At 45.8% G+C, this 68,578-nt stretch overlaps 6 protein-coding genes, 1 long non-coding RNA gene and 1 pseudogene across 10 annotated transcripts in view; 3 read left to right on the top strand and 5 right to left on the bottom strand.

Moving 5' to 3' along the window:
- The first annotated feature begins 17,105 nt into the window (after positions 1-17,105).
- On the top strand, positions 17,106-21,767 carry LOC110597094 (small ribosomal subunit protein uS7m pseudogene; annotated as a pseudogene).
- A 572-nt stretch (positions 21,768-22,339) lies between these two features.
- Positions 22,340-23,577, bottom strand: C8H6orf15 (chromosome 8 C6orf15 homolog). The gene is made up of 2 exons (XM_005341065.3): positions 23,511-23,577; positions 22,340-23,276 (listed from the first exon to the last, which is right to left on the bottom strand). The coding sequence occupies exons 1-2, from the start codon at positions 23,575-23,577 to the stop codon at positions 22,390-22,392; spliced, it is 954 nt and encodes a 317-aa protein (XP_005341122.3). The 3' UTR covers positions 22,340-22,389.
- Positions 23,578-26,632: 3,055 nt separating this feature from the next.
- Positions 26,633-47,302, top strand: LOC120888997 (uncharacterized). Its single transcript, XR_005732691.2, has 3 exons — positions 26,633-26,773; positions 44,990-45,032; positions 47,168-47,302. It is a non-coding gene; the product is annotated as an uncharacterized LOC120888997 (long non-coding RNA).
- On the bottom strand, positions 27,136-31,848 carry Cdsn (corneodesmosin). Its single transcript, XM_005341052.4, has 2 exons — positions 31,753-31,848; positions 27,136-29,290 (listed from the first exon to the last, which is right to left on the bottom strand). The coding sequence occupies exons 1-2, from the start codon at positions 31,835-31,837 to the stop codon at positions 27,807-27,809; spliced, it is 1,569 nt and encodes a 522-aa protein (XP_005341109.3). The 5' UTR covers positions 31,838-31,848; the 3' UTR covers positions 27,136-27,806.
- On the bottom strand, positions 47,127-50,304 carry Psors1c2 (psoriasis susceptibility 1 candidate 2). The gene is made up of 2 exons (XM_005341053.4): positions 48,481-50,304; positions 47,127-47,892 (listed from the first exon to the last, which is right to left on the bottom strand). The coding sequence occupies exons 1-2, from the start codon at positions 48,740-48,742 to the stop codon at positions 47,546-47,548; spliced, it is 609 nt and encodes a 202-aa protein (XP_005341110.3). The 5' UTR covers positions 48,743-50,304; the 3' UTR covers positions 47,127-47,545.
- Positions 50,305-50,415: 111 nt separating this feature from the next.
- Positions 50,416-61,898, bottom strand: Cchcr1 (coiled-coil alpha-helical rod protein 1). Of its 3 annotated transcripts, none has more exons than XM_005341054.5 (18): positions 61,743-61,898; positions 60,666-60,732; positions 60,371-60,584; positions 58,545-58,848; positions 57,851-58,014; positions 57,612-57,747; positions 57,319-57,429; positions 57,051-57,200; positions 56,417-56,527; positions 56,216-56,322; positions 53,321-53,433; positions 53,093-53,138; positions 52,776-52,936; positions 52,475-52,663; positions 52,296-52,397; positions 51,153-51,304; positions 50,874-51,039; positions 50,416-50,696 (listed from the first exon to the last, which is right to left on the bottom strand). In XM_005341054.5, exons 1-18 carry the CDS (start codon positions 61,821-61,823, stop codon positions 50,587-50,589), a joined length of 2,484 nt encoding a protein of 827 aa, XP_005341111.3. In that variant the 5' UTR covers positions 61,824-61,898; the 3' UTR covers positions 50,416-50,586. The 3 variants fall into 3 exon arrangements, with proteins under 3 accessions (XP_005341111.3, XP_040138241.2, XP_040138240.2); XM_040282307.2 differs by lacking the exon at positions 61,743-61,898 and adding an exon at positions 61,031-61,376 and having other exon boundaries at positions 50,874-50,997; XM_040282306.2 differs by lacking the exon at positions 61,743-61,898 and adding an exon at positions 61,031-61,374.
- A 222-nt stretch (positions 61,899-62,120) lies between these two features.
- On the top strand, positions 62,121-66,125 carry Tcf19 (transcription factor 19). 2 transcript variants are annotated; one of them, XM_021720685.3, is made up of 4 exons: positions 62,121-62,405; positions 62,732-63,292; positions 64,146-64,695; positions 65,628-66,009. In XM_021720685.3, exons 2-4 carry the CDS (start codon positions 63,055-63,057, stop codon positions 65,866-65,868), a joined length of 1,029 nt encoding a protein of 342 aa, XP_021576360.2. In that variant the 5' UTR covers positions 62,121-62,405; positions 62,732-63,054; the 3' UTR covers positions 65,869-66,009. The 2 variants fall into 2 exon arrangements, with proteins under 2 accessions (XP_021576360.2, XP_013221017.2); XM_013365563.4 differs by having other exon boundaries at positions 62,129-62,405; positions 65,982-66,125.
- Positions 66,126-67,872: 1,747 nt separating this feature from the next.
- The window catches only part of Pou5f1 (POU class 5 homeobox 1), a 5,386-nt gene continuing 4,680 nt past the window's right edge, over positions 67,873-68,578 (bottom strand). Inside the window, exons 4-5 of the mRNA XM_005341057.4 lie at positions 68,568-68,578; positions 67,873-68,394 (exon numbers count right to left, since the gene is read on the bottom strand). The exon at positions 68,568-68,578 is cut by the window's right edge and continues 148 nt beyond it. Coding sequence (XP_005341114.1) covers positions 68,128-68,394; positions 68,568-68,578 — 278 coding nt within the window. The 3' untranslated portion in view covers positions 67,873-68,127. The remainder of the gene's footprint in view (positions 68,395-68,567) is intronic.

Here is a 68,578-nt window from a genome sequence, read left to right as displayed (position 1 = left end):
AGGCCCTGGGTTCAATTCCCAGTACCACCAAAAAGGAAAAAAAAAAAAAAAAAAAAAAAGGTCAAAATTTAATTTTGATGTAAAATCTGCAACTTGGAATTCTATCTTTAGTTAAAACCATTTTATGTAATGGTTTTACTAAGGATAAGTATAATGATAATATAGACATTTCATAAAAGTCTCAGACATTTCTCTTCCTTTCTCCTTACTTGAGGAGGTTAGTAGAGTGTGTGTTCCATCAAAATGAAGGGTTAGGTCAAGAGAAATAGATATGGGAACCTCCCAAGTGGGAGGCGAATGGAAGTCCCACTATGACACTGAAGGGAACCCCAAGGAGGCAGCTCTGCAGAGCAAGGGATCAACAGGTTCAGACTGAATCAAGAGTTTGGAGCCCAAACCTCAGGGACTAAGAGAATTCCTCACCTGGCTTCACAAAGATGTCTCCAAGAAAAAAGATGAGATTCATTAATTATCATGCATTTTAATGGAGAGAAAAACTATGCCTCTGAGGATAATTTGGTGGCAAATTACTGATAAATTCATAGACAAGCAATCAAAGGAAAACCTAGCAAATGTGTGTTGTTCTGGACATTATTCTGTAAGACTTACCATCAGCCCTTCTAAAGATTTCAGGAGCCCCTAATAACCTTTATAAAATTCCTTCCTGTTTAATAAACCTAGAATAATCTCTATTTCAGGTACTTAACACTAACTTAGAGATACAAATTGTTAAGAAATAGGAAAATAAAGAGCAAACAAGGGCGGGGCTCCAGCTCAGAAGTAGAGTGCTAGCTTTATGCATGCATGAGGTTTAGCTTTTTGCTGAAAGTCTTGTAAAATTCGTGGACTCTTAATATTACATACATGTATAAATTTGGTTAAAAATTTAAAATAGTCAAAACTTCATTTAAGAGGTAAGATACATTTAAGCACTAAGACACATATTGAGTTTTAAAAACAAAAACAGCTCTTTACAGTGGCACACCCTATGATCCCAGCAACTCAGAGGCTCAGGCAGGAGGATTGCAAGTTTCAGGCCAGCTTCAGTCAGCAACTTAGGGAGATCCTATCTCAAATTAAAAAGGGTTAAGAATGTAGCTCAGTGGCTAAGCACCCCTGCATTCAATCTCAGCACCAGGAAAACAAAACAAAGAACTCCGTATCCATGCAGACTGGCTCTTTGACAGTGGCATCAGGATTTTCCTACATCCTGGAAGATTTATAAACATATAATAGGGACACCACTTATAAATTTGAAAACCTGTGTTTTCTACCAATGCATTGCAGATTTTCTTTACTTACCTCTTTATTCTTGTATCCCGGGACTGAGCACATGCAGCCCACAAAGCACCTCACATTTCAGACAATCAGAGCAGATTGGGGCCCTACATTCTCCATCATCCCATCTGTCCTCCTGCCTGATTTTTCCTACTCTTACAGAAACGCAAGGCTTCATGGGCCTTCTGTCAATGAAGCTGCTATGATCACAAATGAGCCTGTTCCCTTGAGCCAGCAAGATCCAGTATATGGTCAGTACACTAGCCTCAATCCTGGCCAGGGCCCAACAGGAAGGCATCTGCTCTTGAGGGTAGAGACTCTAATGACTTGATTCTAATTCCCAGAGGTCTGTGTATATGTCCTTCTCAATTTCATTTTTTAGACTCTGCTAGATATTGGTGGAGTATTCAGAGATAACGAGGATTCTAAATCCCAAAGCCTTCATCAGCCAGCTGCAGTGGCCCTGCTGGGGTCCTGAGGGAGACATGTGTGGCAGACATTCCAGGCGAAGTCATTCCTAATGACTGGTGCCCTGGGAGTTACTTGGAGCCTTGTAATGGTCCAGATAGTGGCAGTTCAAAACTGGTAGGACAGCTCCATAGTAAAAATTCTGTAACCCAGGCTGCTTCCAACTTTCCACTCTGGTTATCCATAGGACACAGCACTTATTCTCATGATCTAGAGGGCAGGAAGTATGACTCCTTGGAAGAGCACTTACCTAGTATCAGGAAGCCCTGGGTTCAATCCCCAGCCCCAGCACAGTATGCTACAGCGCCATCTGGGGGTAAGACATATGCCAGCCTGGATTGCCAAACAGGTGCTCTGATTTGTCCTGAGATTTCTCTTTGCAGAAATGCAGTAGACTTCATTCTAAAACCTGCCTTGGGCACACTCCCAGGCCTTGCTAACATCTCCTGGTCTCACTCTAAAGAAGGAAGTGAGTCCTACTGCACCCTGAGATCCTCCCTGTAATATCCTCCTATGAAAGGTAACGAGTGGAATTAGAGTGGAAATAGACAACACAAGCCAAGCACAGTGGTGAACACTTGTAATTCCAGCTACATGGGAGGCTAAGGCAAGAGGATCTCAAGTTCAGGGCCAGAATCACCAATTTAGTGAGATCTCATCTCAAAATAAAAAATAAAAAGGACTAGTATTGGAACTCATTAGTAGAGTGCACCTAAGTTCAGTCCTCAGTACCACAAAAAAGAAAGAAAGAAAAAATAGACAAGACAAAGACAGACATAAGTGTATTCAAAAGTCAAGTTATGTTCTAGTTTTGTCTTCCATAAGGAATGTGTGAATGAGTGTGTGTGTGTGTGTGTGTGTGTGTGCACGTGTGTGCATGCAGTACATTTGACATGCCCGGAAATGTCAGGAGACAGGACTTAAGGATATTTTCTTGAAATAATCCAAAAACCTCCCTCCTCTTCCTACCAAAATACAATCTGTTTCCACAACTTTCCTAATGTATTATTAGGCTATTATTGAGCCTGGATTTTCCATCTATAACTCTTTAAGAGGGATGAGATAGAACATAAAGTGAGAAAATAACATTGTTATTGACAAATGTTAATTGTTGAAGTTGCATGGTAGGTATAAATTCATCAGACTACTTTCTTTATTTTCATATGTTTGAAATTTTCCATAATAAAATTTATAGTGTACCAGAAGGTCACAGGTGCTAGTAATAAAGATAAAATTTCTGTTGCCCTTAGTGGGAGAGAATATGGAGAGTGGAGAATGCATAAAACTTTAGACTTCCTAAATGATTCAGTTCCGGTGCTTTGATCCAGGGAGTTAAAGGTGGAGAGAATGAGGGCTGGCTCTTTAAAGGATGCTACAGCGCCATCTGGGGGTAAGAACACCCAAAAATCCTTTAGTAGGAAGATGCTATATAAAGCTACTGTGACCAGCTGATATCATATGCCAGTTCTTTCAGTGATCTAATAAGTCAATAAAATAGAAAATGATTCAAAAAATAAAATTTGGAAGTTAAATTAATTAAAAGTACACTAAACAAAAATGTTTATGGTTAGTACAACAAGCTATCATTCTGCCATTAAGTGAAATAATGTTCTAATATGTTATGACACAGATGAACCTTGTTAAAGTTATGCTAAATGAAATAAGCCAGACACCAAAAGAAAGCTTTTGCAGGATTTCACTTAAAATAAAGAAAATTGTATGATGAATCTCTATGTAAATATTTAAAGTAGGGAATCCAGAGACAGAAAGTAGATTAATGGTATGAGGGACTGGGGGGTAGGGGAAGTGGAGTGTCATTATTTAATAGGTACAGAGTTTCTGTTTGGAGTAGTGGACAATTTTGGAAATAGTGATGATGGTTCCACAACTTGTAAAATGTTATTAATGCCACATAATTATACATGCAAGATGGTTAAAATGGCAAATTTTGTCAGGTGTAGTGATGCATGCCTGTAAAAACCAGTACTTGGGAGGCTAAGGCAGGAGAATTGCAAGTTCAAGGCCAGCCTGGACAATTTAGTGAGATCTTATCCCAAAATAAAATGTAGAAAGGGTTGAGGGTGTAGCTCCATGGGAGAGCACTTTTCTAGAATGTGTGATGCCATCAAACCTCAGTACTGGGGGCACAAAAAAGAAGAGGAAAAGGTAAATTTTATATTATACTTTTTATATATATATATTACCACAACATGTCTTTTTTCTTTTTAATTTTTATTACCACAACATATTTTAATGAACTTGGCTACTAAACAGTTAAAAAGAAAGTTAAAATAAGGGAAAAGCATATCAAATACAATATAAAACTTACTGCCCTTAAAAGTACAAGAACAAAATGGACACAGTGAAATATTGAAACTAGTAGGTGGAAATAATAAAGTAATCTAAGAAATCCAAAATAATACAAATGAATAAAGAAAGACTAGGAAGAAGGGAGAAAGTATTTTATATTTGAAGTTAAAGTTGGCCCCAATTTAAAAACTATGGACCCATATGGAGAAATAAACATGAGATCCTTCAGCAGGGGCTCCCTGAAAAGTCACCTCAACAGCCACCTCTTACCCTGCCTAAGAGCATCTCACCTTCAGGGTCACAGCCCTCTAAGAAGGTGTCCGAGAAAAAATAAAGTTCTCAGGGCTGGACTTTTTGGCGATTGCTTATAATCCCAGCAACTTGGGAGGTCAAAGCAGGAAGATGCAAATTGGAGACCAGCCTAGGCAGTTGAGAGAGACCATATCTCAAAAAAAGAGATGGAAATGTAGATCTGTGATAGAAGCCCCCTGGGTTCAATCTCGTACCAATAAATAAATACATAATAAAGGCCCCAGGACTCAGGGCCAGATCAACTACAACACCTCAAGTAGACAGGAAGGAAAGGAGAATAATAATAATGAGAGGAGGAAGAAGCCCGAGGAAAGAGAAGTAGCAAAGGAGTGGTAAAGAGAATGAGGAAAAGCAGGAGAAATGCTGACAAGACAAGAAGGAGCCACTCATACAGTGAATCCCGGTTGTGCAGCTCCTTGGATGGTTCCCAGGCTCTCAAAAGCCTTATCTAGAGATGAAAAAGAAAAAAGCTCAGAATCAGCAGCAGTTGCTGTAGCTGTGTCTTGTGTTTGGGAGGAGAAAGCTCGTTTGGAGAGGAAGTTTGGAGGCAGTGAGACCTCAGGAGGTCTGAATGTGGGAGAAAAGGAAGCCAATAGATGCTGTTTTGTGCTTATCCTACTGATAATCTTCACAGTGCTCCGTGTTGTTGCCGTGGTGGGCCTGTTCCAGCCCTCCAGATCTCCAGTCCCCTACAGGGTTGTGCTGGAGCCTCCCCATCCCCTACTGAGTGAGCAAAGGAGCCCAGATGCCTGTGCCTGCAGGAGGGGCCAGCCAGCTGGGTGCATCTCTTCAGGCAGGTGTTCTTATCTTAACAGAGAAATCAGATGAGGTCCTGACTCTGCACAGGTGGAAGATGAGTTATTTGTTTCTCTTCTGCCTGAAGGAGAAAGCTGAATGGCCCTTTCACTGGGAGGGAGGTCCTGAGGAAGCCTTTAAGGGGAGGTGGACCTTATTTCATGCTGTTGTTGATATCTCCTGCAGAAAGGAATTTAAGGACAGATCATAGTGATACACAAGTCAACTTTATTAAAAGAAAGGAAGAAGCACACACTAACAGAATAGAATGTGAGTGGGCATTAGAGAGAAACTCGATGGCTTGATCTTGGCATAGATGTGTAAAACCTATATATTTTTGTTTTGTAGTACTGGAGACTGAACCCAGGGGCATTCTACCACTGAGCTACATCCCCAACCTATTTTATTTTTTGAGACAGGTTCTTGCTAAGTTGCACAGATTGACCTCAAACTTGGAATCCTCAGCCTCTTGAGTCACAGGCCTGATGCCACTGCATCCTAGCTAAAATCTATGGTTTTATAGACATGATCTAATTTGGTATTTTTGATCCTCCTTTCTGTTAGTCACTTGACATGATAATCATTACCTATTAGGGTTTTTTGTTTGTTTTGTTGTTGTTGAAAATCTGTTAACTTCTCTATCTGGATTTCATCCCCTGTTTTTTAAACAGAACTATATTTGTTTAACATTGAGAGTTATTGTGGTTTGTTTTTTTTTTTTTTGAAGTCTGCATAGAGTAATCAGATCCTAAAAATAGAGATTCCAGATAAATCCTGTTGACCAAAGCATTTTCTGGCTTGTTTTTCTTTAAGTCAGGTCAGGAAAGAGTTATTTATGAGCTCGCTAGATAAGATCTGATGATTGATTTAATAGAGCTGTTTGTGAGTATAGGAGGTGGAACTGACATTTAAATCCGGAGTTAAAATCATGGCCTCTCTTGATTTGTCCCATATGTCTCCTTTCTACCTATCCTCTGTCTTCTCTCCTACCTCACCTTCCAGGGGTTTTCCGTTTGCAGTCTCTCTTTTGTTTGTTCAGGTGGAAGATGTCACTGCTGGCACTCTAATCTCAGAACACCGGAAGAAATTGGGGTTTTCATTAGAAAGACAGTAGGGGGTGGATTTAGGCATCATTGTGAGCCAGAGTCATAGAAAGCCATGACCACAGGAGACCTGAAGCTGAACTGGACATGGAAAGGAGGGACCAGTGAAGAAGGTGGCCCCTGGCTGCTGTTTAGAACTCTGGGGCTCGCATCCCTCCAGCCGCAGCGCCAATGTCCATGGTGATGCCCACACGTCTCCCGCGTGCCAAGGTTGCCCAGTCTGCCCCTAGTGGAGGACCGCGGGGCGGCGGGAGGGTAGGCTTCCCTTTCCCTTCCTCTCTGGAGCCTGGCAAGGATAATTAATGACTTTGGCCTTGACAATGCCGGGAATGGCAATAATTGTAGTAGCTGTGCTAAATGATTTGCTTGAGTCATCTTACTTAATCCCCACAAAGAGGGAGGTGTTATTATTTTATTTTACAAATGAAGAAACTGAGTCTCTGAGTTTCTTTGACCTGCTGCGGGTCAACAGCTTTAAGTGGATCCACCCAATAAACTGCCCATATTCTGAGTCCTGCTGAGTTGTTGTTTAGTTCCTTTCCTTTCCTCTCCCCTGGAAAGCATTTGCTTCATATAAAAGGGGACAAGGGAATTAGCTGTAGGGTATATTGCTCAGACAGCTCCCTTTGAGGGGCAGGGGGTGCTGGAGCTGGAATCCAGGGCCTCAGGTATGCTGGGCAAGCACTGGAATACTGAGCTACACCCCCAGCCCAAGACAGCTCCCTTCTGAACAATCCAGAAAAAAAAAACAGACTCAAGATTATTGCTGGATCCCCAGTTTTAGAACCAGTTGGTTCCTAAGGTAGAATACTCTGGTTGGCTCACCAGGTTGTCTACCTCCTGGTGACAAGATACCTGGAAGGAAAGTCTGACTGCTGATCCAGATGTTGTCTGGTGACCAAGAAGTTAAAGTCAGAAGAAGTAGACATTTTGGGAACATTTCATTTAAGGCTAGTAAAACTCACTTGCAATAGAACATTGTATTTATTTTTACCAGCCTTGTTTTAAACAATATAAAATAGCCTAAACACAATACAGGGGCTGGGGGGGCGGGGACTAAGGTAAATGAAAAGAAAAATCAGATAAAATCAGTGAAAATATGAACATCATGCTGGGAGCAGATCACAAATTTGTCTCCAGCAGTCAATTCAAAGTGGGAAATGCAACCATCACATGGCTCCCAACATACACAAGGCAAAAAGAGACCAGTCACAGGGGAAGCACAGCTATTCCTTCTTCTGAGATTAGAAGGCAGTTTTCATCTAATACCTTTGGATTGAAGTGGTGTAGTAACACGACAACATCTCAACCATATTCTAACATAAATACAAGTCTCACAGAATTCATTTGTTGCTTCTATATCTCTGTGACGGTTGTTGGCACTGGGGTCAGTTAGAATCAGGCAAAGAGAACAATGTGATCTGACACTGTGTGCCCCTGCTGTTGGTCAGGCTTCATCCAGGCAGGGATTCTAGCATAATCATGAAATAGGGGACACATATAGTGTTCCATCAAAGTAACATAAGAAATCCCTCCCTGTACCCATCTTTTGATATGCAGAGCATTACTGTGAGTTCAGCACTTGACCTTGTGGCCAATGTGGGCTGCTGATTAAAAGTAGGTTCCAATAGAATACTATACTCAAATGTGCCTATCTCTCCTTCAGGAGCAATAAGTGGCTCATAGTTCTTGTCCTGTGGGCTCTCCTTTCTTAGATTCCATAAAAACCAGCCTCTTCTGCACCCAAATTCTTTCTTCAGAACAGGCCCAGTGCTGTAGATTAGATTTTTATTTTCTTATAATCTGTTCATGCATGCTTCCTGGGATTATCCTTTGATTGAATTTATTTGATTCCCAATTTCCTTGGCACCCTTAGCAATTCCTTCCCCAGATGGCACCTCTCATTCACAGTGTACAGATTCCTTGCAATTTTCATTTATAGTGATTATCTTCCATCTAATCTCCCAGAAAACACTTGCTAGCTGTGTGACTAGGCAAGTTACTCAACATTTCTGAGCCCTGTTTTCCATCATTTATAAAGTTGAGCATTCCTGCCTAGGAAGGTTGCTTGCCATTAAATAGTAACAGCAGCAAAAGTTTTTTGAGTTCTTATGACGACAGACAATAAACTAAGCATTTAACATGCAAATATTTGGTAGAGTCATCTCCATAACTCTATCACATGGGAACTCTGACTAGGCCCATTTTACAGATAAGAAAACTAAGGCTTAGAGTGCTTACTGCCTGGCCCATTAGGCACAGTAGTTGTAATAATAATAACTATTATTATTATTATTATTACTATTTTGGTACCAGGGATTGAACCCAGGCACACTTAGCCACCGAGCCACATCCCCAGCCCTAACTATAATTATTTAATGTCATGAGAAAGGCACCAGGAGCATGCAGGGGTCGTTAGGGCTGGGGAAACACTTGAACAATGAATTATCTGCAGATGGATGGACTTGTTTGGTTGTTTTGTTTCCATTGAAACCTAGCACTAGATATGGTCCTTGAAAAAGTACAAAGTGAAAAAGATGAAAAGTTTTACCACCAAAGAGTAACCACTGAATAGCATCTTGACCTTCCTGCCTCTCCCTCCTGTACTAGGGACCCAGCAGAGCTTTACCACTGAGCTACATCCCTAACCCTTTCTAAAACCTTTTTACTTTAAGACAGAGTCTTGCTAAGTTGCCCAGACTGACCTGGAACTTGTGATCCTCCTAAATACCTAGAATTACAGGCTTGCCCTGTAGCACCTGGCAAGAATATACTTTTAAAAAGAGATCAATTTAAGGCTGGGGATGTGGCTCAAGCGGTAGCGCACTCACCTGGCATGCGTGCGGCCAGGGTTCAATCCTCAGCACCACATACCAACAAAGATGTTGTGTCCACCGAGAACTAAAAAATAAATATTAAGAAATTCTCTCTCTCTCCTCTCTCACTCTCTCTTTAAAAAAAAAAAAAAAGAGAGAGAGAGAGATCAACTTAGAGTATATGCTATTTAATTTTTCTGGGTAACATTTTCCCCACTAATTCGTACTGGAAGGATTACTTTGTATATGATTGTTTCAGCCTTTCTGGTAGTTTAAAACATGAACCTTTAGTTCTCATCTAATTAGTGATTAATTTTTTAAACAAAGCTATTTAGTTACATTTTTATTTAACATCAAAAATGGGTTGTATCTTTAGTCTTTCCCCTGAACCAAACACACTTTCACTTTTTTTCCTTCTTCTATTTTGCTTTAGAGCATACCCTCCTAGGATTCCCCAGGTCTGAGAAAATCCAGAACTGGAATCTGGTGAATGAATGGACCATTTAATATTACAGAAAGTGAAGGTAGGTGATAATAGGTGCAAGATACAGAATGGCTCAGGGTTCAAGGCCCAAGTTCAAGTGCGGGCAGGGACCTTGGAACATTGATGCATTCATTCATTGGTTCTGCAAACATTCCCTGAGTCCCAGCAGTAATGTCTGCCTAGACTGAGGATGAGAAGTAAAGGGAGCCAGCTGCTTAGAATGGCAAGCTCCAGACTCTGCCATCAGTCAATACCTGGGCAGGGGAGTGGTGTGACAGCTGACTTAAGGATGGGCTTGAGGTCACAGAGCCTGTGGGTATGAGGTCAATTAGGAGATTGCACTAACCACCCAGGCAGGAGGGCCAGGAGGATCCCCACGTGAGAACAAAGGGCATAAACAGGAAACAAATTTAACAATCAAACAAAAGCACCTCCTTAACAATTAAACAAAAGCATCTCCCTCTTGCATATATCTCTGCCAGGCCCTGCAGAAACATCTGAGGAGTCATTTCCTCTCCTGGTGACTTGCCTGACTGGAGACAGTCCTGAGGAGCTGAAGGCCTCCACTCACTATCAGTACACTAAACCACCCATTACCCACCTACTGAAGCTCCAAGATCACCCGAATCTATTTCTTAGCTCACCCACACTTATTCTGCTCCCTCCAATCCCTTCACCACCAGGAGAATCTTCTCCTCTCCCCTCCCTTCCCCTCCTCTCCCCTTCCCTTCCCTCTTTTCTTTCTTTCTGTTTTTCTTTTCTATAGTACTAGGGATTGAACCCAGGGATGCTTTGCCACTGAGCTACATCCCCAGCCCTTTTTATTTTTAATTTTGAACCATGATCTGGCTAAATTGCCCTGCTGGCCTCGAACTTGCAATCCTTCTGCCTCAGACCCTGAGAGCCACTGGGATTACAGGTGCGCACCACCACATCTGGCTCAGAAAACCATTTTACAAGGCAAACATGATCCTATTACTTTCTTGCTTGAAACTTGGAATTCTCGTGGTTCTTTAGATGAGGCTCAATGCCCAAATCCCTGAGAGGGCCCCTGGGCCCTGCAAAATCTGGCCAGTCCCTCCCCTTGGGCTGCTATTAGGCTCCCTTCAGTTATTTAAATGTTCCAGATTCTGTCCCTCAGAGGTCTCACATGTTTCTTACCACTGTCCCCCACCCCCTCCTATACCCAAAGCTTTCTCCCTCAAAATTCTTTATATAAACATGGAGCCTCAGTAGTCCAATGCATCTCATTCCCTCTGGCCACAGTGCCTAGAGATAAGAAGTACACTATATAAATGAATGAATAATATGACCTGCTCTCAAGAAAATATCTTAAAGCAGCTGGACAAGGTGGTGCATGCCTGTAGTCTGAGGCAGGAGGATTGCAAATTCCAGGCCAGTTTGGGCAATTTAGCAAGACCCTGTCTCAAAAAAAGGAACTGATGGTATAGCTCCATGGTAGAACACCCCTGGATTCAATCCCCAGTGCCACAAAAACAAAGAAAGAAAATTCTTAAAGCCATTTGCTCTTAGTTGCAGATGACTAGAAACTACTTAGGTGATCCCTAAGATATGTCAGTCAAAGATGATGTTCACTGAAGAATGTGTATCAGTTTGCTAAGGATGCTGTAACAAAGTACCATCACCTAAGTGGTTTAAGCAACAGAAATGTATTATCTTGTAGTTCTGGAGTCTGCAATTTGAATTCAAGGGATCAATAGGGTTGGTTTCTTCTGAGGACCATGAGAGAATATGTTCCAGACTTCTGTCTTGGCTTCTCGTGGCTTCAGGCCTTCTGACTTGTAGATAGTGTCACCCTGTGTCTTTACATCAGCTTCCCTCTCTGTGTATATCTGGTGTCCAGATTACATCAGTCATATTGGGTTAGGACTCACCCTAATGACTATATTTTAATTTAAGTACTTTTTTGAATATCCTATTTCCAAATAAAAGTTACATTCTGAGGTATTGGGGATAAAGATTTCAATATATCGGGGCTGGAGATGTGGCTCAAGCGGTAGCGCGCTCGCCTGGCATGCGTGTGGCCCGGGTTCAATCCTCAGCACCACATACCAACAAAGATGTTGTGTCCGCCAAGAACTAAAAAATAAATATTAAAAATTCTCTCTCCTCTCTCACTCTCTCTTTAAAAAAAAAAAAAGATTTCAATATATCATTTTTGGGGGGATGCAGCAGGACACATCTTAAATGACTATAACTTACATGGGCCCTAGTTAGGTAAGAATAACAGATGGGAAATCACTAAGCACTTCATGGTGACACCTATGCTCTAATAAAAGTAGGATGTGATAATATCTTTTAAATTAGCCAACAATGTCAATTGTCTAATTTAGGTGTAGGTATCATGCCCAGGGTCTCACACATGCTACTTGCATGCTCTACCACTGAGCTATGTCCCCAACCCCAAAGAGAAAGTGTTTTTACCACCAACTCTCATGTGGACCCCCAGCACCCAGCCTTTGTTTTCAGATACTATTCTCCACCTAAAGAAATGAGAGCCCCTTAGAATGCAGGGCCTAGACAGTAGCTGAGACAGTGTATCAGGGAAGGGAAGAACTAGGATCTGACATTTCCAGAAAGCAGTGACATCTTCAAGAATGCCAAGGATGGTGCCACATGCCTTTAGTCCCAGCTGCTCAGATGGAAAGTTCAAGGCCAACCTTGGCAATTTAGCAAGACTGTCTCAAAGAGATTCTGGGTGTGTAGCTCAATGGTAGAGCATCCCTGGGTTCCATCCTAACACTGAAAAAGGAAGGAAGGAAGGAAGGATTAAGAAAGAAAGAAAGAAAGAAAGAAAGAAAGAAAGAAAGAAAGAAAGAAAGAAAGAAAGAAAGAGTGAGTCAAGGAAAGTGCTAAAAAGGAGCCAACTTAAAGGAGCTCCCATTGTTTAGGAGATGACCAAGCATAAAAAGGTGCTGAGAGAGAGAAATGACAATTATGGTTGGTTGAAGTAAATTGAGACTATGGGAGGCCCTGAGATCATTATGATACTCAAAAAATTAAAGTTTATATAAAGGGCACAAAAGATGGCTGTAATAGGAAATAATAGTTTTTTTTTTCATTGATTTTGAAAAAAAGGAAACTGTTCATTTTGATTGTTCTATTAATGATGTGTCCATTCAGAAGGCAGAGGTAGATGCTTATTTTCCTCTATGTAAGCTGAAAGGAAACTCACAGGGAATGGTGAGAAAGTCAAGCAGCCCCACTATATGCATAAACTTTAGCATCAATAAGCCCATCTGGCGCTGGGTGTAGTGGCGAAGGCCTGTAATCCCAGCAGCTGGAGAGGCTGAGGCAGCCTCAGCAATTTAGTGAGACCCTGAGCAGTTTAATGAGGCCCTGTCTCAAAATAAAATATAAAAAAGAGTGGGGATGTGGCTCAATGGTTTAGTGCCCCTGGGTTCAATCCCTGGTGCAGAAATAAAAATAAAAAATCTGGCAAGAGGCAATGTAGGAAGCAAGAATGCAAGAGAGGGGCTGGGAATGTGGCTCAGGCGGTAGCGCGCTCATCTGGATGCGTTCGGCCCGGGTTCAATCCTCAGCACCACATACAAACAAAGATGTTGTGTCTGCCAATAACTAAAAATAAATATTAAAATTCTGTCTCTCTCTTTAAAAAAAATGAATCATTTTAAAAATAAAGAAAGAAAGAAAGAAAGAAAGAAAGAAAGAAAGAAAGAAAGAAAGAAAGAAAGAAAGAAAGAATGCAAGAGAAGGCAGTATCAGTAGTAAGTACCAAAAAATCCCTAAAGAGGAGAGCTAACCACATCAACTCAATTCCTCATTCCCCTCAAAATTAAATATCTAGACTGCTTTTATGGTTTGGATATGATGTGTCTCCCAAAAACTCCTGTCTTAATATTCAGAGGAGAAATTATTAGATCATGACAGCTGTAACCTAATTATTCCATCCTAGTTTGAATGGACTGAGTGGTAACTGTAGGCAGGTAGAGCTTGGTGGGAGGAGGTGGGTCCCTCTCAGTGCACCCTTGGGGATTAAATCTTGTCCCCAGGTTCCTCCTTCTTTCCTATTCCTGGTTGTCATGAGCAGGGAGCAGCATTCCTCCATCAAGCATTTCTGCATGGTCTGGCCTCACCTCAAGCTCAGAGCAATGGAGCCAGCCAAACTTTTCCTCCCCTAAATTGTTCCTGTCAGGTAGTTTGGTCAAAGTGATGTAAACGTGACTAATACAACTAACTTAATAATCATAAAAGGAATTATATGCTGAATGTTCACACCTGTAATACCAGATTTGGGAGACTGAGGTAGAAGGATTGAAAGTTCAAAGCCAGGCTTTGCAACTTAGCAAGGCCTTAAACAGCTTAGCGAAATCCTCTCTCAAAATAAAAATAAAAAGAGTTGAAAAATGGCTCAGTAGCTCAGTGATTTTGGGTTCAATCTCTGGTACCACAATAATAATAACAATAATAATTACAAAAAGGAATGCACAAAATTTAATAATGCTATAGATCACATCAACATATCATAATGCAAGGAAAATGGATTATGTAATGTAAACCAACACATATTTTATTTTATTTTATTTTTATTAGTTGTTCAAGGCAATACAATGATCTTGACATATCATACATTTGATTCAAATAGGGTATGAATTCTCATTTTTCCACGTGTACAGATTGCAGGATCACATTGGTTATACATCCATGCCAACACATATTTTAAAGCTATTTTATATTAGCAGGAGAAAATAGATTACAAATTAGGCACAGTGGTGCATGCCTATAATCCCAGCAGCTCAGGAGGCTGAGGCAGGAGGATTATACATTCAAGGCGAGACCCAGCAATTTAGTGAAGCCCTGTGCAACACAGTGAGACCCTGATTCAAAAAAAAAGAAAAGGGGGGGAGATGGATGGGGATGGGGATTAGTGGTTAAACACCCCTGGGTTCAATCCCTAGTACCAAAAAAAAAGCAAATAGGTTGCAAAATTCTAATATTATGAAAGATGAGCACCTTTAAAGAGTTTCATTCCCCGAGGGGATACAATTTCGCACACACTAGGCTATTATAAAAAGATAATAACAAGTGTTAACAAGAAAGTAGAAAAATTGCAACCCACGTACACAGCTGCTGAGTGGTAATTCACTCCTGGGTTCAATCCCCAGGATTGAAAGAGGGTTGGGGGGGTGTGGGCATGGGGGCAGTGAACATGGAGTTGCCATATGACTCAGCAATTCCACCCCTATATAAATATCTCAGAAAAACAACAATACACGTCTACCCAAGAACTTGTACACAGATATTCATAACAATATTATTCACAATAGCCCACAAATAGAAACAGCCTAAAATAGCCATCAATTGATGATTGGAAAACAAGACGTGATCTATCTATATAATGGAATAAAAAGGAAAAATGTTTTAATTAATTAATTAATTAATTTTTGTGGTGCTGGGGGTTTAACCTAGGGCCTCATGCTAGGCATGCACTCTATTACTATTACAGCCCCCTTAAAAAGGCATTTGACAATAAAAAAAAGAGATGAAGTATTGCTATATGCTGCAACATAGGGGAACCTGGAAAACTGTGCTAAGTGAAAGAAGCAATCATGAAAGACCACACATGCATTAGGCCATTTACATGAAAAGTCCCAAATAGACAAGTTCATAGAGACAGAAAGCAGATTAGTAGTTACCTAGGGTTTGGGGTAGGTGGAGCTGAAGAGGAAGGGGGAGGAAGAAGAGGGGGAAATGGAGAGTGAGTGCTGTTACATGAGGCTTCCTTTGGGTTGATGAAAATGTTCTAAAATTGATTATGATGATGGTTGCACAAGTCTGTGAATATGTTAAAAAAAAAACACTGATTTATGCTCTTTAAATGGGACCTGATGGTCCTATTATCCTCCCAACATCCTGGACTGCATGTCTAGGGCAACACCCTGTTACACAGTAGATACTCCTGAGAACTTGTAGGAATGTGGGTTAGCAAAGGTGTCTCAGGGGTCTTTGCACAAGTCCCTTGAGAGCAAAGGGAGAATGTTGACCTACAAAGGAGAGGGAAGCACACTGAGAACACCCTCCATGTTGACTAGTAAGAGGAACAGAGGTAAGTGCCTGGTCTAGGGAGAGAGACAAAGGCAGGTGGCCTTTGAGTGACATGTGAGATGAGTGAAGGCTGAGCACAGTGGCACATGCCTGTAATCCCAGTGGCTTGGGAGGCTAAGGCAGGAGGCTCATGAATTCAAAGCCAGCCTCAGCAACTTAGTGAGGCCTTAAGCAACTTAGTGAAACCCTGTCTCTAAATAAAAATAAAAAGGGCTAGAGATGTGACTCAGTGATTAAGTGCCCCTGAGTTCAATCCCTAGTACCAGAATAAAAAAGGGGGATGAAATGTGAGCCAGCATGGTGGTGCATGTCTATAATCCCAGCAACTCAGGAGGCTGAGGCAGGAAGATCATAAGTCCTCAGCAACTTAGCAAGACCTTGTCTCAAAAAAAAAAAAAAAATTTAAAGGATCAGGGATGTAGCTCCTCTGGGTTCAATCCCCAGTAACCAAAACAGGAAATGGATTTGTTGAAGGAAGGACCCCAAGAGGCAATTAAGCTGTGGGAGCTATAGAATCTTATTTTCACCTGCTCTGTGCAGTTTTCCCACCCATTCCTGCAGTGTTCAAATAGTACCTTAGCCTACCTCAACCCCTTACTGACTGTGTGACCTTGGGTAAGTTACCTAAGCCTCAGTTATCCTACCTGTAAAATGGAAATGAGAGTAAGTACATCCTAAAGCTTAGAAAAAAAAATTATTATTTTAAATTTTTTTGCACTGGGAATTAAATCCAGGGCACTTTGCCACTGAATTACATCCCCAACCCTTTCTATTTTATTTTATTTATTTTATTTATTTCATTTTTTATTTTAAGACAGGGTCTTGCTAAATTGTTTAGGGCCTTGCTAAATTGCTAAGGCTGACCTTGAATTTGTAATCCTTCTACTGTCTTCCAAATTGCTGGGATTATAGGCTAATGTTGTTAAGATTGAAATAATCTTGCAACACATCTAGTTCATGGTAAATGTAAGATGATGGGAGCTATTGTTATTACCACCCAGAGTGTCACATCTGACAGGCAAGCCATGCCACAAGGGGTTGCGCCAGACTGTGACAGATGATAGGAGGGTGAGTGCTTCCTTTGGGCTCTTTCTTTTGGGCCTCAGAATGACACAATCTTTTTTTTTTTTTTTTTATAAATATTTTTTTTTTTTTTTAAAGAGAGAGTGAGAGAGAGGGGGACAGAGAGAGAGAATTTTAACGTTTATTTATTTTTTCTTAGTTCTCGGCGGACACAACATCTTTGTTGGTATGTGGTGCTGCTGAGGATCGAACCCGGGCCGCACGCATGCTAGGCGAGCGTGCTACCGCTTGAGCCACATCCCCAGCCCCAGAATGACACAATCTTATGCCCAGTTCAGTGGGGGGAAATACAGATTTATGACCCTATGGATTATAAATCCATACTTACCCTGTCACCTACAAGGAAGGTAATAAGGAGGGGAGCTGGGCATGGCCCTGAATTTGCAGTGTGCTGTCTGGAAGCTCCTAGTGTTAACCCAGGTGAGGTGGAGCTGCCATGGTCCTGAGTTCCTGGATCCCATAACTGACAAAAAAACACAACTAAAAACAACCCTGTGGCTGAGCTCACTGAGAAGTATGACCAGGAGCTCAAGAAGACTCAATTCACCAAAGCTGTCCCAGTGAGGAAACAAGCTCCATATTTGCAGGCTCAGTGATCAGTACTGTTTGCAGACCCAGTAACTAGTAAGTTCACCAATGTGATGATGAAGACAGAAAATGAAGTACATGACACAGACTCTAGAAGCTATAAGAAGGAAGCTTCTAGAGAAGTACCATGCTGCTGTGCAGAGGAACAGGCAACCATCAAATTCAACCCCTCCATAATCTTCCTCTGAAAAGCTCTGAGCCTTGATGGGGTTGGTACCCATCCTCAAAGGTCACATTTCCACCAGGTCCCTGTGTCCCTAGATGACTTATATGATAACTGAGGACTGAGAAAATAACCACCTGAAGATGCGGAGGCCAGAGGAAATTGTCACACAAACTCCTAGAGGCTTTCAGCAACCTGGGACCTGGAATCAAGAGGAAATGTGGCATGCACAAGATGGCGGAGGCCAACTGCTCCCTGGCCCACTACCATGGGTGGCAGGAGAGTAGAAGTTCCAGGAGGAGCTCAGGGGCCTCTGCCATAGGAAGCCACATGAACCACTGTCACATTGAAAAATCCCTTAGGGTTAAGGGCATAGTTCCTTTTTAAGGGCAGGCAGACCTCACAAAAGTGATGAGCAGCATGTTTATTGCCCATGAATCTTTCTTTCTGTGGGGCTAGAACTGGCTGTTCCTGCCACATCTCCTTATAAAGAGATGACATATCAACAGGAATTTACTCCAAGAAACTTAGTACCCAGTCTTTTCTTCCCTCAGCTTGGTGTGGGCCTTTAGGTAATATGAAAAGAAACAGTTTTAGTATCAGAAAAAAAAATTATTAGAAAAATCTCACCATATCTGGGCACAGTGTTGCACTCTTATAATCCCCAGCTACTGAGAAGGCTGAGGCAGAAGGATCCCAAATTCAAGGCCAGACTCAGAAACTTAATGAGGCCCTCAGCAATTTAAGAAGACTCTGTCTCAAAAAAAAAAAATTAAAAGGATTGGTGTGGGGGGTAACTCAGTGGTAAAGGATCTCTGGGCTCAATCCCCAGTACTCAAGAAAAGAAAAGAAACGAAAAAAGGAAGGAAAATTCTCACCCTGAGCTGTTGTAGCATGTGATACAGAACTACATTCATTACATCTGTCTGGAGAGAAAAAGAAAAAAAAAATCTGAATGGCCAAAGGCGGTTTGTTTAAGGAATAAAATATTTAAATGAGAAGCCACTTCTCCCTTCTTATCTTGGACTCCTTCTCCTGAGTGTGATTCCCTGTGGGGAGCATCACACTGACCCCTCCCAAACTCAACCACAGAGTTAATTGCAGCCATGTCACTATCCCACTGTGGCCTAAGAACTACCCTACATGGTATTGCCAGGGCAGCCTCACTGGGACAATGTGCAGCATTATCATCAATCCCCCTTGCTTGCTCAGAGATTTTCAGTCTCTAATGCACTTTGTCACCATCTTTTTTTTTTTTTTTTTTAGTTGTAGGCAGACACAATATCTTTTATTTTATTTATGTGGTGCTGAGGATCGAACCCAGGATGTCACACATGTGAGACGAGTGCTCTACCACTGAGCTTCAGCCTCAGCCCAACTCTGTCACCATCTTAATTAAATTTCATAACAACCCTGTGAAGTAGGCTGTACAGCTCCCTTCATTCCATTCCACAGATGAGAAAACTAAGGTCTACAGAGATAAAAGATTCTCCTAAACTGGCATGGCAAGAAAGGTTGTAAGGCAGGAGGGGAAATGTGATCTTCCAGCTTCTGGACAAGGGCTCTTTCTCCTATAGCTTCCTTCCTCTTGGATAGGAGAAATGATTCTTGCTGTTTCAGCCACCATTTCCACCAATAACCACAATAAAAATGTAATAATCAGCTGAGCATGACGGCACATGCCTGTAATAGTGGCTTGGGAGGCTGAGGCAAGAGGATAGCAAGTTGGAAGCCAGCCTGGGCAATTTAGTCTCTGTCTCAAAAGACTGGGAATGTAGCCCAGTGGTAAAGTGCCCCTAGGTTCAATGCCCAATACCAAAATAAAAAATTAAAATTAAGATCAGTACACCAGCAGCAGTCTCCATTGCAACACTGGCCTCTTTATTACGTGGCAAATTACCAAGCCCCTCTCTTTAAACAACAACTAACCTTAAGCCAAAGACCACTCTGATGGAACTGGCCAGAGCTACCCAAGACCCTCCTCTGTTGCAGACCCAGCTTTTCTAAGCCATCAGTGCTGAACTTCACCCCCTCAGCTCAGTGTTGCCTGCATATATACCCTGCCCTCCTTTCTGGGCCTCAGTATCTCCCCTGCACGTGGGGCCCTGCAGGACCTGGAGGAGTTCTTAGGAGGACTAGCTGGAAGAGTGTGTGTAAAAACACTATGCCCCAAATCTAGTTGGTATTTCTGTTAATTTCATATTGTACTTGAACATTCCCTGGACAGATAATAAGAAAAATTAGCTTGAAGTCACTGTCTGTGTCACTTGTAAAATTTTGTATCACTTGTAAAACTTCTCTCTTAGTTTCTCCATCACTAAAAATAATCCTATAATACCTTCATCATGAATAGAAGGTTAAACGGTGAAATGTGCAGAGTATGTATGAGCTGAGAAGGGCTTAATGAGATACAAGAGGAAATATCAGTAGGCTGTGGGAAGGCCATAGCAGGAGTGTAGATCAGGCTCTGTGTGCAGTCAGGTGGCTCAGGAAGCCAGTAGAAGAAGAAAGAAAATGACAGAGGCTTAGTGCATTAGCTTTCTGTTACTATAACAAATACTTGAAATAATTTATAAAGAGAAATAATTTATAAAGAAATTATTTATAAATAATTTATAAAGCTGTCAATTTAGCTTCCAGTCCATGATCAGCTGGCCCTGTTTTTTTTTTTTTTTTTAAATGGCCTGTGGCAAGGCATCACATCATGGTGGGAACACGTGGCAGAGCAAAACCACTCATTTCATGGCAAGCCAAGAGCAAAGAAAATGAGGAAGGGACCAGGATCCCACACTCCCCTTCAAGGGCACCCCTCCAATGACCTAATTACTTCCCACTTTAGGCACCAACCCCTAAAGTTTCCACCACTTCCAAATAGTGCCACACTGGGGATCAAGTGCTCTTTCTCCCATGGCTTCCTTCAGCCACCATTTCCACCAATAACCACAATAAGAATGTAACCATCAGGATCCAGGGTCCCCCAGGGGAGGCCAGGCAGAAGCCTATGGATGAGAGGTCAGAGAGACCATTTAAAAGACATTCCAGGTCCAAACTAGAGCACTTGTAGAGAGATGGGGAGGAGGTTCACCCTCTCCTTCAGTGTTGCTGAGCGCCTGCCCTGGTCCAGACACTGTTCCTGGTGCCAGGCATGCAGCAGTGAAAAATAGACAAAGTCCCTGTCCACTGGTGCTTACACTAATGACTCTGGGGAACAGAGTAGGGGATTTCTGACACAGGATTTAAAAGTGCAAATAGGAGTGATTATAGTGAGGGGGCAACCAGAAAGAAGGACAGAAAAAAATGACACTCCAAGCCTGAGAGAATGATGTTGGGCCTGAAAATGGCTCCTTACCCTTGCCCTAGGACCAGGAGAAAACGAGACAGTCCAAAGAGGGGAAGTAATTGGGCAAGGAGGTGGAGGCGATGGAGAAGGGGTTGATGAAGGAAAAGGTGGGTTGATGGGGGAGGGTCCCTAAAAGGAATTCCCAGTGCACCTTCTCACTCAGGCAGGTGGCTCTCTAGGGCTCTGGCGTAGGTCCTCCTGTTGCCTGCTCTCTCTCCCACATGCTGTCTAGTCTCCTGGACCTGGGGTGCTCCCGGGCTGTATGGAGCACACATACCTGCACACTAAGAGCAGGGTAGACAGCGTGGGGAAAAGAGAATCTAGAGACCCAGTCAGCACCGGGCCCCTCCTGCTAAATTCTTTCTGCACTTTTGTAGATTAACTCTCCACTGTCCTCACACCAACTCCTGTTCAAGGATGCTGAGCTCCTGGGAAAACCAGAAGGAGGCTGGAGAAATGTCATTGTGACCACAGAAACTATGTCATCCCGTGGGAACAAAAGTATCAGATGTTCCTGTAGGCAGGATTGTTGGCTCCAAGTTTCTCTCCCTTTCCCCTCCCTTTTCTCTTTTTCTTTATCAAGGGCTACTATGCACTCAACAAATGTTCAAAGTCTGTGGTGTGGTTCTCCGGGGCACAATGCACTAAGTGATGCATGTAAGGGAGGAGATCCATGTATCTCCACTTCCAAGAAGTGTGACTTTCTGGGGAATAAAAGATAAGCATAGACAGGTGACCTCTGGTTCTCTGTGTCCCTGTGAATAGAAGGGTATTATCCCACCTGGCCCTGGTGCTCGCTTCCTGGTCCTTCTCCCTCCCTCCTATAGCAGGTGTCCTCTCATTGAGTCCTGCTACCTCTCCTCCCCTTTTCAGACTTCAGCTGCAGTGTTCCAAGAGAAGCCAGGAGAATGAAGAACTCCTGGAGGACACTGAGTATTGACACCTGGGTGCAAATAAATATTCCCCTAGCTGGTGCCTGGATACTGATTAATATCTCCCCAGGACACCAATTAATATTCCCCCAACTGCTACCTGGGAATTGATTATGGATACCCCAGATTCTAGGAGGCTGTGCTATGGCCCTTGTTCCCCATCCAGTCCCAGGACCTCCCCCTCCCCAGGACACACCAGGATTCAGAATCCCCCAGGGGAGGCCAGGCAGAAGCCTATGGATGAGAGGCCAGAGAGACCATTCTGAAACCAGCCCTCCCACCCAGACAAGATGAGACCATGAGGCTCCACCCACATACACCTGGGCTTTGATATTTCCCAAAGATGGGGATGATAAGAGAGGGTCAGTTCACAGGGAACCTTAGAGAAACATGGGGATGGCTAGAAAACTGGGATGGACCAAATGCATTTCAGTTTATACCCAGAAACAAAGACACCGACAAGTAGCAAATTCAAGAGTTGCTTATTTTATTGGAGATTAGCGTGGAGCAGTAAGGGAGGAGGTAAAAGTGGGGATAATGTTGGAAAGTGCTGATGGAACCTGATTCAACTTGTATCATGAGGGGCTGGAGCTCCACTCCCTCCTCTGACTCGGGGTTCCTCTCACATCTCTACTCCCACTGCTCATCAGGGTTCTGAGGATTAGGGAAACCAGCTGGGGTGTTCCAAGAGAGGCCAGGAGGAAACCGATTATTGATACCTGGGCGCAAATGAATATTCCCCCAGCTGGTACCTGGATACCGATTAATATTCCCCCAGATGCTTCCAGGATACCGATTAATATTCCCCCAGATGCTTCCAGGATACCGATTAATATTCCCCCAGATGCTACCTGGGAATTGATTATGGATACCCCAGGTTCCAGGAGGGCGTGCTATGGGCCTTGTTCCCCAGCCAGTCCCAGGACCTCCACCTCCCCAGGACACACCAGGACTCAGGGTCCCCCAGGGGATGCCAGGCAGAAGCCTATGGATGAGAGACCAGAAAGGGTGCTGGGAAAGAGCTTGTCTCTGGGCTCCCAGCAGATTAGAACGTGGCAGCTGTCCTGACTCTGAGTTCTTCTGGAGAAGTGAAGTCTCAGATGAGGGCTCTTCCGGGTGAGCAGAGGATGCCACAGACAAAGGACGGCCACCCAGTGGGACAGCACCAGCACTGGAAAGGTAAGGCAGTCCTTCAGGTGGCATCTCTCCCAGCTGGTCCTCGTTTGCAGCATCCATCTGCCAAGGATCCTCAGAGGGCCAGAACCCCAGAGGAGGCCCCCAGGATGGAGGCCACCTCCGCACCCTAGATCCCCCTGCAGGTTGGGAGCCATCTGGTGGAGGAACATTGGGCTTGAGAGGAACTCCCTCTAAGTCATTAGACCCAGAGTTTGGTTTCGGCTGAGGATGTCCATAGTTGGTGGGACCAGTGAAGGAAGGTTGTCCCAGCAGAGGCAAGTTTGTCCCCAAGTGGGGAGAAACTTTCTCCTCCATGGCACCGATGCTCCGGGCAAAGAAGCCTGAGGGAAAGGAAGACGAAGCAGTCAATGGACTCATTTTGGTACCAAACGTCCTCCTTTTCCTGATTCTCTTCACTAAAAGTCCCTTCACTTCCCCAACACCAATTCTTATCTCTTCAGGGACCCAAATCTGTACCCTCTGTGTATATCCTGCTGCCTTTACCCTCCCTGTCATTCCAGCTCTGGAGGGACCCATGTCCCCTCCTGCCCAAGGACCAGGCATGGACTTCATACCTGGGAGATGCAGACAGACCAGGAGCAGGCCCAGAGGAGCCCAACTCCCTGCCACACGGGCCAGCATCCTGCTCGTCTCCAGCATCTCCTTCAGTCCAAGACAGCACCTTTATCCTGTTAGTGGGGTGGGGGACAGAAGAAACAGGCTGGGCCAGTGGTTTTAGAGACAATAGATCTCACGGTCCACCCTCATTCTTGATTCAGTCTGTGGCAACAGGTGTCACTTGAATGTCCCAGAGAAAGCTGGGTGTTTCTATGCCTGGCTCCTTTCCTAAAACTCCCTGCCTCTTCTTGATCCAGGTGTTCTGGCCCACAGCTCATTCTTGGTTGCCAGATCTGCCTTTCCCTAGTCCCTACATCAGGCCCACTAGGACCTTCACCCTTGGGGGTCCCAACATCCTCATTGCCTCCATCAGTAATAGAAACACTTGGTTCTTCTCTCTCTTTGTGATCCAGATCATTCTCACCCAGCACTCTCCTTCATGCATGCACATATCTCCATCTTGAACCCCACCTACAGGGGATTCTGGGGCATGGAGTGGCCCCCCATCTGAGGAACTGCTTCTACACATATCTCCTTGCCTGTATCTAGGGAAATAAAACTAGTTCCCATCCATGAGATGACAGTGTATTAATTTCCTGTTGCTGCTATAACAAAGTACCACAAACTTAATGTTACAGTATTGGAAGTCAAATGTATTATGTTACAGTTTTGGAAGTCAAAAGCCCAAAATGAGTCTCAACCAAAGTGTGGTAGTATGCATCTGTAATCCTAGCAAATGGGAAGTCTGAGACAGGAAATTAGAGGCCAGCCTGGGCAAATTAGTGAGGCCCTATGCAACTTAGTTTCAAAATGAAAGGGCTGGAGATATAGCTCAATGATAAAGCCCCTCTGGTTTCAATCCCCAGTTTAAAAAAAAAAAGTCTCCAGGTTAAAAATCTAGGTGTCATCAGGATTTTAGGGAACAATCTAATCTGTTAGCTCTCCTTTTCCAGTTTCTAGGACTACCTGCATTCCTTGGCTGGTGATTCCAAACATGCTCTATCTTTCCCAAACACCAGGTTCTTCTCACACTGTATCAAGTGTCTTCCTTTTGCCTCCCATATGCACTTTTTAAAACCTGTGATTATATTGGATCCACCCAAATAATCCAGGATAATCCCCTTAAATCAAGGTAGAATGACTAACAACCTTAACTCCATACACAACCTTATTTTTCTTTGCCATGTAATATGACATATTCACGGGTTCCAATGATGAGAACATGGACATCTTTGGTGATGTTGGGGGTGTTGGGCATATGGTCAGATATGTTCATAAAATGTATGAAATACTGAGAGAGAGCAGCTGTTTCCAAGGAACAATAGAGCTGGACATTTTTTTTTTTAAGGGATAATGAAACTAGAAAGCTTTATTTATTCTACTTATTAAGTTTCCTTTTTTTATTGGTTGTTCAAAACATTACAAAGCTCTTGACATATCATATTTCATACATTAGAAAAATGCTATTGTCAAATGGCCATGACTTGCAGCAGAGCGGTGGGAGAATAAGGTCTGTTAACTCTTTGTCTATTTTTAAATATTGGTATGTTTTACATATGGTTTGAATGTGTCCCCCACAGATTTGTATACTGAAGCATGGTCCCTAGTGTGGCAGTATTGAGAAGTGGTAAACTTTTTAGAGGCGAGGCCTAATGGAAAGCAATTAGGTCATTGGGATGATCAATGTTGGACTCTTGGAGTGGATTAGTTCCCACTAATTCACTAATGGGTGTTTTAAAAAAAAAAGAGTGAGCCAGACCATGGAATTTTCTGGCATTCTGTCTTGCCATGTGATCTCTCCCTCTCACATGCAATTCTGACATGTTGGGACATAGTCAAGGGGTGGGGGTGGGGTCCTCACCAGAGCCTAGCAATTACTAGTTCCATGCTCTTGAATCTAGTTAAATGAACCTCTATTCACTGTACATTACTTAGAGTCAAGTATTTTGTTATGACTCAGAAAGTTGGCTGTGAAATACAAATATTTTAAAAATATTTAAATAAAAAGTTAAGGGCTGGTCTATAGCTCAGTGGCAGAAATACACTGAGCCCTGGATTCAATCATCAAGAACACACACACACACACACACACACACACACACAATGCCTTTGTTCTCTTCATTTCTTCTAGGAATCCAACCCCACCCCCTACATACACACATTAGATAGGCTCACTGGTTCCCTGAGGAAAAATGTGAGCTGTTACACAATTTTATTGATCTGGTCTCATCCTCTGACCCTGTGGGCTAGGTACTGGAAGAGTGACAGAACTCTATAGTACAGGGAGCACAGTACCCCTTTTGGGAAAAATCCAGCAATTTTGCAAAACTTTTAACCTGGTCCACTTCAGAAACTAGAGTCGCCATATCAGAGGGCCTATCTCCCCTACTTTTCCCATCTAGAGAACTTCTGAGGGCTTTTAATCCTGCCATTGACTGAAGTTTGGGGACCAGGTGCTGAACCAAGGGTGACTCTACAGTAATGACAGAAATAGGACTGTTTTGGAGCCCTACCTTGTCTCCAATCAACCCTGAAGTTTGGTTCAGCTGCCCTAAGTCATTTCTAGTCAATGTAACATATTGCTGCTGGTTCTGAACTTGGAACTTCAGCAGTCCTAAATTCAGTTCAAGCCTACTCCACTTTGAAAGGAGGGGAAAGGTTAGATCCTAGGATAGGGGTGGATTTCTTTGCAGCAAAGCAGGGGCTCTGGGAAGTGGCCAATGAGGCCTTTCTACGGGGACACATAGTGCCCCCTGCCCTCCTTGGAATGTAAGAGCATCCTCAACCTCAGCTTCTCCTCTGCCATCTCAGGAAGTAGATTACATGACCCTGTCCATACTCTCTACTTTCTCTCTCTTTTCCATGAAGGCTACCTTCCCTTCTGCACTTGAGCACTCTAACCTCTTAACCCACCACAGCTCTCACTCTGGATCCACAGCAGAGGCAGCAAGTGTATGGAAGCAGAGAGGACACTGTTGGCTCTGGTCTGCATGGGCTGGGATCTCGTTAAGTGAGTTAACGTGCTTGGCTGCACTTCCTGCCAGCCTCCCATCTTGTCTCACTCTCTCCGCCCCCAGCTCCCAGAACAACCAGGCTCTTATTCATTCACAAGGAATCTGGTCTGAGTTGTTGTATCTAAGCCTTCCCAGAGTTCCAGGTGTTCCAGAAACCCAGGAAGTCATCAACGCTGGGGACTCCCAGAGAGAATGGCGTCTAGAAGGTGAGGCACACTAATGGTAGAGGAGACAGAACTTGGGTGGAGAGGGGAAGGAAATAATGAGGATTTTATATAAGGGAGAAAAGGACTCCAGTGTGAATGGGGAGTAGAGAGACTGGATCTCCTGGAGCCAAGAAAGAGGGGGAAGGTGGATGGAAGGGTCTGGGAAACCAGGCAACTTCTGCTTTCAGTTCAACAAATATTTATTGTTTTCCTTCTTTGTGGGAGTAGCTGTAAGGCATGAGAGAAATACTGGGCCAACTTATGAATGGAAACAGGGACATGGAGACCTCTAGAGGCACAGGAGGTTCACCACCCATGTCCTAGGAGGAGACCCAGGACTCTAAGAAGGCAAAAAATCTGCATCGAGTTCACACAGTTTATTGAGCCATGTCCAGGATCCAGAGAAAGCAGGGAGATGGCTCCATTCTCAGCAGGTGCCCTGGTGTCTCACACATGGCAGCACCTCAGCACTGAGAGAAGTGACAGCCAGGGAGAGGGCTGGCTTTTTGATGCAAGAGTGTGTTGGAAACAGCATCCCGTGGTATAGAGGTTTGGTTGAGCAGATGGTGAAGATAGGTCAGTGAAACATGGTCATTATCTTCGGGGAACAATTTGGACTTTGCTTTATCTGGCAAAGGAAGGAATGACTTGTCCAGGCATCAGAGATCAGGGGTTTCCTAGTCAAGAACTTGAGTAGGTGGGTTTTGTTAATGGACTATCTCAAAGAAATACCCAAGGAAATTTTAAGGGGTGGTGTTCTGGTAGAAATGGCACTGCAGTAGAATGGGATCCAAGATATAGGAGAGAATGGGGAAAGGGATTTGGAGTCTACCATTTGGGCCAGTGAGTGATAGGAGATGAAGAAAGAAGAGGTAATAAGGGAGAGTTTGCAACACTGGAATACTGGAGGAGGCAGAGCAGCTCTTTTAGGAGAGGATATGAGCTAACCCCATGTCTGGGCCCCTGGATGTCTCCCAACTGGGAGATGGCATGTGTATATGTGTGTGCCCATGCATGTGTACAAAAAGCTGACTTATGGACTGTCAAGTGACTCTCCCTGGGGTAGGAAAACTTCAGGGTCAGCTAGCTGGGGCCCTAGAGGCTTCACTTGGGTCAGGATGTCCCGGATAGAGCGGCAAGGGATCCTTCCAGGGCTGCTGAGGCCACAGGGCTTGGCACCAGCAGAGGGATCAGGCTGAGGAGAGCCATCGGGACCCCCACTCAATGTCGAGGAGGAAACAGAAATGCAAGGTTGACCAGAAGAGCTGGACTTGATGTTGCAGGGCTGAAGGATGATTTTGCCACTGGATAGGGAGCTGGAGCTGGAGCTGGAGCTGGAGCTGCCTCCTAAGGAGCCAGTGCCTGGTGGGGAGCAGGGACCCTGGGAAACACCACTGCAGGGGTGGTAGGATGAGCCGGAATTGATGGATATGCTAGAACTGATGCGCACTCTAGAGCCAGAAGGGGAGCAGGGTCCCTTAGGTCCTGTGAAGCCAACTCCACAGGGCTGGACCCCACCAGAGCCCACAGGCTGGAATGCAATGGCTGAGGAGGCTCCTGACTGGTATATGTTGGAACTAGATGAGCTGTGGCTGGGGATGATGGGATTGCTGGAAAAGTATTTTCCCTCTGAGATGGGGGGCCCAGCTGCAAAGGACGGGGACCCTGGAGACCCCTTGACAGGGTTATCTTTGGTGAAGTAGCCCACAGGGTAGATTTTACCCTTGCTATAGGTCATGCCTGGGACCAGATAGCTGTCAGAGGAGCCACCTACCACCTCATAGCCACCATAGGATTGCTGTACAGATGTGATGGGGGGGCAGGGCTTGCCTGGGAGGCCACCATTGCTACAGGGGCTACCTTGAATCACTCCAGGGCCACCAGAGCCATGCTGCTCCACCACCACTACTACGGGCCTCTGCCCCCCTGACACAGAGTGGGAACTGGAGATGTAGGGGCCAGAATGTGAGACAATGGGTCCCCCACTGCAGGGAGAGTCAGGGACATCTGAGCTACAGGGACGCAGGTTGGAGCTGCTGCTTTGACTACTGCTGCTGGACATCTGAGAGGTTTGGGAAAAGGAAGAGCTTCCTCCAGACATGTGAGACTTATCATTGACCGGTAGAGCAGAGCCATCCCCTGTTCCTTTGGGATATCCTGATCCTGGTTTAAATAATGCAGATCCTGCAGAACCACCCTGGTAGAAACTGGATCCACTGGAGCCACCACTGGAGATACTATAACCACTGGAGCCACCGCTGGAGCCACCACTGGAGCCACCACTGGAACCACCACTAGAGATACTAGAACTGCTGGATCCACCACTGGATCCACCACTGGAGCCACCACTGGAGCCACCGGAACTGGAAATGGAGTTGCTGAAGCTGCTGGAGCCACTTTGGCTACTGAAGCTGCTGGAGCTACCCTTTCCAGTGAGACATGGGTTGTTCGGAGAAGTGATTCGTGTGGGGTCCTTACAGGGGTCTGAGAGTGTCCCGATGCTCTTAGCCAAAGTTCCTGGGGAGGAAAGTAGCCATCAGTAAGGGCCAGAGAGGAGCCTGGCTTTCTCTCTTACCTTTCAGACCAATCCCAAGTCCTCCTGCATGCTGATTTCTCCAGAGTGGAGCCTATGAGATTTTTTTTTTTTTTTTTGAGGGCGGGGATTGAACTCAGGGGCACTCCACCATTGAGCCACATCCCCAGCCCTATTTTGTATTTTATTTAGAGACAGGGTCTCACTGAATTGCTTAGTGCCTTGCTAAATTGCTGAGGCTGGCTTTGAACTCGCAATCCTCCTGCCTCAGCCTCCCACAACGCTGGGATGACAGGTGAGCCCTATGAGATTTTGACAGCAGAAGAAAAGGGAGGAAGAAGTGGTTGTTGTCTCTAAAGGATATCAGGATGGCAGAAAAAGGGCAGTTTCATTGTTCTGGGAGTGTGGTGTTGAGTGGGGAAGAGGTTCAACATTTAATAGAGAAGTAGCCAGCCTCCAAAGGGGGAGGCATTGGAGGAGTAAGCGGCAGAGAGTGAAGAATGTGAACAGACAGGTCCAGGAACAACTAGGTCGAAAAGAAGACAGTGGCAAGGCTGAAACCCTGAGAGGTAGGGAAATCTGAAGGAGAAAAATCCTGGGCCAGACCCTGGGACCAAACAGAAAGAAAAGATAGAAGGCAAAACAACAGAAGGCCAAAAAGGGAAGAGAAAATACAAAAAAATAGTAGTAGTAGTAGTAGTAATAATAATAATAATGGGAAAAGAGACACCCAGTGGCAAAGGGACCAACACAAAGAAGAGGGTAACACTTGGTCACCAGCTCCCTCCTAGAGAACAGGCTGAGGGGAGGATGGAACTCCTGATTCCTGTCTCAGTGCTGACCATGCCAGTGAAGCTGGGTGGGGGCCTGGATGTGGGGGCACTCACCTGTTGCTTCAGAACCTGCTGGTACCAGTGTGACAGGACACCGCGCCCTAAACCACCCCTGCTCTCACTGGCCCAGCCTAGGGACATCAGCATGAAACCCTCCTTGGAGGCACGTGACCATTATCAGCTTTCCCTGCTCCCCACCCAGCCTTCGCACATGTGCACCTGCTGTCCCCACCCAGCCCTGTATCTGACTCCTGTTGCCTTTATTTGCCTCAACTGTGGAATCACTTCTTCTTTAACCAATCCTCTGCTCCTAACCCCCAGGCTCAGCTTACCCCAGTTTGTCTTCACCGCTCTCTATTACCTAAATGTCTTCTGCCCACCTTTGTCCTTTTGGGTCCTAGATAGCATGGACAGAGCCCACACTAGCAGATCACTAAATTTCTCTGAGCAATCTGTCCTGCCTTCCTTACAGCATTACTATGAGACTGAGTGAGATCACCTACTTTCAAAAACAGAAAGCATTAGACATTATGATTCATTATTTATTGCTACTCATCCTTGAGCTCTCCACCAGCAATCAGACCTCTAGTCTGCAGCATCCCTGGTCTCTCCTCAAAAAGAAATCCTCTGCATGAACCTCTATGCACCAGCTCTGCCACTGCCCCCCACTCCACGTGAAATCATCTAGCACTCCCCGCCTCCTCCATTGCTCCCCCAGACACTGTGCACCCTGCTCTCCACCTGCCCACCCGACCAAGGGGGGAAGGTCACAGAAAAGCCTCAAGGGCCATAAACACCTGGTGGTCAACAGTACAGGCCCCAAAACTACCTAGCCTGGGGTTTGAATCCTGGCTGAACTGCTTCTAATCATGATCCTGAGCCAGTTTCCTAACCTCTGGGAGCCTTGGTGTCACCTGTAAAAAGGGAACCATAAATCTTCTCTTATTGTTTTTGATATAATCAAAAGTGCTACTACATTTGAAGTGCTAGAACAGTGTCTGACACATTAAAAATAATTCCAAAACAGAACTTGGGGGCACATATCTGTGATCCCAGCAGCTTGGGGATCCCAAGTTCAAAGCCAGCTCAGCAGTGCCTTAGCAATTTAGCAAGACCCTGTCTCAAAATAAAAAATAAAAAGGGCTGGGGATGTGGCTCAGTCGCACCCCTGGGTTCAATCTGCAGTACAGAAAAACAGAAACGAAAACCTCCAAAATATCCAATCTTACTACAAAATATCCAATCTTCACCTACTAGTGTTCCATAATGACAACCACAACATTGATACAGCCCTCTAGAGCTTCCAAAACACTTGTCACACACATTAGCTAATTTGAGACACAAGGGAAAATTAGTACTAGGTGTTATTTTAAACCCCACCTTAGAGTGTCAGAAACCAAGGCAAGTTTAAGAAACTTGCCTGAGGTAACAAAGTAATGAGGAGCAGCCCCTAGACTCAAAGGTCAGATTCCAAAGCCCCTGCCTTTCTTCCTCGCCAGATTCTCTCCTAGACCCTCCTCAGGCACTGGATTCCCCCAGCCTTCCCTGCCCCTGGGTCTGTGTTCCTCCTCTCCCACCCTACCCTCCCACCCCCAGGGCCCCCAGCCTCCTACCTGGCAGGAGGAGACCAGCCAGCAACAGTGCCATCATCCCTTGCCCTCCCACACGCCCCATCTTGGGTGCCCGAGAGGAGCCCATCTCGGACGGCGTGGCCTTCTGACTGACGGCAACTCGTGGACACCCAGGGCCTTTATGTTAGGGCTGGACATTCTCTGGGCAGGAGTCACTATGGGGAGGGGAGGAGGGGCGGAAGGGGTGGGTGCCTGGGGGCAGTTGGTGTGGCCCGAGGAGCTGAAGTAATCAGCCAGGGCATCTGCCTACTCAGCAACAGCGGTGGCTACAGTGTGGGGGACCCATGGCCACTGGGCCCCAGATCCTGCAGCCCGACCGGCCTGCCCTGGCTCCTCATTGCTTAACCTGGAACCAGGTGCTCTGCCCTATGGCCACCCACTCTGGTGCCACCACTCTCACCCTGGGACCCAGTCTCCGGTTCCTTCACTCGCTGCCTCCCAGGGTTGGCCTGTCCGACTGCCATCCTCCCATCCTCCCTCCCCTCGAAGATGTGGGCATTTTAGCTTTCCCTTTGGTGCCTGGGAAGTATCCCACCCCTGCTCCAGCCCCCACCTCACCCTGCTGCATGGTTTTGGCCCCACTGGGTTCCCATCCACAGCCCTAGGTCTGCCCATTTCCTTGGGCTCCTGATACTCAGCTTCTACTTCCCTTCTTCAGATATGAAGATCTGCCCCCACACCTGTCTCTTGCTGCTGCTGCTGCTCAAGTGCCTGCTTGCCACTTACCCATTATGTGTCCTATCAGTGAGTGAACCTTTTCCCTCTCACATCCACATTCTGAAAGCCAGCTCATTGGCATCTCCCTTCTGGGGGGGGGGGGTTCCAGGGACAGTATAAGGGGCACTGGGTGACAAGACTCAGCCTGGGAAGAGGCCTGGGCTGGGGACCCCTGTCATAGCTGGGCCTCAGTTACTCACAAGCCACTCACAGCCTCTCCCCCAAGGTGGTGACCTAGACTTCTCAAGGTGAGCAAGAGGCTAATAAGGCTAATTGGAAAGGTGGTGGCCTGGCAGCCCATTAGCTGGCTCTCTGGCCTGAATGAGTGAACAGGAAGCAGTAGCTAGCCATGTCTTAGTGGGATAAAGGAGGCCCAGGTAGTCTCCTGAGTTCCTGAAAGACAGAAGGCAAAGAGCCCTGGGATTTGCTGGGAGGTGGTGGTTTCTCCTCCACTGCATCTCCCTCCCTCCTGCTCTGGTCCTGGCCCCACCCTGACCAATTTCTCACCCGGTGTTGCCGAGAGTAGAGAGTAGGGGAGTATCAGTATCAAAGGGAGGGGCCCAGGAGGCTGTCCTCCTACCCAGTCTCCTCAAACAGCCACCAGCCCCGTGAAGTCCTCCTCCCCTCACCTGAACCCATTTCTAGAAATTCTTGTCTCCTCACAAAGGTAGCTCTGTCCTTGGAGCCCTTTGGTTGGTCTATCCTATTCTCTCTGCCTCCTGACCTGCCTTGGATTTGTGGCCAGCATGGCGATGGAGATGTCCTGTATCTGTGCTGTCTGATGCTATAGCCACTAGGCACGTGGGACTACTGAACTCTTGGAACTCACTGAAGAATTTCACTTAACTCTAATTAATGCCTGCCTTGGAAGGTTTTTGTAAAGATCATGTAGGGAATTATCAGAAAGAATGATACAAGGTGCACAGTCCCCCTGGCATGGGTACTCAGGAAATGGAGCCCCACTGCCGCTCCTGCCTGCATCCTCCCTTTGGGGGAAAACAAATAGTAGAAGGGTTTACCCACAGCCCAGGCTCTCTCCAGCCCATCCCCCCCTGGGAGATTCTCCTCTGCTCCCTTCCCACCTCGGGTAGAAAACCTGAGGCCGGGCTGCTTAAAATGATGTTGCTCTCTCTGGACATCAGCGCCCCTCCCTAGACTCTCAGGCCCCATCTAGGATCTAGGGAAGGGGAAAGGGTGTGGAGCAGGGACAGGAGTGGCAGGGAGAAGAGGGGAAAGGAGCCTTATGGAGGAGAACAGCTGGGCTATCTCCAAGTGGGTGGGGAGAAGGCAGGAGAATGCAGGGACTCTGGGTCCTTCTTTTCCAGCACATGCTTCCCCTGAGCAGCCAGAGTCTTGTTTTCTTCTTCACATTCCTCCTGGCTGCTGTCAGCCTTTGGCCAGGACAGTCGCTGGAGGAGGCTGTCTCTCTCGGCCTCCAGGCAAGTCTCCAACCACCCACACGGGCATTCCTTGGCGGGCTGCTCCCCTCCTGTTCTATTTGCACTCTTCCTCTCATCCTGCCACCCTGGGCTACCCAGGTCCCCAACTGTCCTGCCTACATCTGGGCTCTGGAGCTCCAGTCAGCCCTCCCTGAAGTCCCATCAGCTCCCTTGTGCAGTGGTCCCTGTCCCCCATCCATAGTTTCACTTTTCAGTTGCTTTGGGTGGGTAAATATAAAATTCCAGAAATAAACAAGTCATAAGTTTTAAATAACTTTTATCATAAAATATAGTTATAATGGTTCTATTTTATTGTTGTTAATCTTCCTGTGCCTAATGTATAAATTAATCTTTATCATAGATATGTATAGACAGGAAAAATCATAGTATAGTACACATAGGGTCAGGTACCAGCCACTGTTTCAGTTGTCACTGGGGGTCTTGGACTGTGTCCCTTGCAATTAGGGGGCGTAGCTCTATTTTACTCTGCTGTGTTCTTTGTCCTCGCCATTAGCCTTTCTCTCAGCTCAGGCAGCGAAACCCTGAAGTTAACAGGCTAAGGAAGGGAAAGAACATTGGTTGAGTGCCCACACAGGGTAGGGTCATCCTGTGGGGAGCTGGTCAGTCTGGGGATGTCCGCAGTAGTACAGGTAGTTCAGCTGGATTCCACAGTGAGACTGTAGCAGAAGGACCCAGAGCAGAGGGAGGACTGGGTGAGAAAGTGTGGGTGGAATGAGCATCCCCCTCCCCCAGAAGGAAAATCAAGTTCAAAGTGGTGCCTTCTGCAGACAAGAGATGGGGGTCCCTGCCTTGCATCTGTGAGGAAGTGTGGGAGACCAACCTTACACGTGACTAGGTCACACTCCTCGGCTGGGTGCTGAGGCGCTCAGTCACAGAAATGTGGTCAGTGTCTCCTGCATGGGTGTGTCTTGCTACAGCCTCATGGGTGAAGCTATGCTCACCTATTCCTTTGCCCTGTTTAGGATAGAATCTTCCATGGAAGTGCCTTGTATGTGTCCCCTTCTCTTACTGTACCCTTGGGTGTGGCCTACCCAGGTCAGTCAACCTGCTGACAGTGGACATCATGAAGATAGACTCAGCCCCCTGAAACCTGACCCCTGGTCTCATTTAAATAACTTCTGTTGGGAAAAGGTATAACGGCAGCGGCACCCCAGGAAAAACCCCAACATGGCACCTGAGGAACTTCTCTTCCTGCTTTCCCCTTTTTCCACTGGTGCGAAAAGTTCCCACAGGCATGAACTCTCCTGCCGACGCCAATATTTCAAATCTCGGTGGCGGGGAACCTTAGCCCCAATAAGAACTAATTTCTTGTGCTCCAGAACTGATATCTGGAAGAACTTGCCAATAAACGGGTGGCCCGCCATTTATCTAAGCCCTGCCATCTCTCCTTAGATCTATATAAGCACACAGCCTTTTGCAATAAAGTGCAACTTTCTCTGGTGGATTGTCTCGCGTGGCTACTTCTTTCAACTTCTCCTCGATAAAAGGGGTCAGCGCGTGCTCTCGCTTTCTCTCTCTTTCTGCAGACCCTTAAGGTCAGAGGAGCCGTCACAGCAACCCCAAAGAAAAAGATATTTGTGTCTCTTATGTGGTTATTTCGTGCAGCCCAGTTAGCCCAGTTGAACTGGAGTGACCCTGAGCCTTTTAGTCGCGAGAACAGAAACCCGGCAAGGAAGAAGGTGGCTATCCACTCCAGTCTCCTCTCTACCAGGAACTGGCTCACCACACCTGTGCTTTGGAAGTTCAATGAAAAAGAAGATGGATTATTCCTTGCCATGAAGAAGCTGCAGACCAGTCGGCAACATGCAGCACAGAGAGAAGCCTTGAGTGGAAAAGACAGGTCCTTGGCTTTGAGTAGTGACGGAATTTCCCTGCGCCTTGAGGAGTGATGAGAAGAGCAGGAAGCTCAGACCCAGGGCCTGGTGGTGGATCTGTGGGCTGTACTGAGAATGAGTGGATGACGGGGCACATGCACAGGAACAGTAGGATGGATGGACAGCCAGCCTGTTAACACCAGGATTCCTAGAGACCTCTAACACCAGGCAAAATAAATTTGGATTTTATAGAAAATGGAGTAAATATAGAGAACACAGGGAACCAAAGGCTTTTGAATAGACTTGTGTGGTCAAAGAGGAAGCCAGGGGAGGAGAGCCCCATTGACTGACTGCCCAATCTGGTACTGGATCTTTATTGTCACATTGAATTTTCACTATGGTCCCTTGGGGTAAACGCTTCTCTCCCTTTTTCCCAAAGGAGGAAACTGAGTTTAAACAATATGTCTGAGCCAGCTGCTAACAAGCAAAAAAAAAAAAAAAAAAAGTCTGAAAAAGACTCCAACCCAAGTCTGTGGGGCCTCCAAGCCCATGGAGCTCCCTCCACTCTGCACCCCAGCGCTGTGCCCCATGCTATGGCAATGCTTTACAGACAGGCTTCAGAGCTTCCTCACACCCTGTAAGCATGTGTACGAAATTCCTCGTGCATGTCTCTTTCTAGAGAGAAGGTTCCTGCTTCTCTCCAAGTCTCAGAAGTTAAGGACCTTTAAGCCAGGGACTAAGGGGCACATGAGGTCCCTCCCATGTAGCTTTTCTCCCTTCCATTTCACCAGTGGGTCTAAATGTCAGGGCAGAAGTTCTAGAACAAGGATTCCATGGGGGGAAACATTGTAGACTTGGGACAGGCTGGGGAGAAGGAAATGGAGTAGACAGAGATGAGGGAAAGCTTGAAAACAGATATAATTTGTGACAGAAGAGGTGGACAGAGGACACCCAGAGTCCCTCGGAAGCCCAGGACCCAGGCTCCTCCCTGCCTCTGCTCCTCTCAGCTCAGGCAGAAGGCCTTTCCCCCTCCTCTCCTCTCTTTCTCCATCACCCGTGTCACCTGTGTGGACTCATCTCCAGTCACAACACCCACCTCTCCCTTGAGTGGGAGCTGACACTCTTGGCCCACTCCCGCTGGGAATGTCCTCTGAGTTGTTTTTCCTGTAGTGGGGACAGGTAGCCCTGAGTCATCTACATGCTTCACTTGGCTACTCTCGTGACCAAAAGGGCAGAGAAGGAGAGGACTCATCTGCATGTGGAGTTCCTGCTGGTCTGTGCAGGATGGGGCAGACCCCACCTGTGCTGCCCCATGTGACCAGGGGAACCGCTCCCCTCAGTCCTGTCTCTTAATTCTCTGCCTCCCTCTGGGGAGCGCCCCACTGCCTCTGTAGGAGTGGACCATGGTAGACGGGCAAGGGTGAACCATTTGGCGCTCTGCCTGGCCCTGACTCCTACATTCTCTTTTCAAATAGATTCTACGGCATGTAATTTAGACTTTAAAATGTGGCAGAAACCACTTCTCTTCACCCGGAGGGTTTCTGAACAGTGAGCACAGCACTCTTGTGTTCCTTGAACTCTCTGATCTCAGCTGTGAAAGGTATACTTGATGATTTTTTGGAATGAAACAATGAATAAATGTGTTCAGGCTAACTTCTCTCTTTCCACCTTACTCAGGAAAAAGTTTCCCTCCTTTCTGGCTTCTTTGTCCTCTCCCCTTCCAAACACATTCACCATGTGCAAAGACCCCAAAGGTACTGGGGTGGGGGAGGGATACACTATGGCAGTAGTGAGGCCCTACCTCCAGGAGAGCCCTGTGTGGGAAGCAGGGAGACTGATATGTGCACCTGGCTCTAAAAAGAGCCATTCACCGACTCCCTGTGTTCTCTCTGTCTGTCCAGCCCTCATTCCTCATGAGTGACTAACTCCCCTGAACCACTCTTCTCTCTACTGGATTTTTTTTTTTTTTTTAAGACGCAACAAACTTCCATTAACAAATAGCAGCGTTCACATGGCTGTGATGAGGAAGTGCAGGGATTTCCCCTTGGACAAGGCATTTATCTTGTGCTGGGGGTGGGGTAGGACAGTGCTGGGTATTTTAACAATTCCCTAGGGAGTTCTGCTAGGAGTCCCCACCCAGGTAACATGTTGCCCCTGGCTAAGAATCACTGCTCAGGGGAGCAGCCTAACCCCTCAATCCTTCTCCTTCAGAATATCCAGAGGTATGGCTCTTCTCTGCTCAATCCTTCCTTCCTTTTTCCCTGCCTGTCTCCCTCTCTGTCCCTCTTACCTCCAGAACTGCTCTCCTGAATTTGGCCTAGTCAGCCTCCCTTTTCCTTACCCCATCCCCTGTTCTCATCCTCTTGGCAGGACCCAGGGCCCATGGGAGTAAGGACTGGGATCAGAGTCAGGTGCATCTTCAGGCTTAACTCCTGAAAGAGGAGGAATTGACAAGTGAGGATCCTGCCCATCAGGCTATCTGCACCCCCATCTTTTTTCTAAATATTTTTTAGTTGTAAATAGATCTTTTATTTTATTTTATTTATTTATATGTGATCCTGAGGATCAAATCCAGGGCCTCACACATGCCAGGCAAGTGATCTACCACTGAGCCAAAACCCCAGGCCCTGCATGCTGCATCTTATCCCTTCACCCCTCCTTCCCCAAAGCAGCAGGGAGTCAGCTAAGGGTCAGTCATGCTCCCCGAGCTCAAGACTTCATGGCCCTGTTTCAGTGACATCTAATTTGGCCACCACCCCTCTCATCCTGTGAGGAAATGCAGATAGAGGCTGTGATTAGCTCTCAGAGTAACAAAATATTTTTCCCTTCTCTGTTCTGTGGAGCCAGCATCAGGAAAACCAGTGCTCCTTGTCTGCTCATCGTGTGCATCTATTAAATAGTCCTTCTTTCCACTTACTAATGCTTTTTATTGTTATTGGTCACCCAGAATTACAGATCAAGTTCCCTTCCCCATGGAGGAGAAGCTTGCAGGAGAGGAAGAGAGAGGCCCTGGGCACAGCCTGACTGTGGTCTCATGGTCTAGGGAGAGGTTGGGGGACTTGTACCAGGAGAGGGACTTTTAGGCCAGGGACAGGACTTCTGTGCTGTCTTCTAACCTGTCTGAGCATCTCTGGCCAAGGGTTCCTCATGAACAGCTTCTCCAATTGGCTTCTCCAATTCCCCAGTTCCCCTGGTACCTGATATACCACTCAGCACAGAGAGGTGACCAGTAAGCATGGACTCCTATTGGAGAGGCTGATCCCAGGACTACACCATCTGCACCAGAGAACAGCTCTGATTCCTGGACAGTGCAAGACATTTAGTTCATTACTAACATTTTCTTGTGCAGGATTTATCTAGAGTCTCTCAAGATACGAGTTATTATCTGTCCTTTGGACAAATAAGTTCAAGGAATTAAGCATGATGCCTACTACCAGTAGCTGGGGTTTTGCATCCTGATGCTGCATTCTACAAGCTGTTTTTTTTTTGTTGTTGTTGTTTGTTTGTTTGTTTGTTTGTTTGTTTTATAAGCCTGGTTTGCTTGCTTATTTCACTCAGTTCTTGTTATCTGTCATCTCCTTAGGTACATCCTCCGTGATTTTTCATTTTTTTAAAACTTTTTTTATACTGACAATTGAATTCAGGAGTGTTTTACCACTAAGCTATACCACTGGTCCTTTTATTTTATTTTATTTTGAGAAAAGTCTCCCTAATTTGTTGAGAGCCTCCCTAAAGTGTTGAGGTTGGCCTTGAACTTGCCATCCCCCAGTCTCAGTCTCTCAACTCACTGGGATTACAGGTATACACCACTGCTCCCTGTCCTCCATGAATTTTCCACTTTAAAGTATGACCCAGCCCCACACACAAACCATCATTCTCCTTCCTCTGCCTTACTGTGTTTTATAGTATTTATCACTACACAATCTCGTATTACAGATACCCTGTATGCCTATTGAGCCTTCACTTCCCCCACTGGGAGGTAAGTCCTGTGAGCATAGTAACCCCATTCCTTTGCCTCATAGCGGTTTCCACACCCCTAGAGCACCTGCTTTTGAAGGAACTCAATAAATAATATATGAAGGCTGAGGATATAGCTCAGTTGGTAGAGTGCTTGCCTTGCATGCACAAGGCCTTGAGTTTGATCCCCAATACCACAAATAAATAATATATGAGAGAAAGAATCAGTAGTGATTGTTGGACCACTGGCCAAGCAATCTGAGGGCTGCATTTTACTGGGGGCTCCTGAGCCTGCCTCACCTCACTTTAGGTGTCTGGCTGACCTTGAGGGGTCACTTGGTGACTAAGAAGATTCTTGTGTGTGCTGACAATGGCCAGGAGCGCAAGATATTAATAAGACCAAAAACGGGCAAGGAGGGAGAGCCAAGAGAAACACCTGAGAGGAGCCTCTAGGCTGCCCTCTGGTGGCAGACTGAGAAACACTCACGCAAAGAAACCAAGGCTCTCAGCAGTGCTTGCAAGTTTAGAGATAATTAAAGGAATTCCCTAGAATTACATCCCAAGACCACACGGATAATATATGACAGAGTGAGGACAAGAGCCTGCATCACAGTCTGATGCTCTCACCACATAGAGATTAGGCTACTAAAAGGAAAACTGGGGCAATTGTTGACTGCCTTTGAGGATTTCAGGCTAAATTTGTTTTAATTCAACAAGTTTTTAGAACTAATGCCAGGCACCTAGAAGGCACTTAATTAAAAATTAGAAGCCATGGGGCAGGGAATGTAGCTCAGTGGTAGAGTAGTTGCTCAGTATGCACAAGGCCCTGGGTTACATCCCCAATGCAACACACACGCACACACAGAGAGAGAGAGAGAGAGAGGAATCAGGAGCCAGCTATGGTAATGCACACCTGCCATCTGAGTCTTAGCTACTTGGGAAGCTAAGGAGAGAGGATCACTTGATCCTGTGAGTTCAGGAGCATTCTGGGTAACATAGCAAGACCCCATCTCAAAATAATAAAATAAAATAAGGGGAGGTGATACTGGGAGTATGACTCAGTGCATAAGGCCCTGGTTCCATCCCCAGCATCATGGAGAAAAAAAAAGAGAGAAAGAAAATAATGTACATCAAGAGAGCTTAAATTTATACCAAAACAAATCTTTTTTGGTCAAATGAATTCCAAACATAAAACTGGCAGAGGACTTGGGACTTCTCTCCTGGGCTCTTGCCTCAGATGTGCCCTCTTTTATCCCATCTTATTGCCATGATAGACATGCTTGTTTCCTCCCTAGAGCCAGAGCTCCTTGAGGGCAGGGAGGACTGAAACTGCTTCCTGGGATTGTCACCATGACCCAGCATCCCACACAGCAGAAGCTCAATAAATGCTGGATGTATGGACAAATGAGAAAACAAATGGATGGTTTGGAGTTTCCCTGTCTGGAGATCTTCAAAGCAGGGCAGACAACCATCTCCTCTGTCTAGTCCAAAGACATGATTCTCCTGCCCAAAGGCTGAGGGCTGTGCCCGATGCTTTCTCAGGGTAACTTGGCTTCTGTAATTAGACTATAGCAGGGCACTAGTTCTAGATTCTTTTCTTTCATTGGCAAGCATTTATTGACTATCTGCCGTGTTCAAAGTACTATGCTATTGTTCTGTAGATCTGTGATCCTATTCTATTATTTAATTCCATGACTCCTTGTTGACATAAGATGTGACGCTGTCCCCACTGCATTCACTCCCAGGTGAGGTCAGCCAAGGCAGACAAAGAGCAATTGGCATTGTCTAACCTGATGGATAAGGTGACACAATGGGTTTCCCTGTGTTAATACTCCATAACATCCAGTCTCAGTCTCCCCAGCTAATAAACATGGCATGTTGAGTGCCAATACCCACTGCTATTAATAGGTATTAAAATCCCCAATGACCTCATGCTTCCTCCTTCTCTCTCCCTTTCAACCCACCTGTTGTATCGAACTGAGAATTGATTTGAAGCCAGGCAGTCCGACTTTGGCACATGTAGTATGTCTTGCACAGATGAGTTGCCTCTGTTAGTACTTAGTGAAGTTTCTTATTTTTTTCTATTATCTTTCTTTCATTTATTTATTTATTTATTTATTTATTTATTTTTTGATGGTACGAGATGATGATTTAACAGAAGGGCACTTTAGCCAGGCACTGTGGTGCATGTCTGTAATCCCATCTATTTGGGAGCCTGAGGCAGGAGGGTAGCAAGTTCAAAGCCAGCCTCAGCAAATTAGCAAGGCCCTAAGCAACTCAGGGAGACTATCGCTAAATAAAATACAAAAAACATTGGGATTGTGGCTCAGTAATTAGGTGTCCCTGGGTTCAATCCCTGGTACCAAAAGGAGAACACTTTACTACAGAGCTACATTCCTAATCCTGTTTTGTTGTTGTTGTTGTTTGTTTGTTTGTTTTGTTTTGTTTTATTTATTTGTGTGTTTTTTGGTTTTTTTGAGACAGGGTCTCAATAAATTACTGAGACTGACCTCAAACATGCCATCATCCTGCCTCAGCCTCCTGAGTTCCTGGGGTTACAGGGTTGTATCACTGTGCCTGTCTAGCATAGTTTCCTAATCTGTGAAATAAGGCTAAGAATTTGTTTTATTGAACATCTTCTGGACCAGAGACTAGGAGAAAAGTAAGGGATACAAAAAACAGCTCCCAGTCTCTGCTCTCTTTCTCTCTTTACAAGGAGAGAAAGACATGGAAACCAACATAATGTTGAAGAATTAAATAAAGTAGCAGGATGTTGCTAGGGATGGTGGCCCACACCTATAATCCTAGTGATTTGGAAGGCTGGGGAAGGAGGCCAGCCTGGGAAATTAAGTGAGACCCTGTCTCAAAATTTTAAAAAAGACTGGGTACAGTAGTGTATGCCTGTAATCCCAGTAACTCCGGAGTCTGAGGTAGAAGGATCAAAAGTTCAAGACCAGCCTCAGCAATTTAGTGAGACCCTTCTCAAAATAAAATAAAAATAAATAAATAAAATAAAAGGAGCTAGGAATGTATCTCAGTGGCAAAATGTCCCTGGGTTCAATCACCAGTTATGAAGGGAACAAAAAAAAAAAAAAAAAGGAGTAGCAGAATGTTAAGAACTGCAGATGTAGCTGGGTACAGTGGCATATGCCTGTAATCCCAGCAGCTTGAGAGGCTGAGGCAGGAGGTTCATGAGTTCAAAGCCAGGCTCAGCAAAAGTGAAGTGCTAAGCAACTCAGTGAGACCCTGTCTGTAAATAAAATACAACATAGATATGGGGATGTGGCTCAGTAATCAAGTGCCCCTTATTTCAATCCCTCGTAACCTTCCATCCCCCCACCCCAACAAAAAGGTGCATTAAAAAGTGATGAGAGCCCGGCTAGATATGATGGCACATGCAGCTCAGGAGGCTGAGGCAGGAGGATCCCAAGTTCAAAGACAGTCTTAGCAACTGAGCAAGACCCTGTTTCAAAATGGAAAATAAAGTGGTCTGGGGATGTGGTTCAGTGGTTGAGCGCTATTGGGTTCAATTCCTGGTACAAAAAAAAAAAAAAAAAAAAAAAAAGAAAAGAAAAGAAAAAGAAACAAAGAAAGTAAAGAAAGTGATAGAGCTAGGGCAAGCCTGATGCCTGTAATCCCAGCAAATCAGGAGGCCGAGGCAAGAGGATGGCAAGAGGAGGCCAGCCTGGCCAATTTAACAGAGACCTTATCTCAAAACAAAAATTAAAAAGGGCTGGGGATGTAGCCTGACAGTAAGAGCTCTTCTGGGTTCACGCCACAATACTGTGTGTATGGGGACTGGAGGGGTGGGGGAGGTTTGAAAGTGGGACCTGGAAGGGAAGGAGGCCAAGCAAGTGAGTAAAACCATTGGAAGTCTCAGGGAGGGCAACTTTGGTACAGGGGACTGAAGTACTGATGCTTTTATATTGTCAGTTATTCATATTGTCCCCTGGAGTGGGAGTGGGAGTGGGTGTGGTTGTGTGGGAGGATGTGGAGGGAAACTTCCAGCAGGAGGCACCAGGCAAAGTTCCCTGCAACCCAGCCAGAGGCATGGGTAGGGCTACTGGGAATGATACAGCACACTGGGAATCAGTCACTAGGCACTAAAATGGTGGAGTCTACAGAGAAGAAATGTACCAACACAACTGTCTCTGCTCCCGAGAGGCCATGGCCTGAGAGGGGAAGACACGGTGAATAAAATCATTGCCCGTGTGTGTGTGTGTGTGTGTGTGTGTGTGTGTGTGTGTGTGTGTGTGAACCCTGGTGCAGTAAAGCCTCCCCAGAGGGGGAACAACTGGTTGGGGAAAGGGCTAGGGGAGGAAGTCCTGATCTTCCAAACAGAGGGAAGGCACTTGCACAGGCAGAGGCCTGCAATTGCCTGGCCACCCAGGCTCCTGGGTCCTTCTGCCGCTTGCTTAGCCTGCTAGCCCAGAGCTGCCCTGTGAGCACCAGCTGGCAGCTTCCTCCTGCCACAGCCTGCCTTTCCTCCAGGTCCTGCAAGGGAAGTACTTATGGGAGCCTCCTCTGACTATTCCTACCACGGTGGTGACTCTAAACTCATAGTGTTTACTGCCAAAGCCACTACTTTGGTTCTTATTCACATACTTAGTTATAACTCAGGGGTAGAGTGTTCACCTAGCACGCCGGAGGTGATGGGTTAGCTCCTCTGCATCACACACACACAAAAATAAACAAATAAATTTAATTTATTTTATTTAATAATTTAAATTTATTTAATTTAATTTAATAAAGGTGTTGTGTCCAACTACAACTAAAAAAAAATAAAATAAATAAATGAATCCTGTCTCTCTTGGCTTCGTTTTAAATTTCCTTGAGAAGTACAAATTTTTATTGTTTATATTCTTATAATCTCCCATGGCTCCAGGAATTGGAGGACATATTAAGGGTGTAAGATAATAAGTGAATGGGTAAATATGATCTATTTGGGGGACTATTGAATCCTACTAGGGTCCAGGGCAGGTGGCACACTCCTGTACTCCTAGAGACTGGGAAGGCTGAGGCAAGAGAATCTCAAGTTAGAGGCCAGCCTGTTAGCGAGATTTGTCTCAAAGTAAAAAACAGAAAGGACTAGGGATATAGTTGGGTGGTAGAAAATCTCTAGGTCCAGTCCAGAGTAATCATCCTCCACCCGATGTCAAAAAAAAAAAAAAAAAAAATCCTCCCAGGCTTACCCTTATAATTCTTTTATGTTATAAAATTATTACTAAACCCTAAGCTTATTTTTTATTTTTTTATTTGGGTCATCTGTAGGTTCCAATGGGAGTTACCACATAAGCAAACGGGATACTAAGGGGTAAGTTTAAGGTCATGTACCTCAATTTCTTTTAGCCCCTCCTCAACCCTCAACCTGGTCAGCCATTTGATTAACACTAGAGTTAAGAATTTGGGCTCTCTGAACCCCTGCCTTTTAAAGTAACTGTTTCATAAAAGAATTTTGAAAAACTATGTACTCCTTACACATTTTTAAGACAACATCTAACAGTTTAAATATGAAGCTAAATTTGAAAGGATATACTTTCCAGGGATTTAAAGTACTTACCTGTGAAAAATCACTTCACTCTTTTAAATGTAGCAGGTGGAATATAATACCATAGACTTTTATATCTATTTAAGAAATATATGAACAAGCCCTTGTAGTGGCACCCCCTTTCTCTAAAAGAAAAAAATCTTAACTGGGCTTCTCCACAAATCTTTACCATGGTTGATTTTAGTAGTGTCAGCAAAAGAGTCTCTACAAAAATGTTCAATGTAGTTAAACTTCCTATTATCCTGTTGCTCTATTTTACTTGGCCATTGGCCAGGAAGAAATCAGCACTTCAGGTGCTGAACACCCCTTTACTTGTTTTTCACAAACTTGTAACCAGTATAGTGGTTTGTAGAAGTGTGTTTGCAAATGAAAGATGTAATTAAAAAAAGGACAAATCCTATAACAAGGCCTCTGGCCTTGAGCTGGAGCTTCACAGAGATGTCTACATTTCTATGATAAGACAAGTTACCAATTGGGCTCCGTGGTAACAGCTAACAGGGGAAGGAAAGAAAGGGGAGAAGAAACTCTCCCCTTCTTAGGTATTGTCCTTGAAGGGTTAACTTGCCCAGAACAGTGAAAGAAAGAGCTGCTTTTATGTGAACTTCCACAGACTGTGAACTTCTGAACCCCTCCCTTTACATGCTGGGTATAAAATTCTGAAACTACCTGAACTCAGGGTTCAGGGAATTGATTAATTATAGTAAAAGCTGTGCCCTCTGAACCTGGCTGCAGCCAAATAAAACTGTTTCCTGCTATCTTTGGTGCCTTGCCTCGTCTGTCCCTACAATACTCTTTAACCAAATAGAAATTTGCCTTGTTTCTTTTTCTCTTTAGTTCTTTTTCCAGTCTCCTTTTCCTATAGAATCTCCCCTAATAAAATTTATTTTTTATTGTAGATCTCTTTTATATTTTGTTGTATACCTTTTTTACTAAGTCTTTTATTATATATCTCTGACAAAATGTGCATATAAATTGAAATTTATTTCTTACAATCATAAGACTCTGTTAAATGGTTCTTCTTCACTGGGTTATTGTAAGACAATTGGTCAAAATAACAAACATGGCAATATTTAGTCATTAAAAAGTAAACTTTTATTGAAAATTATTCTCTTAATGAGATGAAAAGGGCTGATTTATATTTCCCATTGGATTCTTTTTTCTTTTTTGGTGATGTTGGGGATTGAACCCAGGACCTTATACATGTGAGGCAAGCAGTCTACCAACTGAGCTATATCCCCAGCCCCCCATAGACCTTAATTTGGCAGCTCCAGGAAGAGTACCCTGTTAGGCTCAGGGTACTTATATACATCTGGAAACTGATTCCCTTAAAACTGCCCATATGCACTGGATGTGGTGGTGCACACCTGTAATCCCAGTGGCTCGGGAGGTTGAGGCAGGAGGATGGCAAGTTCAAAGCTAGCCTCAACAAAAGCGAGGTGCTATGCAACTCAGTGAGACCCTGTCTCTAAATAAAATACAAAATAGGGCTGGGGATGAGGCTCAGTGGTTGAGTGCCCCTGAGTTCAATCCCTGTACCCCAAACAACAACAAAAATACTGCCCACACACCCCTGGGAAAGTTTGCATGTACTGCCAGAGGCATGCAAACTATGAGTCATTAAAGAAAGATCTAACTTCCTTTCTCACTCTTCAGTACAGGGGTCCCATAAACAAGGAACTTGGGTCTGAACACCATTGTGATTCTGCTAGATGCATTTTCAAGGCAGAGTCCTGCACCTTTTTGCATGACATGTAGGTAAGATAGAAACTCAGATTACTTCCAAACCTCTGCAAATTGAGGGCTGTGAGAAGGGCATCTGAATATTCAAAAACATAATCAATGGTAAAGAAGTGGCCTAGATTCCGAAATAAGAAAACATGGTTTTTATTTTTCTATTTCAGGGAAGCGCCATCCTTGTCTACTGATGGGTCCCAGTCATATACCACCAGGTGACAGCAGAGAGCACAGTCTGCTGACCTGGCCCCAGAAATCCCAGGTCCCAGGGATGAGGAAGAGAAGGTGGAAGGTAGGGGCAGCAAGAGAACTGGGTGAGGTAGGAGTGTGAGCTTATGCTGTCAAAAAAAAAAAAAGAGGGAAAATATGGGGACTAAATAGGGATACCAAGGGGTGACAAAACATTGATGATTCCTTCTGAAATCAGAATAAGTTGAGGGAATGAGGAGTTAGGCAAAATTGGGGAAATTTTAAGGGGAAACAAAAGGGTAGAGATGGGCTTGGGAGTACTCTGCCTGGAGGCCCAAGTCACCTGGGGATCCCTGTTATCTGTACTCTTCCTGGGGAGGGTCAAGGTCTGGCTCATCCTGAGGGCCATGGTCTACCTCAGGGGCAGGTGGCCATGGGTTTTCTGGGGGCTGGGGTCCTGCTGGCCAGGGGTCATCAGGCCGGGGAGGTTGAGGAGGATCAGTGTTGGGTGGCTCAGGGGGCCAGGCACTAGTTTCAGGCAGGGGACTGGTAGGGCTTGGAGTTGTAGGGTCCTCAAAGAAAGGGGGTGACCCTGGCCAGGGGTCACCAGGTATCGGAGGGCCCCGAGGAAATACTGGGGAGCTCTCCTCCTCTCTGCCTTCTGTGGGTGGGGTAGGAGGTTGGTCCTTGCTGCCTGAGATTCCTGTAGAAGAGGAAGGAGAAAGGTAAGGGGTGAAGAGGAGCAGTTACCCCCCCACCCCAGCTACAGACCAGGAGACAGAATCTCTTTGGGATGGACAGTCTGAGCTGTCCAGCTAAACCTCAAAGTAATTTTCAAAGCACTCTCCATACATTTATCACAGTCTTAAAATGACATGAAAATTGATTTTGAGCCATTCATTTGTCCAATGTTAAGGGCCTGACACCTCCCCCAAATAATCTTCATTCTATGCCCACACCTGGCTAGCATGGGCCCCACTGTACCCCAAAGTGGTCTACACTTTGGCCACATGTGGCATCCACATCCCACCTCCACAATGATCCTAATACATTCCTTCCTCAGCCAACATATCTGAACTCTGAAACAGCCACATGGTCCCACCCCAAAGAGCAAAACATTGATTCTGAACCAAAATGCTCTGAACTATACTCTTCATATAAATTTTCAGAATCCCTTCCACCTTTGTGTGCCTGATTCACCCCTTTCCTTTTTAGTGGTTATCTTCACTAAGGGTTGGTCATCTTGGCCATCCCCATTACCCCTGATATTCCTGGCCTGCTCCCAGCTCACCTCCAATAAACAGGCAAAGGACCAGGATCCCCAGTAGCTTCCAGTTGATCATCATGGCTGTCTGCTGGCCCCCAAAAGTGGGGTGCTCTGAGTCTGGGTGTCTGGGAATCCCAAGAGGCTTTATAGGGGAAGATGGAGAGGAGGAGGCCGGTCTATAGGGAGGGGCCGGCCCAGTGGCACAAGGAATCCCATCAGAATCAAACTGGTCAAACCCGTTGGGAAGGCCCTGGCTAAAATGAAGCCTGACTATGGCGTCTCTCATTTTAGTCCCCTAGCCCAAGACCTAATCACTGGCTCTCACTATCATTGACCCAGATGATCACCCCACCCTTGTTTTTACACCAGCTCCATCCACACTCTGCAGAAATCTATACCCACCTGTCATCTTCATAATCACAGGGACCTCCACCCTTTCATCCCTGATAGCTATCAGAAGCCAAAGAATGGGAGCAACCCCTGCTTGGGGAAGCACCATAATTATAAGGCTGTGAAGCAGGACGCTTGAGCTGAAGTGGGGGGAGCCTTTGAAACCTGGGATGCAGCTGATACAGTGTCCACTAACATGCCTGCCTCAGCCCCCTTACCCTTCATTTTAAGGGCTTCCTTCCTGAGGACCAGGCGTGCTGCTTTCTGGCATGTGCCTGCTTAAATGGGACCTCCCAGTGACAGCCAAAGAATTCCATGTGGGAGGCATCTGGGTGACAATGAAGAGGAAAGACACACGAGGATATCCTGCTTCCCTTTCCCCACCCCAAACTGGTGGCATTAGTCTCCAGCCAGAGGTTCAGGAAGAAGCTGCCCCTCCTGTAATCCTGGCCTCTTCCTCCTTCCTCAGGAACTCTTTGCTCCAGCTTTTTCTGTCCCCATTTTCAGGTCTCAGTTCAAAAATGCATCTTCTTACAACATGCTAATTGAGCTGGGCATTGGGGCACATGCCTGTACTTCTAACTACTCTAAAGGCTGAGGTAGGAGAATTGCAAGTTTGAGGGTAACTTCAGCAACTTAGAGAAACCCTGTCTCAAAAATATAAAAAGGGCTGGGGGAGCTGAGGGAGCTCTGCTCAGTGGCAGAGCACTTGCCTACCATGTAGGAGGCACTAGGTTCGATCCTTAGCACCATATTAAAATAAACAAAGGCATTCTGTCCAACTAAAATTTTTTTTTAAAATAACTTAAATAAAAAGGACTCGGGATGTGGCTCAGTATTAGAGTTCTCTCTGGGGATTCAATCCCCAGTACTACAATAAATAAATAAATAAAAATAAATTGAAACTGAAGCCCCTAGAGCTTTCTATTGACTTTGAATAAATTTTAAATTACTTGCCAATATTGGCCTCTTCCCCAACATCCTGTCTGGGTCCCCTTAATCTCTCCTGGCCTCAGCACAAAGTTCCTTAGCCCCTCACCTAAAGCTGCCCCTCCCAGAGCCCCTTCTATCATATATCTATATCTCACTTTCTCTTCCCAGCTCTCCTTTGAAGCACTCATTTATTCTTTTTTTTTTTTTGAATTTTTTAATATTTATTTTTTAGTTCTCAGCGGACACAACATCTTTGTTGGTATGTGGTGCTGAGGATCGAACCCGGGCCGCACGCATTCCAGGCGAGCGCGCTACCGCTTGAGCCACATCTCCAGCCCAGTACTCATTTATTCTGAGGTCCTTGTCTATTTGTCTCTCCCATTAGAACATAGGCACCTGGGTGCAGAGGCCTTGCCTGGATCTAAGATTTTTGTTGAATGAATGAATGTTTATCTTTCTCTCTCCTGGCATTTATCACATTCCAGAGGAAAAGAGTTTTAAAATAAAAAATGAGAATAAAAGAAAACAGGAGCTTCTCAAAAGCTTCTAAAACAGGATAGAAAAGATGTTTGGAAAGAGGTACCACTTTTCACAGCCTCAGGAAGAATTCCCCAAGATAACACTTCCAGACAGTGGTTCAAGTGGAGTCATCTTTATTTAGTGCAGGAGAATTTAGACTTAGAGGAAGTTGGTATCTGTGAGGCTGGAAGGGGAAGTAGACTGGGCTGGCCCCCTCCCATTCTCCAGGATCTTTCTGGGGATTCAGCCCTTGGGCAGGCTTCACCTCCAGCTCTCAGCTGTAGCTACTCAGGTGTGTACTGGAGCAGAATTCTGGTTGTCTCCTTGACAAATAACTTCCTCCTTGGAAATGGCCTCACTCAGGCCCTGTAGACTATCAAGCAGGACAGAGAGGGACTCTGGGAAAAAAAGACACCCCAAGTATAGACACTGGTACTGGATATGATGGTATGAGGGACAAGTTTCTTGGGTCAAAGGTGGGTGTGGGTGGAAGAGGCCAAGGCATACACAAACAAAAGGGTCTGGAGTAGATGCCAGGAGTGCCCCCATTTGTCGCTTTATGATTAGTCCATTACCTTTTGTGGGCCCCCTGGAGGACAGAGCTGCTGCTGGTGGTATTGAGGATCCGGGAGGCATGGGGCTGGACTCCACAGATTTCTCCTTATCCAGTATGGAGGGAAGAACTGCCAACAGTCGCTGCTGCTTGTAATGGGAGAGGAGACCCGCCTGCTGCAAGGTGGCCTGGGAAGGAGAGGGTTAAACGCCACCTAGCCCGGGGAAAGCCTTCCCTCCTTTTTCCACTCCTTTACCTATCAACCAGTAAACCATGGGCCCTGGTCTCTTCAGTCTCCTACCAGCATGATGTTCTTGTCCCTCTCCAGGTCTTGTACTCGCCGGGTCAGCCGCTGCCCCTCCTCCTTCCGGGCCTCATCCTGCAGACGCCTGAGCTCCTGGTTCCGCTCCTTTTCTCTAGTGGCTTTACGTTGGATCTGGCGCAGAGACACCTCTGTGGAGAAGCCAGGGTGGAGAGGGAGAGTATGGGTCATCCTAGAGGTGGCCAGGCACCATGAAAACAAAACTGGAATGCCAGGGCAGGTGCCCATATGGGAAGTTACTCTACTCTGTGGATCCCAGTGTCTCTTCCATTCAGCTGGACAGGTGGGATGATGTTCCAGGTTCCTGTGTATCTGTGAACCCACGTACCTCTCCCATCCCCCAATCCACCCAGGAGTTCCTTAGGGGAGAACTGAACATGGGCTAGATATTAGATTTTGTGCAATTAGTTACTCATATTCTTAAAGTATGATCATAGTATTGCAGTTACACAGAAGTTCCTATTTGTGGGTGATTTGGCTGAACAATCATGTTTGCAATCTACTTTAAATAATTAAAAAATGTATATATAAATATGTGCATGTATACACAAGAGCAAATGTGGCAAATGTTAAATGCCATCTCTAGTTAGAGAAGATACATTCAATAAAGGTCTTTTTGGCGGGGGGTGGGTACTAAGGATTGAACTTACACTCTACCACTGAACTACATCTCCGGTTTTGGGTGTGCGTGTGTGTTGTTTGGTACAGGAGGCTGAACCCAAAGGCCCTCTACCACTGAGCCACCACCCTAGCCCTTATTTTATTTTGAGAAAAGGTTTTAGTAAACTGCTGAGGCTGGCCTGGAATTTGCAATCCTCCTGCCTCAGCCTCTCAAGTCACTGGAATTACAGATGTGTACCCCCATGCCAGGTACCCAAGTACTTTTTTTTTTTTGAGACAGGGTCTCCTGAGTTGCTGGGATTAGAGGATACACCACTGCACTCAGTGTGTGCTGTTTCTTGACATGACACTAAACTTCACAGTATGTCCACAGGTAATGTGCCATTCCTATCCCTTCATTTGTGGCCTGCCTCAACAACAAGTTTTAGTGGGGAATAATAACTTTCTGTCTCAACAGTTCCTTCATCCTAAAAGGCCTACATCTACCCTGGCACATCTCACCAGCCTTGGCCTGCTCCTTCCGAGCCTCATTCAGTCTCCTCTCTGTGTCTGAGAGCTGTTCCCGAAGTCGAGTCTCCACCTCAGCCACCTTCTCTTGCAAAGCTGGGATGAAGGTGCAATGAGTGTCAGAAGGAACCACCCCAGACCACAAAGGGGTGCACACTTCCCCTCCCCCACACCTTGCCCATAGATCTTCTGCTGCTGAGTCAGCTCCTTTCGGAGACTGGCAGCCTCTTCAGTGCTCTCCTGCTGGCTCTGGCGTGCTGCTTCCAACTGTAGTCCTAGGTTGGCCAGAGACTCCTGGGTTTGCTGTAGTTCCTGCTCCAGCTGCTGGGCCACCTTGCTCAGCTGCTGCCGCTCTGCTTCCCCTTAGAAGAATATGCTCACTTAGACTTCTTCTTGTGCATGTGCTCTAGATGTCAAGTCTTCCCTCTTCTTCATCAACGTCCCCCATCTATTTATCCATCCATCTACATGTACCTTGCTCCCGGGCCCGGCCCACTTCCTGTTGGATGACATGGGCACTCAGCTGCAGTTCCGAATCCAGGCGATTCCGTTCTTCCCGCAGCTGCTCCAACTCAAGGTTTAAATCTATGTCAGGTGGGGGTGGAGGTGGGGGAGGGGGTGGAGGTGGAGGGCAGCTAAGACAGAAGAGAAACAGAGTCAGCTGTTGGCTAAGGAATTTAGAGCCCCTATCCCTCCTCAGTCCTCATTGTTTGGGATTCCAGCAGCCAACACCCTAAAGCTTCACCCCCCCCCCATAACACCCCCTCCACCTTAAAGTGCCCAGACTTTACCTCTCCAGGCGCAGCTGGGCCAGAATCAGTTTCCGAGCCATCAGGCCTGGGAAGAGGCAAAAAGAGATGAGTACACAGAGGAAAAAAGGACAGACAGGGGAGTAAGGGAGAAAGAAATGCTGGGGATGGCAAGAAGGAACCAGGAGGATGGATGTGGGATCAGAAAGAGCTGGACCAGGAAGATGATGGACAAAGCAAGCAGGATGCACTCATAGTTTCTCTACCCACCCTGAATGGTGTGGACCTTGCGGACAGCATAGCTAAGTCGGTTGCTGAGGCTGGGAAGCCGGGCTATAGCCTGTTCCACCTTAGTCAGAGTGTTCTGGAAGCAGATCTGAGAGCTGGAGAAGGTACAGGTCATTAACCCTCCACCCTCACCTCAACACCCAAAGGCCTGCAGGGTATTGTACAGACAACACTGTTATACAAGTGAGAAAAGCAGAGAAGGGGAATATGAGAGAAGAAAAGAGAAGCTGAAGCCACAGGGAAGGGTAAGACCTTAGTGCCCAGTCACTGTGCCCCATAATGGAACCACCACGTAAATCATATCTAAATTCCTTAGCCAACAGAAGCCGAGAAACTGAATGCTTAAGGCCTTTAGCAACTGTCAGATAAAATAATCCAACTGCTAATAAAACACAAATATTCACCAAGTCATTCCTAGTAGCAAATGCTACCAATAAGCTACTTCTACAGCACTTTTTTTTTTTTTTTTTTGGTACTGGAGACGGGACCCAGGAATGCTTTACCACTGAGCTACCTCCCAAACCTTTTTCTTTTTTTATTTTCAGACAAAGTCTTGCTAAATTGCTGAGGGCCTCATAAATTGCTGAGGCTAGAGTTGAACCTGTGATTCTTCTGCCTCAGCCTACTGAGTTGCTGGGATTTCAGGAGGGTGCCACTGCATTCAACTCCTCAGTACTTTTAAATTTTTATTTATTTATTTACTTATTATTATTTTAAGTTATAGATGGACACAATACTTTTATTTATTTTAATGTGATGCCAGGGATTGAACCCAGTGCCTCATGAAGGCTAAGGCAAATGTTCTACCGCTGAGCCTGGCCCAACTTTTTTAAATTTTATTTTGAGACAGAGCTAAGTTACCTAGACTGCCCTCAAACTTGTGATCTTCCTGCCTCAACCTCCCAATTGTTGGGATTATAGGCATGTGCTGCTGTGCCCAGCCTGATCAGTGTTTTTAATTATAGCCCTGTAAAAAAATAAAAATAAAAATGACAACATTTATGAGGTCCTATCTCATCTTGAACTATAGCCCATAATTCAGGAAAGTGTTCAGTAACCATTCTGTAGGGGAAAGCATAGCTGGTACCATGAGGCTGGATAATCTCCAGTTGAACTAGATTTTATTACCCACAGTCATTGCTCCAGAAATTTGGTTGTTTGGTACTGTATGCATCACACTCACAGTATATGAACTTGAGTGCATTTTTCTAAGGACAAGGCCCATAGTCTCCATCAGTTTTCTAATGGGCCAGTTCTCTTGGCCATAGTCCCAAGAAGATATCAAATGACCATACAGATTTTCAAGTAACTACAAAGTTTATTTCTTAGAACCTATTTTTTGATTACTATTATGCAACAGAGACCAGTTACCCTCAGGCACAAGCCCAAGAATGATGATTCCCTGATACCAATGAAGGGCAAGTCCATATGCTTTATCAGGGGGCTAAACCAGAGCCGCGACCAACATGGCTCAGGAAAACTGAGAAGTGAAAAGAGCTCCCAAAGAGGGACCAACACTGGAACCTTCTTAGGAGAGTATGAGTTCCCCCTAGCAGAAAAACAAATGATGACTTGACAAAGCTGGCAGTAGAGCAAAGACCACTCTCATCTGAAAACTATTTGAGAAGGTGGTTCCAAGATCTACAGTGGCTCTTATTAAAACCATTTTCTGGTAGTTTCCGGTCATCTAAAGAGTTGCTAACAAATCTGGCAACAACCCACCTGGACTGCTTTAAGCCTGGAGGGCTCTTCAGTAATAAATCATTAACAAAAATCATTTTTGTGATCTTATGAGATCAAAGTAAAAATCTGTCCTTGACATATCTCTCTTCTCCTATAAGTAGAAGATTGATGCAATGGACTGCATCTGGACAGTGGCTCCTCAGAACTAGTCTATTTCTGTGCAAGTTTAAAACTCTGCATCTTGTTTTAGTGGGAGCTGGGGATTGAACCCAGGGTCTCACACATGGTAGGCAAGCATTCTACCACTGAGCCACACTTTGTATAGACTACCTACTTCAGTTATTGCACAGATGAGGACTAAGGAGAGGCTGTTACCATTGCAAAGCAATTCCTTAGAGGTCTCATTAAAGATTATGTAACAATTATCAGGGATTAAAAAACCAAGAATTTGGTAAGAAACATAAGCCTGCAATTTATTTAGGACTCTGATATAAATTTTAGATGGACATCCAGTAAGCAAGTAGGAGATAGATTTAAACAAAATATTTTCTAACCAGCTTATAAGCACAATGGCACATGCCTGTAATCCCAGGGACGTGGGAGGATTATAAAAAACGAGGCCAGCCTGGGCAACTTAGTGAAACCTTATCTCAAAATTTAAAAAAAAAAAAAAAGTGCTGGGGATATAGCTGAGTGATAATTCTTCTGAGTTCAATTTCTAATACTGTAAGTTAACATACTAATAAAAATTATTTCAACCAAACAGGGCTTGCCAGGCATATGTGAGGCCCTGGGTTTGATCCCCAGTACTGCAAAAGAAAAAAAAAAGGAAGAAATAGATCATATATTTCCATACCCATCCCTGAATAATTATAAAGGTGGAGATCCTCCCAGCTACTCGAGCAGGTACTACACTACTATAGAAGGCAGCAGTGCCTCACCTCCCACCCAACATAAAGTGGAAGTTCACAACAGAGCCTGTAGTACCTGCCAAATGCTGAGATGTGGAAACACCCCAAGAGAAATCAACACAGAAGATTTCAGAGGGCTAAAGGCTTTCAGCCCTGTATCTTCCAGCTGCCAGATTTTTAGATTCTCTCACCTGATGCTTTTCAATTCCAAAGGTGCCCCCAAAGCTGGGGAAGTAACTGGAGAAGCAGAAATGCTCCTCCACCTGCCCTCCATCCCAGATACCTGCCCACAACATTAGCCACAAGCTTCAGCTGCTCCTCAGCGGAGGCTGCCTGCTGCTGACATCGCCGCCTGGCCTCCTGAGCACGGCTCAGCTCCAGCTGCAGGGCCTAGAGAGGATGAAGTAAAGGAAAGGGTCCCTTCCTGGGGCCAAGCCCACAGACTGAAGCCCTCCCTTTGTCTCTGCATATCTCACACACTAACCTTGGCACCCGTCCGCTCCACCTCCACCTCTGCAGTTTTGTCCTGCAGGGCGCGCTGCAGGATGGCCTGCTCCTGGCTCTGGGCTGTCACTTTTTCCTGGAGCTCAGCCATCTGGGGGAGAAGAGGGCAGGGAAGTCTAGAGCCAAAGCTGTGGGGGACACTGGGGACAAAGGGATAGGGGACAGAAGTCTTTGAAGGAATGCCATATAGAGAAACAAGTGGCTAGGGTTTTCCTGAGAATAGAGTCTGAATCCAGTTGACCTTCAGAAGCATGTTTCATGTATTCTCGTACTTTGAAGAATACCCCCTGATCCATCTACAAACACCCACCATCTCTGACCAAGAGACCAACTCAAAGATGCTGTCATCTTGTCAGAGAAGCCATCCCTGACCAAACTAGCTAAAGCAGTCTCTTTGTTACATCATCTTTAAAATGTTTCTTTTCAGCACATATGCTTGCTTGACACATATTACTTGTTGAATATCAATTCTAGAACATAAACTCTTTGAGATCAGAGTTGTCTTGTCTGCTTTGTTCAGGTTGCATGTGGTAACCACTCAATAAATATCTGTTGAATAATTGCCATCCCTGTGCAAGGAGCTGGGAGGAATGCAGGGAGAAACAGCCACTGACCTGTCCCTTCAGCTGCTTCACACAGTCTCTATGTTCCAGCTCCTGGGCTTTAAGCTGCACCATGAGTGAAAACACCTTCTCCCGCCAGCGGTTTAGTAGAGACTGGCACTTCTTAGTGAACTCAGGTTCCAGTAAATCTGAAGGTTGAACCTGAAGATGGAGAACAAGTGTGGGCTCCTGGGGCAACAGAGTAAGGAGGTACCATCTTTGGCTTTTCTCTGTTCTGCCTAAGCAACAGAGGCCATGGGCTGCCCCAGGAGGGCCCTACCTTCCTAAGCAGCTCCTCCTCCTGCAGGGTGAGCATGTGCATGAGGCTCTGCACACGCACCTGCATCAGCTCCACGGTTGCATGCAGGCTATCTCGGTCCTCCTCCAAGTTCTGTGAGGGAGGAAGAGTAGAGTGTCTTAGGGCTCCATGCCTGCTCCAGGGCACCAGCCAGTTTGGGCCCTGCAACATCACTGCCTACCCTTTTAGGTACTATACTCTCCTCCAAGGGTGACAACATCCCCTACCCTGATTCCTGGTGTCTCCCTCCAGACCCACACCCTGTATTCTCCCACCTGCACAGTGTCCAGAAGCTCTTGTCGCTCTGTTTCCCATGCCTGGCTAGGGGTCTCGAGAGGGCCTTGTTCCCCTACATATTTCCTCAGATTCTCAACCAAGGTCACTTGAGCTGTCAAATCTTCTTGTGTCTTGCTAGGATTAGCAAGGGTGGAAACAAGGCAGTCATTAAGGGAGCACTATAAGGAATCCCACATCATCAACCTCTGAGCCCCCTCAACAGTCCCTGTCAATTTACCTGAGCTCCTTCCGCAGCAGCTCAGCCTCCTTCTGGGCCACAGTCAGCTCCTTAACTTCCATTGCCCTCCTGGTTTCCAGACTATTCAGAGACTTCTCCAAGCCCTCAGCCTTGTTGGTCAAACTAAAAAGAGCCTCCTGGTGAGCCTGTGTCAAGGAGGATAGCTGAGGAGAGAAGAGTGGGCTCAGCTCAACCTTATACCAGGGTATTCCAAACTATTCCTATGTTGGCCTTGTCTCTCCACTCCCACTGTCTGTGACCTCAAAGAAAGACAGATCACTTAAGTTATCAGTTTCATTCATGAGGACAGAAACTCATAGGCAATTTGGTTATCAAGTCCCCAGTTCCTATCTCAGGGATGGCAAAGAGAAGTATTGGGTTTCCCGACAGAATTACCTCTCCTTTTCCATTCCTCTATAGGGGCCACACCCACCTTCCTCACAGTCCCCCACCACATTGGAATAAAGGTACCTACTTCCTTCTGGTGAGAGGCCACCTGAGTCCTGAGAAACAATCTGAATAAGATCAAAACACCTAGATTCTCTGTCTTTCTAAGCTGCCTGTTTCACTCCTTTGCCAAAGATCTCATGGCTTAACTGCTCTTGGGGATCTCGTCTGATAATGACTCTTTGCTAGGAAGTTCCTGCCCAGCTACCCTGTTATGAGTCTGAACCCATCCTGCCCCTACATTCACCTGCTCTTGGTGCAGCCTCTGAACTTCCTCCAGCTCCTGCTGGCTCTCCTCTTCTAGTTTCTTACGTACAATCTCAGCCCCAGTCAAGGCAGCACGCAGGCCCTCAGCCTCAGCTCGGCCAGCCTTCTCTGCCCGTGCCAAAGCCTCCAGTTCCATGGCCTGGGCCTCCAGCCTCATCTTTTGTTGCAGTGAGGTCTCCCGCAGGACCTGGACTTCATCCTCTAGCTGCCGTAACTCTTGTAGCTGCTGAAAGATCAGCTCAGCCTGCTGGCTCAGGGCATGAGACCCCTGCTGCTCTAGGGACCTTCAAAGACAGGATGGCACAGACAAAAAGGTGTCTCTTGTACTAAGAGGGAGGCCAAGGGCATAAATGGAGACAAGAGGACCCCTCTGTCCTTACATGGGGAGGTGGGAGATGAAGTTGGGGCATGGGAATCTCTATATTCACATCATCATTGTCATTCATTGAGGCCCTACTAAGCATAATAGGTCCACTATTTGGATTCACAGGACTTAATGGCTAGTGAGATCATGGAACATGATTTTTCTGGAGACCTACATACAGGCAGATGTATCAAACATCAAATGTACACATCATGAGGCCACAAGTTCTGAGTGAAGAAATTAGAAAAACATGTAAGACTTCTGAATTTTGATTTAACACTAGGAAAAATGAGGGAAGCATGGGCTTAGGGGTAAATTTTCCTGGGCTTACAGTATCAATATGGCAAGTCCAGATGCTAGGTATAGGCTTTTACAGAGTGTTTGGCCTACTGTATGAGGAATCTGAGAGGGCAGAATAATAAATGAGACACTCCCAACCTTTGGAGAATACTTTACTGGTGTCATTTAAATTTAAACCAGCTCATAACATGGCTGAGACAACTCCCTCACTAAGAACCATACTTTACTTTTTTTTTTTTAGGCTAGGGAAAATAAGTGAGTTGCCAAAAATCCCCTACCTGGCAGCCATACTAGAAATAGAATCTGTCTCCTGATACCTTCATCATGCATCTTTTTCCTTGATGTAATCCTCACTCTGGATTGATAGTACATTTGGGAAACGAGATATAAAACTGAAAGAGTAAGAATTCTTTCTGGGCACATTAGCACATACCTATATCCCCAGCAACTCAGGAGGGTGAGGCAGGAGGATCACAAGTTTGGGGCCAGCCTGGGCAACTAAGAAAGACTCTGTCTCAAAATAAAAACTAAAAAAGAACACACAGTGGCGCGTGCTTATAATCCCAGAAACAAGGATTGCAAGTTGGAGTCCAGCCTTGGCAACTTAGCAAGACCCTCACAACTTAGTGAGACTATCTCAATAAAAAATAAAATGTACTGGACATATAGTTCAGTGGTAAAGCGCACCACATTCAATTCCTAATACCACAAAAAGAAAAAAGAATTTTCACAGAACATTCACAGAGAGTGCATGCCAGATCAAATGGAGTGTTCTCCAAAAAGGCTTTCTTCAACTACTTCATCAGAATGAACCCATGCACCACAGCACTGGGTCTACATATCTAGTCTGCACTTCATCTTGTTTTATCAGGTAGTTTCCAAATATTTGTAATTAACCTATGTCCTCCCTTAGAAATTTATATTCTTTATAAGTTGAAGATTTAAGGCAGGCTCTCATTTATTTTTTATCTCTATTCTTGGAGTCTAACACTCCTTATTATATATGCATTGTAGATACCAATAATTGCCTATGTAAAAATGTATGTTATTGAACCAAGGGCCAAACAGGGCAAGGAATCTACTTCAGAGAGGAAGAGTCACGAGCAAGCACCAATGAGAAAACAAAAACAATGGATCCCTACCTGCCTCTCCGTCCTAGCCCTTGCCCATTTCCAGAAACACCCTGTTCCCACGTGGTCACTGGAGACCTCTGGATGTCTAGTCGCCTCTCTGAGACATCCTGATGGGCTGGTGTTTGCACCTGGGGAATGTCTGAGACCCACGTGGGAGCCATTCTTGAAAGAGTTGGAAGGGGCTTGGCTTGGAAGTGGGAGGGGGGAATCAGCCCAGTGAAACCTGATGAATCACAAGAGCAAAGATGGTCATTAGTTTCCCAGGAAAAGGCAACCAATGGACCCCTTGCCTGGCCCCACTGACCTGAAGGTGGCAACATCTCCTCGTTGGCTGATGGCTCTACATTCTTTCTCTGGCCATCTTTCTTCCCCTGGACAACAGGAGAAACAAGGACACTCCAATTTAATATTCAAGCCACCTTCAAAAGCCAAGCCCCTACAGTAACAAAGTCATAGTCCTTAAATTACAGCCAGTTTTAGCAACTCTCAGTTCCTTTTTCCTGGGTCCCAAAAAAGATAGTGGATACCCCATGTCCGTTTGCTTGTCCCAACCTGCCTCTCTATAGAACTGGGCAATAACCAAGATGTGGAAAGAATTTACTGAAATAGGCCAAGTTGAGGTTCTTAGGGCTTTATTCCCACTTTTAAGATTCTGGGCAAGGCCTTTACCTTCTTCCTCTGGGCTGGAGGTGAGAAAGGAGGTACACAATGCAGGGGCCCTGAGCTCAATTTCCAGAGTTCTTTCAATGATTCAGCAAGGCCTTGGGGAAGACCATCAAGGCACCACAAAGCCATGACTTCTGATTCCTTCACTATTAAAGTGCTGACCCAAGGTCTGGCCCCACAAGAATGTGGCACATACAGGGTTAGTCGCCTCTCCAGGACCCCTGGGAATGCAGGCAGCCTAGAGCAGGTGGCAGAAAAGCCAGCTTCCTGATATCTCATCCAAACCTCTCTCTCAGTTTCTCTCTACTATCCCCTCAGTTTCAAGTCCTGTTGCCCTTCTCTCAGGCCCACAGCCCACAGAGTGAACTCTTCTAAGACTTTCCCTGACCCTCCCACCCGATTTCATCCACTGTTTATCTAACCTGGGATGCCTATCCACGACCCCTCTTACATCCTATCTGCTTTTTTCCTGAAGGGATTATTGTGGTCCCTCACTTTCACCCTCATCTCCCAGATTATTATGCTTTGTTCTCTTTACTCTCTCCCAAATACCCTGGTCTCTTCATCCTGCGAGCCTCTAAAGCTGTTTTTACCACCTCATCTTTTCCTTTACCCCGGCCCCTGTGACCTTCTTCCCCTGTGAACCCCGTGAACCCATCCCAGAACCCCTTTAGCCCTTCCCACCCCCAACCGACTCTTCTCGAACGCCCCTTACCGAGCTCGAGAGCCCCCTCAGCCCTTTGGCCACACCCCCTACACCTCGCTTGGGGCCTGGCCTCCTCCCTTCAGTGTGCATGCGCAAGGCGGGTGTTTTAGCGGGTCTCCCCCGTCCAGTTTCGCTCTGGAAGGAGGCGGGGGGGGGGGGTGTGCACGCATGCGCAGTGGCATCTAAGGCTACGCCCAATCAACTCATCGGGGCAACTCCGCGCCCTGTCGGCTCCTCCCCACTCCGGGAACCCGGGAAAACTCCTAAACTAATCAAAAAAGGCGGAAGGCGGGAGATCGGGGACCCACCCCGAAGGCCGCCCAATAGAGAGGATGAGGGCAAATAAGAGGGCCAATCAGGAAGGGCACGGGGGGCGGGCACACTCGGCGCGAAGTCAACCCGGGAATTCCGAAGGAGGGGTCGACTCTGCCCGCGCGCCGAGGCTGCGCCCCTCCCTGCCTCAGCTTCCTGGCTGTCAAACTGCTGCGAGAGCGGAGCGGGAGCACTGGCCTTTTTGAGAAGAAGGATATTGCCTGGAGCACAGACCATTCCGCGACTGCACTACGCGGGTAGATCTGAAACTGGGCTGGTGCCGGGACGTAAAAGGCCGTTTTGCCTTGCGGAATTTCAAGGAACTTCTTCCCGTTTGATCCCATCCAGAGAAGCTGGGAAGTAAGGAGTTCGATCCATTTTGTTGAACCATTTAGGGGCCCGTTTGCACTGTCCTTTAAGAGTGACAGTGAATTCACTTGGGTTAGAGCTGAGCGAGTAATTGGCCAGAAGAGCGGGGCGCGGTCGAATGGGAGGGGTGCTCTTATCTGGAGAAGCAAGTCTGACAGCAAGCTTCTCTTCTCCCGATTATACTGTGATACGTTCGTATCGCATTTTCATGTTTGTATAACAGGGCCGCTCCCCCCGCCCACCTCACACACACACTGTACACCTCAGTTTGCATTTTCCCAGAAGCTGCCTAACATACGATTCGTTGCCTTGCACAGATTGGAGGCTCCTCGGATGTTTGATGGCCTAAGGATCCAGCTTAACTGAGGCGTCATAGGACGTGTTCCTGTTTTTGCGTTGGGCCAGTACCCTCCCGGAATTCTTTAGTTGCAAATTTGCTTGATAATCAACTTTATATTGCATTCAGTCTAATTGAGCTCTGAATTTTCACTACTCGAGCTTTGTACTCAAGGTTGAAATTACACACAACCCAACTCACTTTTCAAACTGAAAAGTTAACTAAAGCTAGAGGTGCATGTCTGAGGAGTGGAAAAGGTGATGGATTCCTAAGAAATAAGGTGGTGTGGAGGGGGCACCGCCCATGCTACCCTGCTTCCAACTACTACGCATAGGGGGTGGCAGGGGCGGTGATCTCTACACCTTCCATCCCCCCACTGGGGCTGGCTGCACCTATCGCTTGGGCTGCAGGGCCGACCTATGCGATGTGGCCCTGCGGCCCCAGCAGGAACCTGGCCTCATCTCTGGAATCCACGCAGAGCTGCATGCTGAGCGCCGGGGTGATGACTGGAGGGTTAGTGTGGAAGACCACAGCAGCCAAGGTAAGCCTTGAGAGGGGTGGTAGCTTTTCCCCAAGGCAGTTCCAGGTTGGAATAAGGGAACCTGTCATCTGCCTCCCCAAATCCCTGTCAAGTTGGACAATCAGTCTAGTTCTTGAATTTCCATCAGAAGCATGCACTGTCAACTCTGTAGAATTTAAGTGCTCTGTTTAGGGCTTGCTGGATCAAGGGCACAGATCATTACCAGGGTAGTGTTACAGGGGGCAAGTTTTGGGGCCAAGCTCAGGCTTGACTGTTTTCATCTTTGCTGAGGTATCTTGTTCCTGTTAGATGACTCATAATGATGATCTGCACATGTGTCTTTCCTTTCTACTAAAGGCAGCCACGGAAGGCTAGGGCTCAGTTGTGTTCTGCCACTGGCTCCTGGTAAAACCCTGATCAGGCCTCTCACTCCACTTCCCCAGGTCTTAGTTTCCTTTATATAACATAAAGTTTGGTAATGTTTTGGTAAAGTCAGTGCTGGGAGTGCTGTAAACATTAGACTATAGCTAGATATTTCTAAAGCACATTCAATATGGATGACACTAACACCCTCAATTAACAGCTGAGGAAAATTAGGCACAAAGGTTAATAAACAGCTGATAAATGGCAGAGCCAGAATCTGAACCAGTCTGAGGCTATACTAAGTAAGCATGAGAGTTGGACCTAAGCACTTTGGGAGGAGCTTCCAGCTAAGGAGATTACAGGTGGTGTTATTTGCCAAGAGGTTTAGAATGTGAGGGAGAATTTGATTCTTTCCTGTGTCCCCTGAAAAAAAATCAAACAGGTCCTTTTTTCCTCTACCCTGATTGGTCATTTCTGTTCTTGTCATTGTTTCACGCCCCACCATCAACAGGGACTTTGGTCAATAATGTCCGACTCCCAAGGGGCCACAGATTGGAGTTGAGTGATGGTGACCTTCTGACCTTTGGCCCTGAAAAGCCTCCTGGAACCAGCCCCTCGGAGTTCTACTTCATGTTCCAACAAGTCCGGGTCAAACCTCAGGACTTTGCTGCCATTACAATCCCACGGTCTAGGGGAGAAGCCAGGGCTGGTTTCCTGCCCATGCTGCCCTCCCAGGGGGCCCCACAGCGGCCCCTCAGCACCCTCTCCCCTGCTCCTAAGGCTACACTGATTCTCAACTCCATTGGAAGCCTCAGCAAGATCCAGCCCCAGCCTCTCACCTTCTCCCGGAGTGGGGGTGGGCCACAGAGCCTGCCTGTTCCCACTCCAGCTGGGGAAGTGGGTACCACGCCTGCCCCACCTCCAAGAAATCGGAGAAAATCAGCTCACAGAGTGTTGGCAGAATTGGATGATGAGAGTGAGGCTCCTGAGAGCCCCCAACCAGTCCTCACAGAGCCCAGGAAGAAACTCCGTGTAGAGAAAACCCCACTGACACCCAGTGGGTAAGTGGCACACTCAGTGTCAGCCTACTCTCAGTATTTCACTGCCTTTGATTCCTTTTTAAGAGTCTCAGGCTGTGGAACCCCACTGCTTAGGAGGTGAACAGATAGAATTGATCTCAGAATGGCAGGAGCTGGGTTAACTGACATATATATATATATATATATATATATATATATATATATATATATATATATATACACACACACACAGGAGGAAGCAAGTTGGTATTGCGGCATTGGTTAAAATAAGAGTGTAGGAAAAAATAAATAAAACTTGGCAAAGGATGGTAGTGCACACCTGTAATCCCAGTTACTTGGGAGGCTGAGACATGAGGATCAAATTTCAGAACAGCCTGGGCAATTTGACAAGAGCCAGTCTCAAAGAATCCTGGTCCGCTTAGTGTTAATGTTTTCCTAGTGTGTAGGAGGTTCTGGGCACTACCCTCAGCACAGTAAGTAAAGTTATGAACTCCTTGTCTACTGACATCCTGTTGTTTGGGGTTAAATTTGAGGCCTCAGGCATGCTAGCTAGGCACACACTCTGCTACTAATCTATACCCCAATCCTAAATCTTTTTTATTCATTTATTTTTGGTGCTAGGGACTGAACCAAGGGGTACTCTTACCATCAAGCCACATTCCCCAGCCTTCTATTTTGATACAGGGTTTCATTAAATTGCCCAGGCTGACCTGGATCCTCCTGCCTCCGCCTCCTGAGTAACTGGGACTACAGGTGTGCACCACCATAGCAGAAAGTCCCTTTTTTCATTGAGGACTTGCACCTTTCTTCTAGTGCTTAAAGACAGGGAATTAAATTTCCAAGGCTCACATTATCTAGTGAGTCTTTCTAGATCCACCCTACATTATCCAGGGCCAAGGTCTAGGTTTTTCCTACAGGTTTTCAATGACCCTGGTATTTGTTGCTTCCTTTAGAAATCGACGTGGCCGTCCTCGGAAGCACCCAGTGAGCACCCCCATGACTCACCCTGTAATTGGGGATGGGGAACCTTGTGCAGCCCCTTGTTGCAGCCTGCCCCAAGAAGAGACAGTGGCCTGGGTTCAGTGTGATGGTTGTGACATCTGGTACCATGTGGCTTGTGTTGGCTGCAGCATCCAGGCTGCCAGGGAGGCAGATTTCCGATGCCCAGGGTGTTGTGTTGAGATCCAAACCTAACATCCACCACCAAGGCACTAGAGGACAGAACTGGCACCTCCTATCCAGGATTGAACACAGTAGTGTGCAAATGGATCCTAAGAAATGCTTCCCTTCTTTCCTTCCCTCCACAGGAGGGAATGACCACAAGGAGAGGTCCATTGTTATGGACACTGATTCAGGGCCTGAAGCAGGCCCTCATGGCCAAGGTGGTTTCCTGCCAAAGAAAGTGCTGCCTCTACCAGAAGTTGCCAGTGAGCTGGAAATTCCCACTGTTACAAGCTGTAAGGCTTTGTTGTCATGGACACCAGAATATATCATCCAGCACATATCATCTGCAGAAGCTATGCCTGGGAAGAAACAAGAGGGAGTTGCTAATGTCCTTGAATGGCATCTACCTAATACACTCTAGGAAAACCAAGGGCACAGTCCTGCCCGCCCCCAACTTCCTTATACTGCTTAGTCCTCTCCCTGACCGTATCTCTGATCTGGCTTTTCAGAGCTTTGCTTTTATTTCCAAATAAAAACCAAGCAGCTTCATTCACTCTTTGTTTGCTCTTCTTATGGCTCTGATATTGTTTTCCAACTTTGGGAAGAATAGACTTGGTAAGGTCTTGGAGAACTAATCCAGTTTCTTAAGGGAAGGAGGGAAGAGAAATACAAACCATACAAACCTGTTCATTGGAAAGGCTTGAATGTGGGATAAGCTAGAGATAGGAAACAGGGGAAAAAGAGGAATGGAAATTACAGGGAAAATATCTACTTCCTTTAAAATAAGATAGTTGAGATTTAATTCACAAGGATGAATTTTATAGGCTTCACCAGGAAAAAAGAAAAGCTGGTGAACCAGCTATAGCAGAAGCTGATCTGGTCCAGTGTGGATTAACCTCTTAACCCATGTACATATCATACATGTGATGGTGTAAAATGGGCCTTGCACCAAGCCAAGATACTGCTGGAGTCTACGGCCACCCTGAACACAACCGATCTGGTCTGATATTGCTGAGTGTTGCATCCTTTCTATAATTTGTATGAGAAAAGCTGTATTTTGACCTATTCTCTTGCAACCTGTATGTCCATCCTCTTTCTTCTGAGACTCACCAAACCCACATTTTGCCCACATTAAGGAAACCATTCCAAAGTCTCCTAATTAACTAGTGGCAGAACCAGGAATAAGAAGGTATATAGCAAGTTACTTAGGAATAGTATGTAAGTGGAACCCAAATGGACTCTGGTAACAAGAAAATACTGTGGGCTGGGGTTGTGGCTCAGTGGTAGTGTGCTTGCCTAGCATGTGTGAGGCACTGGGTTTGATTCTCAGCACCACATACAAGCAAATAAATAAATAAAGGTCCATCAATAACTAATAAAAATATTTTAGAAAAAGAAAATACAAGGGGGCTGGGCACAGTAGCTCATGCCTATAATGCCAGCAGCTCAGGAGAATGAGACAGGAGGATTGGCTAGTTCAAAGCTAGCCTCAGCAAAAAAGCAAGTTGCTAAGCAACTCGGGGAGTTTTTAATTGGGGTGACATGCAGTGGAAGTTGTACTGAGAGACTTGATTTCTTAGTATACAGCCACTGAGGATTTCGAGAGTAGCACAGGTAAAATCAGCTCCTAATAGGTAACAGGGAACATGGTAACTACATCTGTGGGCATTCAATTTAAATTCTCGAGGACCCCAAGGACTAGCTTAAGCTTTTAAGATCCTCTACAAAAAAACGGGGGTTCCAATTTCAACTCTCTTAGGCAGTGAGAAGTTAAGTTTATTCTAGAGATTGAATCCAGGGGCACTTCACCATTAAGCCAGTCCATTTTTATTTTGAGATAGGGTCTTGCTAAATTGCTGAGACTAGCCTCAAACTTGTGATCCCCCTGCCTCAGCCTCCCAAGTTGCTGGAAAGACCTTGAACAGTTAAAATGGCACGTCAGTTTCAGAGTCACAAGTATGACAGCAGTTAGTATCTAACACAAGATTTCTCTAGTGCCCTTCAATAATTAAAAGAGGATAAACCAAAGACAAATTTATCTATCTACTGTGTCCCAGGCTTCTTTATTATTTAAGAACAAAGTATGAGTGATGTGGGGATTAAAATCAAGAGCATGATTGAACTTCACCTTCCCTCCAACCAGTTCCCCAACTCCTCACCCCACCCTTTGTGCTTCCAATTCCTTCCTTAGTGAATGAAGAACTTAATCCCAAAAGCCCTGGTCCAGACTCCAGGTTCTCTCCCTAGCTCCTCTTTCCTCTGCCCCCGTACCTGGGAAAGGCAGGTACCTCAGTTTGAATGCATGGGAGAGCCCAGAGTGGTGACAGAGACAGAGGGAAAGGCTTCCCCCTCAGGAAAAGGAAGCGGAGAATAGAGTGTGGTGAAGTGAGGGCTTCCATAACCTGAGGTACCAAAATGGGGCCCTGGGGCCAGAGGAAAGGATACAGGTCCCCCTGAGAAAGGAGAAGCTGCAGCTTCAAAATCCTCTCGTTGGGAATAATCAATGCTTGATCGTTTGCCCTTCTGGCGCCGGTTACAGAACCACACTCGGACCACCTGGGAGTGGACGACACAGGAGAGTGACATTAGACCATAAGCCAGACCCAACTCTGGCTTTGCTTGATCATTTCACCCAAAGCCCAAGTGGCAGGAGGAGGAGCTAGAGCTAGAGAAAAGGGAGTGGCAACTGGGGAGGCAGAGATGGCGGGGACAGGGATAGGTGCACTCACGTCCTTCTCAA

The sequence above is a fragment of the Ictidomys tridecemlineatus genome, chromosome 8 (genome assembly GCF_052094955.1).
Source record: "Ictidomys tridecemlineatus isolate mIctTri1 chromosome 8, mIctTri1.hap1, whole genome shotgun sequence".
NCBI lineage: Eukaryota > Metazoa > Chordata > Mammalia > Rodentia > Sciuridae > Ictidomys > Ictidomys tridecemlineatus.
This window is presented reverse-complemented; position numbering and strand designations above follow the sequence as displayed.

Coding starts and splice junctions, on each gene's coding strand:
- C8H6orf15 (XM_005341065.3), bottom strand. CDS start 23,577: ATGCTGGCCCGTGTGGCAGGGAGTTGGGCTCCTCTGGGCCTGCTCCTG. Junction 23,277..23,510: donor GGTCTGTCTGCATCTCCCAG/GTATGAAGTCCA, acceptor CCTTTCCCTCAG/GCTTCTTTGCCCGGAGCATC.
- Cdsn (XM_005341052.4), bottom strand. CDS start 31,837: ATGGGCTCCTCTCGGGCACCCAAGATGGGGCGTGTGGGAGGGCAAGGG. Junction 29,291..31,752: donor GGCTGGTCTCCTCCTGCCAG/GTAGGAGGCTGG, acceptor TTTCCTCCCCAG/GAACTTTGGCTAAGAGCATC.
- Psors1c2 (XM_005341053.4), bottom strand. CDS start 48,742: ATGAGAGACGCCATAGTCAGGCTTCATTTTAGCCAGGGCCTTCCCAAC. Junction 47,893..48,480: donor CCTTTGCCTGTTTATTGGAG/GTGAGCTGGGAG, acceptor CCTCTTCTACAG/GAATCTCAGGCAGCAAGGAC.
- Cchcr1 (XM_040282306.2), bottom strand. CDS start 61,306: ATGAGATATCAGGAAGCTGGCTTTTCTGCCACCTGCTCTAGGCTGCCT. Junction 60,733..61,030: donor CTCCAGCCCAGAGGAAGAAG/GTAAAGGCCTTG, acceptor CCTGTTGTCCAG/GGGAAGAAAGATGGCCAGAG. Junction 58,015..58,544: donor AGAGGCTGCACCAAGAGCAG/GTGAATGTAGGG, acceptor TTCTCTCCTCAG/CTATCCTCCTTGACACAGGC.
- Tcf19 (XM_021720685.3), top strand. CDS start 63,055: ATGCTACCCTGCTTCCAACTACTACGCATAGGGGGTGGCAGGGGCGGT. Junction 63,293..64,145: donor GGAAGACCACAGCAGCCAAG/GTAAGCCTTGAG, acceptor CACCATCAACAG/GGACTTTGGTCAATAATGTC. Junction 64,696..65,627: donor ACCCCACTGACACCCAGTGG/GTAAGTGGCACA, acceptor TGCTTCCTTTAG/AAATCGACGTGGCCGTCCTC.